Source organism: Lampetra planeri, chromosome 3, assembly GCF_965212315.1.
Source record: "Lampetra planeri chromosome 3, kcLamPlan1.2.h2, whole genome shotgun sequence".
Classification (NCBI taxonomy): domain Eukaryota; kingdom Metazoa; phylum Chordata; class Hyperoartia; order Petromyzontiformes; family Petromyzontidae; genus Lampetra; species Lampetra planeri.
This window is the reverse complement of record NC_136109.1, coordinates 1957174-2018121: the sequence shown is the minus strand read 5'-3', so window position 1 is coordinate 2018121 and position 60948 is coordinate 1957174. Positions and strand designations below refer to the sequence as shown.

General features: G+C 51.4%; 1 protein-coding gene across 1 annotated transcript; it reads left to right on the top strand.

The window, feature by feature from the left end:
• The first annotated feature begins 20813 nt into the window (after positions 1–20813).
• LOC144736138 (excitatory amino acid transporter 5-like) lies at positions 20814–32858 on the top strand. Its single transcript, XM_078618709.1, is given in 12 exon segments — positions 20814–21257; positions 22170–22249; positions 22958–23173; positions 23344–23386; positions 23540–23790; positions 24280–24527; positions 25137–25236; positions 25417–25745; positions 25748–25982; positions 26459–26593; positions 27059–27155; positions 31805–32858. Coding segments are annotated over 12 exon segments (2391 nt in total). The 5' UTR covers positions 20814–21110; the 3' UTR covers positions 32315–32858.
• Positions 32859–60948: the final 28090 nt, after the last annotated feature.

The following is a 60948-nucleotide window of genomic DNA, read 5'->3' as shown; positions in this document are numbered from 1 at the left end:
GGTAAAATAGCAATAACTGAGGCGCGCTGCTTCGCGTTAAGTGTTATTGACCCCCGCAGAGGTCAGTGTGTGTGTACTCACGTGTGTACTCACGTGTGTGTGCGTGTACACGTGTATGTGTGTACTCACGTGTGTGTACTCACGTGTGTGTACTCACGTGTGTGTATGTACACGTGTGGGTGTGTACACGTGTATGTACATGTGTATGTGTGTGTACACGTGTACGTGTGTGCACACGTGTACGTGTGTGCGTGTACACGTGTATGTGTGTACTCACGTGGGTGTATGTACACGTGTATGTGTGTGTACTCACGTGTATGTTTATGTACACGTGTGTGTGTATGTACACGTGTATGTACACGAGTATGTGTGTATGTACACGTGTGTATGTACTCACGTCGATGTGTATGTATACTCACTTGTCTGTGTGAACCCCTGAGAGAGAAGGCGACTCAAACTCAGGGCTTGACCCCAGGATCTCAGCGGTGCTGACGACTCCGTGCCCCTGACACGCCATTGTGAATCATTGGGGAAACTAAAATAATAATCGGTGTTGCGCAGTGGAGTCGAGTGTTGGGTGCTTGGGGAGCGATATCGTGCAGAGCCGTGCGGGCGAGATAAGCGCGTGTCCTTATGTTTGCGGTTAGTGTATGAATATGCACATGACGCTATAGGCACAGATCCCCGTGCAGCCTACACAGCCTGCTGGGGCAAGTGCAGGAAGCGAGCACCTACGACGGTTGGCACGGCGCAGATAGGAGGTCGCGTGGGCAGAATCACGCCAAGCACGGCCGCTTTTGCTCAACAGGTACTCATTAATTTAAGTCTGAGTGGACCTATCCAAGGCACAGGACCAGTTCAAATATTCGTCTCTAATCTTGTCCGTGGCATACACACAACAGCAACAACCGCCGTCCACCACTGAGTGGCGGTGACGTCACCACGGCGCTTGTGCTATGCTAGGCGCACTTTGACGCCACGCAAAGTGTCGAAGGCCCGCTGGCATGAGGTTACGGAACAGACCGAGGTGTCATGGCTTGACTAAGACGACTGCATGGAAGATGCACCACGTCTTCCCCACTGTGTCAACTCTGCGTTTTAGCCACTCTGCGCTCCGCTCATTGTTGTGAGCGTCGCACATCTGCCATCTGTTGTTGCTGAAGGACGACTGCCTCCAACTTCCCAGCAGCGTCCTCCACGAACCTTCTCCACAGAGGCCGACCTTGACACTGTTGGTTCCATACACACATTCACATTCCCAAGCACATAAAAAACAGTGCACTATCACTCCCCACACTCGCGCACATCTCACACACACACACGCACATTCCTTACACATGTAATATCTTAAATACGGCGGGAGACAAGTTGACGGGGCAGCACTTGTTTATTAACACTAACACAACAGTAACAGATTCAGCCGAGATACAGCCTACGCTACGCGTGCCTAACTCGGCTATGCTCTCAGGCCCTCTGGCTACTTGCTTCCTAGGGGAGGCTATCTGACCCGTCCTAGCCAGGGTACGGGTCTTGACCCCTGGGGTCACACAGCCCGGCCCTTACAAGGACGTCAGGCCGTGATCCCCAAGGTCTCGCCACTGAGCCGCACAGAGTCCCGGCCCTTATAAGGGCAGCGGGGCTAGGGGTCTCAGGGCCCTATCTCTTATTCCGTCTTCTTTCTTCACTGGTTGACGACTCCCCGAGCGCTGCTGCGCATCGCTTTACATAGCCCTCCGCGCCAGGGGGCGGGGCGTATGCGGACCGCGATGTGGACACCTGCCTGCGGACCATGATGTAGCCACCCACTAGGCGCTGTCTCACGATCCTCCCCCCCAGCACGTACCACCTCTACAACACCCCCTTCCACATAGCTCGCAGCCGGCTCGGCTGCAAAAAAAAACTCTCCGCGTGTGCGCCCCGTAACACCAAAACTAACAATCACAACCCAACCACAACGAGAACCCCGCGAACCCCGCAATAAATAACCGAACCCTTAACTGTAATAACAAGAATATATGTACACACCGACGAGTAAAACCAATAAATTATATACAAGAACGACCTGTACAGCGTCCCCTCGACCCCTGCTCGCCCCTTGACACGGAACATTAGAACGGACGGAAGGGGAACGCTGTGATGAGGTGACCCGGCGGGACTGCCTCCCCCCCCCCCCAGTCAGAAAAAGTGGTGCGACTTAGCACGGGTCTGCTTGGCCGGCCCGTCGTATGGCACAGGACGTGTTTGACCGTCAGGTGGCTCCGGCAGTCCCGGAAGGCACGGAGCAGGCTTCGGAGATCCGCGCGTGCCTCGGGGATCCGGTTGCCGACGGTCAGCAGCCGTCAGTTCCGAGACACCTGGGAGCGGATCAGGCGGAGACATGTGAGGATCAGGCGGTACCATTTCCCTCCCCGAGTCGACGGCCACATCACATGCTCAGTCATTACGACATGAAGGAAGGCCATGTGGCGCCGCGAAAGGTTTCCGCCGGGAGGGGTGAACGTACCAACGGCGTTTTCCCCACTTTATCTGAATGCACTAGGGTCGTGCAACACGCACGACTTCAACGGGTCCCCACCATGGCCTCAGCAGTTTCGGGGACGTAGCCAACGGTGCATGCGGGCAGTGCAGCCAGGCCCTATCGCCCGGTTTTCATTCGTGCATGTACACCCTCCGTGCACGCAACCGCTCGTTAGCAAGCTGGCGAGACCTCGAATTCAGCCTCGCAGCTTCCCGCACCTCGGCTAGCTTAGCAATGTTAAATTTGATATGGTCGGCCAATTTAGATTTAGCACGGGGTTCGGAAATCCCCAGCTGGGCATCCATGGGCGGATCGGCCTCCCGACCGTACATGAGATAAAATGGAGAAAACCCTGTCGCCGCGTGGGGGGCCATCCTGTACGCAGCGAGGACACCAGGGACCTGCAAGTCCCAATCAACCTGAGCCTCGCACACCTGTTGGCATAACATGTAAGTAATCGTTCTGTGGAGCCGCTCCACCATCCCATCAGTCTGTGGGTGGTACGGGGAGGTACGCACTTTTTTGGTACCCAAAAGGTCGCACACCTCTCGAAACAAAACGCCCGAAAAATTATTTCCCTGGTCGGGCAGCAAGCGTTCGGGGGCACCTTTGTCCAAGACATAGCCCTGGACAAAGGCGTCCGCCACGGCCGCCGCCGACTGGTAGGCGAGCGGCCACGCCATGGGCCATCGAGTGAAGTATTCCACGCCAACCAGCAGGTACTTGTTACCCCTAGGCGTTACCGGAAAGGGCCCCAAGATATCCAGTGCAAGGAGTTCGTTTATGCGCGAGACTTGAATAGACTGTAGCGGTGGATTAGCCGCAATGGGCGGCGGTTTTCGTTGGGCGCACCCCACACACCCCTTGAGTATGTTCGCCACATCATTCCCCATACTCGGCCAATAGTAGTCCCGCTGGAGCAGGGCAAGCGTTTTATGAACTCCCAAATGCAAGAGCCGTTCGTGAGCGGCCAGAACGACCCTACCCCGCATAGCAGACGGCACGACAAGCGCATGTCGCCGGGACATACCGTCCCACCTCATAAGGAGGCCCTGTTTGACCACCCAGGAGCCGACCCCCTTTTCCCCTCTCTCGGGACCCTTTGCCTTACGACGCAATGTGAGACCGGAGCTGTCGGCCATTTGGAGTCGGCCCCACTCAATAAGAGGCAATGCGAGTAACGAGTCCCCGCCCGTCGGAGCAGCGGGAACGTCGACCTGTGGCGCGTCGGTGGCGGCGAACAAAATTCCCGTGGAGACGGCGACAGGGGGTTTACAACGCGGCGATCCCAGAAGACATGCACATTCCGAGCGAGGCGACAACCGCGACAGGGCATCCGCGTTGGTGTGGCGCAATCTCTTACGGTAAGTGGTCGTGAATTGGTAGTCCTGGAGGACCTCCAACCATCGTGACAACTGACCCGAGGGTTGGGCAACACGCAACGCGTATTGCAGCGCCGCGTGGTCCGTACGGACAGTAAAATGACGGCCGTAGAGATACGGTCTGAATTGCTGGATAAAAAAAACGATAGCGAAGTAACTCGCGACGGGTCACACAGTAGCGCTGTTCCGCCGGCGACAAAACCCTGCTACCGAAGGCGACCACACGTTCGACTCCCCCGATCACCTGTGAGAGCGCCCCCCCAATACCCGTGTTACTGGCATCCGTGTCAAGCAGGAATGGTTTGGTGAAATCAGGGTAACACAAGGGTGGAGCACTCACCAAGCATCCCGAAGGGAGCAAAACGCGGCCTCCTCCTCCGGCCCCCAGGGAAACTTCACCCCTTTCGCTGTCAAAGCATGCAGGGGTTTGGCTATGGTGGCAAAGTGCTGAACGAAGCGGCGGTAGTAGGAGGCAAATCCAATAAAACTGCGGACCTCAGTAACTGAAGTGGGTGTCGCCATGAACTGACACAGTGTGTCTTAGCGGGATCGGTGGAGATCCCCGAACGGCCCACAATGTGCCCCAAGTACCGTACCGATTCCCGAAGTAGGTGGCATTTTCCCGGTTTAAACTTTAATTTAGCAGATCGCATTCTGAGGAACACCCCCCTCAACCGTTGGAGGTGCTCCTCGAAAGTTCGACTGAAAACGATGACGTCATCAAGGTAAATCAAGCAGGTATCCCATTGGAGGCCCGACAAAACCAATTCCATTAGCCTCTGGAACGTCGCGGGAGCGGAATGAAGTCCCATGGGCAACCGATTAAACTGAAATAGGCCTACCGATTTTCGGAAGGCGGTCTTTGGTTTCGACTCCTCATCGAGGGGCAATTGCCAGAATCCCGATAGCAGGTCTAACGTCGAAAAAAAACGTGCCCCCGCTAAGGCATCCAGGGATTCGTCCATTCTGGGGAGCGGATACGCGTCAGCCACCGAGATCTTATTAAGGCGGCAGAAATCAACACAAAACCGCAAGGATCCATCGTGTTTCTTAACAAGCACGATGGGAGCTCCCCATGGACTGGATGAGGGCGAAATGATGTCGGCGGACAGCATGTCATTAACAGCCGATTGCACATGTTCCTTCTCGGCTGGGCTTAACCGGAAAGGATTTTGCCGAATTGGGGCCGCATCCCCCGTCTCAATGTGGTGGCGTAACAGGTCAGTGCACCCAATATCATATTTATGTTTGCTGAACACGTCAGAAAATTCGAGTAGCAGGGCGCGCAGCGCCCCCAATTGCACACTGGACAGGTTACTGGAGCCCGCACACAATGAGTCCAACCACTGTTGATCTTCCCCCGATTGAAGATGCGGACCCGGAGTGGAATCAACGTGCGCAATGAGCTGCTCATCCACGGGCACTGGCGCCGCGTGAGCAAGCACGGTGCCCTGTGGAATCACGGCTGGCCGCGACCCCGCGTTCAAAACCATGACGAATGGGTCCCTGTCCGCCCGTACCATCGTCTGAGCCACCGCCAAGTCCAAACCCCCAACAGCTTTGTTCGACAGACCCAACAGCACGCCCTGCCCCGCCGTATCCACCCCCAAAAGTTTCCGTAACCGGAGGGGTACCAGCATCTGCGATCCCGGGGGTACGCGCACTGTCTGGGTTGCCAGCGCTTGGACCGTCGCACAAATTGTGCGTAGTTTGGTAGGGCTCGATAAAAATGTTATGCGGCGACCCGATGGGAGCTCGATACACCCTTGATCGACGAGAATTTTAATCGGCATTTTAGCCAAAAAGTCTGTGCCCAATAAACATGGAACCGCCAGGGAAGAAGAGACCAAAACAGGTCCCGCCTATTTAATATCCCCGATGCAAATGGTCGCCCGAATCTGCCCGACAATACCCAAGGAGCCCCCGTTCGCCGCATAACATGGCACGTCTACCGGGAGCAGGGGTCGACATTGGACGGGGAGAATGTTATAAATAAGATCTGAAATGATAGTTGCCGACGTGCCCGTGTCAACCAGCACCCGGACCTCAACTCCGTCTATAAACCCCGTAACTACGGACGACCCGGCCGATGCAGCCACTACCCTGTGGGCCAGCTCAGACCATTGGGCCGCTCCCAGCCCCTGTATGAACCCCCCTCGCCGAACTGAACCCGCGGCCCCTATGCGCGTTCCCTCCCCCGCGAAGCGGCAACCCGTGTGCGACGTGTATGTGGATCGAGCATGTGTAGTGCCTCGACTTGCCGGGGGTAGCCAGGACGACTTTGGGCCTTGGTCCGCGGCTGATGCACAGACAGCTGATGCACAGACGACCGTCCGCTTCCGTTTCAGGACCTCGTGTGCATGGATACTCGTAGCAACCCGCAAGGAACCAATGTCTACCTCGTCCGCCGAGTTGATAGGGACCCCCAGGTCCTGCGCCAACGCCAGCAGTTGTTCCGTCACCATCGCGTCCTTCCCCTCCTCATCCATGCGGGGAAAGGCGGCGTCCGCGAGGGCAAGCAGCGCTGTGCGGTAGGCGAGTGGAGTTTCCGTGTCACCTTTCCGTCGATCGTAGAATTGGTGGCGGCAGGCCGTCAACGCAGGAAGTCGTTGTTGAAACACCTGGTCGTCTTCCGATAGATGACTTTCCCGCGCTGCGCCGTCGCTGTGAGAAATGGCGGCCCCGTCTATGGGTTGTTCGTGGCGACTTTTGGCGCGCGCCGATGACGCGGGCAGCGAAGAGTGGAGTTCCTCGGTCACATGGTGGTCGCGGTTCCCGCCAATCGACGGACGATCCATGAAAATGGCGCCATTTTCAATATTCGAGGCGCGAAGCGTAGTTTGGCGGGAATCTTCGGCGTGCGGCGCGGTGCTGGGGCGAGCCCGCACCCGGTTTCCCTCCTCCACGCTTGCCGTCGTCCTTCCTCCTCCAGATGCCGTGATTTCCGCCAAAATGGAAGCCGCGGCGAGTAGCAGCTCCGCCAGGCGAAAGTGCGCATCCTGGAGTCTGGTGTCGGACCCGAGCGGAGCGTCGGGCGTCCCCGAAAGGTGCTGCGGTGTCGGCAGCTCCTCCTCCTCTCCTCCCGAAGCTTGCTGGCCCGGCACTTCGTGGTCGTCTTCCCGGTCTCGCTCGTGAGTACAATTAGTCTTCCTAGTATCCATATTTTGAAGACAGTTTCACTTCTGACGCCAGTTGTAATATCTTAAATACGGCGGGAGACGAGTTGACGGGGCAGCACTTGTTTATTAACACTAACACAACAGTAACAGATACAGCCGAGATACAGCCTACGCTACGCGTGCCTAACTCGGCTACGCTCTCAGGCCCTCCGGCTACGTGCTTCCTAGGGGGAGGCTATCTGACCCGTCCTAGCCAGGGTACGGGTCTCGACCCCTGGGTCACACAGCCCGGCCCTTACAAGGACGTCAGGCCGTGATCCCCAAGGTCTCGCCACTGAGCCGCACAGAGTCCCGGCCCTTACAAGGGCAGCGGGGCTAGGGGTCTCAGGGCCCTATCTCTTGCTCCGTCTTCTTTCTTCACTGGTTGACGACTCCCCGAGCACTGCTGCGCATCGCCTTACATAGCCCTCCGCGCCAGAGGGCGGGGCCTATGCGGACCGCGATGTGGACACCTGCCTGCGGACCGTGATGTGATGTAGCCACCCACTACGCGCTGTCTCACGATCCTCCCCCCCAGCACGTACCACCTCTACACACACACACGTACATCCCCCACACACACACACATCTCACACACACACGCACATCCCACACACATCCCACACACACACGCACACCCCACACACACACACATCCCACACATACATACATCCATTTCCGACACACAAACACGTACATCCCACACACACATCCCACACACACACGCACATACCACACACGCACACATCCCACACACACATACCACACACGCACATCCCACACACACACACATTCCCGACACACACACACATTCCCGACACACACACATCCCACACACACACACGCACATCCCCCACACACATCCCCCCCACACACACATCCCCCACACACACACACACCCCACATACACACACATCCCACACACACTTCCCACACAAACACACATCCCCCCCCCACACACATCCCCCCCCCCACACACATCCCCCCCCCCACACACACAAACATCCCCCACACACACAAATCCCCCCACACACACACATCCCTTCCACACACACACACATCCCCCCCCCCACACACACACATCCTCCCCACACATCCCCCCCACACACACACACCCCCCCCCACACACACACATCCCCCCCACACACACACATCCCCCACACACACACATCCCACACACACACACACATTCCCCCCCCCCACACACACACATCCCCCACACACACACACATCCCACACACACACACATTCCCCCCCCCCCCACACACACACATTCCCCCCCCCCCACACACACACATACACATCCCACACACACATCCCCCACACACACATCCCCCCCACACACACACACATTCCACACACACACACATCCCACACACACACCCCACACACACACACATTCCCGACACACACGCACCACCCACACACACACACGCACATCCCACACACACGCGCACATTTCACACACACGCACATTCCTTACACACACACACGCACATTTCCAACACACACACGCACATCCCCCCACGCTAACACACGCGGGTGTTTGTTACCTGATATTGGTTATGTCATAGCGGACATGCTCATCTTGCTGGGTGTATGTTGCTGTGTCTGTTTTGTGTTCCTGTATGTATTGCTGTGTGTAGGTGGTACTGTGTTTGTGTGTAGCTGTGTGTTTGTGTTGTGTTTGCATTGTGTGTGAAGGGGCCCACGCAATGATTAAACAAGGGACGTGAATGAGTGAGTCATTAATTTTTCATCTCGTTCCGAGTTGCCCCTAATCACCTCCTATAGACAAAGCTTCCCTGAGTCACCCGCGATTTGATAAATTCAGCTCATAAACGAACCGTGGCCCCCAGAGGCCATCTATTGCATTTTCGGATAACATCTTCGGCCAATTCCTATTGTGTATGGGGCAATGCTTATGCAGTGGACTTTTCTACGCCACAAAGTTAGAATAATTCCGGAGGGTCCTGCATTTGGTTTTAATTTTAAGATATTTTCAGCCAAATAATAATGAGTGTTTATTATAGAGTACAAGTGTTGCATCGTAGAACCACGCGGAGACGGAACTTCTTGTAAGGGCTTTCGACATTTATTAACCCGGTTTAAACACTCGGCTCACACCAGGGGTATGTGTTCTCTCTACTCGGTCCTTCCCGTGGACCCCCAAGCTCTACTCGTCCTAACCTCGGCTATCCCGTGGGCTCTCTCACTCGGGCCGGGACGGGGGTTCATCCAACAACGCCCGGCCGTGGATAGAAGAACCCCACTCACTCTCAGCCGATTCTCACAGACTTCTTGGAGCCCTACTCTCGGCCATCTCTTTGGCTCTCCCACTCGTCGACCCCGGACGGGGGTTCAGCCAACAGCGTCCGGTCACGAGCGGGAGAGACCTCCTTCAGCCGATCCACACTCCGGGCTCCCACAACGACCCCGCCTTCGTCAGGGGGTCCCCCTCAAATACCCCTTTGGCGGCTCCTCCCCTTCACTCGGACCCGCCCCTGTTCTCGAAGGTGTCTCCTTACAGCGCTCATGATATGACGTCATCACACCTTACAGCGCCCATGATATGACGTCATCACACTACTCCTCCACACATGTGTGGAAACTGGAGCGCTCAGAGGACACCCACGCCGTGCGTGAGGGCAATTCTCTACCAGATAGCAACAGATGGCGATTAGCCCACTTGCTGTACTGCCTTCTCCTGGCGAGCCAGGACATGGCTCCTACTCTACGCCAACAGGAAGGGAGTTTCATAACATGTGTGTGATCCACCAACCCTCGCTGCTGTTTCCACAGTCCTGGATCCAGGCAGCCAAGTGCAGTGTAAGCACCCCCGCCTGGCTGAAGTGGGGAGCATTTCAAGCTGAGTTGATCTAAAAGGTTTGGCACCACTGCCACCACAAAATATTGATAAGCCGTCACCCCGATCTATTATTGATCCTGTGCGCTTCATAATCGCTGCTGTCATCCATAGCACAATTCCTTCCCAAGAAGAACCACTCAGTTCTTACCGCACTGCTGCACACTATATTCAGTGGGAAAGCAATCAGGGTGTTTGAAGATCCAGCATCCACTGATTCACTCAGTTTAACTCGCTCACTCACCCAGTCACTCACTCACCTAGATTATTGGTGATTCAGCACTCATTGATTCGATCCATCAGTCGTCTCCTTACCACTCTTCCATCGCGACTACTTGTTAAGGTTACCCTGAACTCGGTTACTGTTCTCGCAGTGTTTCATCACCATGCACACTGCAGCTCAAGGCCGTACTTATAATATGTATTGGGGGACACACATCCCCCCCAATATTCAAATATGCTCAAAATGTCCTCCCCAATATACTGCTATAAAATAGATGTCTCCTTATATGATTGTGGTTATGGTTGTACTTTACTAATCCCTAAACTCTGCCATTACATACGATGAAACAAGAAAAGGTAATAAAGAAAAAAATAGAGCAATGTAATACAATATTAGACATTATTGTAAAAAATACAAAAAAAGTCCATCCTATGTGTTAATATTTTAGGCAGGAAATTAGTTTAAAGGAGGGACAACCAGACCCCCTGGAAGATTTGGTCCCCCCCAATGTTGACTCCATGGCTACGGCCTTGCTGCAGGTTACAACACACACTGACCACTCACTTACTCACCCCGTAACCTCCTCACTCGCCCACCCTATCACCCACTCACCACACTGAAGATCACCTCACTTCTATTTCTTCTTCTCTCGCACTGCTCCACCTTCGAATTCCCTCCTCCCATCAATATCCTCGCTCAATTCAAGAAACGCGTTAGACTCTTGATCATCTCTGTGTCACCCAGACCCAGGGCTGGAACTCAGAACCTCAGCGGTGCTGGCTCCGTGTCTCCGACATGGCCATTCTGGACCATTTGAGCCGCAAGTCCCTCCTCCGTGCAATTCCTCCAATTGGCGGCGTGGTGCGCAAGAGGAGCCCGACCCCTAATGGGTGATATACACACGCAGCACCAGCCACAATCTATCCACTGCTGGATGAAGGCCTCCACAGGCCTCTCTATTTACATATACGTTCCCATACATCAAGGCCGTAATTATAATATATATGGGGGGACACATCCCACCTAATATAAAAAAATGCTCAAAATATCCCCCCCAATATATTGCTATAAAATATATTTATTTTGATATGATTGTAGTTATGGTTGTACTTTTTAAATCCCTGCCATTACATACAATGAAACAAGAAAAGGTAAAAAATAAAAAACAGAGCCATGTAATACAATACACTATTATACATTATTGTTTAAAATAAAAATAAAGTTAATCCCATGTGTTAGTGAATTTTTTATATTTTAGGCAGGAAATTCGTTTTCAAATATAGATTTGGTTCCCCCCAACGTTGACTCCATGGCTACGGCCTTGCCATACATACACGCCTACGATCCCCCAAATAGCCGGGGCAAGTGCTGTTAGCGAGCACCTATTACATCAGTCACGATACACGAGGTGGTGGGTGGTCAGCACCACTCCCGACCACCTTTGTCTTCCTAGTGGTGATGTTTAAACAACACCAAGTGTTCATTTGAGGAGGAGTCGACCTAGGGGAGGCCCGGTGTTGCGCGGGAATCCAACTCGGGTTGCCGGGCGCATAGGGCAGCGCGCGTTTACACACCGCGATGAGCACCACTATCACCCACACCCCGCACACATTTCCCCTCCCCCATCACCCTTTCGCCAAACTAATTACGTCTGATTACTAATACATGAGCAATATCATCAATTAGAACGACCACTAATGCCTTGCGGGTAATTGGGCAGGAGGAGCAGGTGGGGTAAAGTATGGGTATCAGCGTGCGCCACGCGACTATTTCACACCGCCCATCGGCCGCACGGCAAAAGGACAGTGAATACCTTCAACGGGATTAGTTTAACGCAGGATGAGACATGGATTTTCATTTGGTTTAATGTCATTATTTTTTTCTTTCTTTCTGGAAAATTTATGTTTCTGGTAGCAATCGTTTAATATCTCAATTGAGCTCGAGGCGCCGTGTTTGTAATAAACGTTGGACGTGACTGCACATTCATCAAGAACATCTCGTACGCACAGCTCTGCCTGCGCTGGTCATGATAGTGGAGTGGCAATGTGGTGCCACGACCGCGGAGCAACTCCGCAAGCGACATGATCGTCCACTACCCCCACCCTGAGCACACACGCAGCACTTGCACCCACGTAGTGTCCCTGCGGGAGATTGCCTGGCCGATCGGGTTTTAATGCGAAGGGCCCCTAGAGGGAGAGTCCCACGGTTTCCCGGTGACAGGAGATTGGCCGACTCTCGCAGGACAGGTTATATTGCGATGCCCCTAAAATTGGTTTAAAATTGCAAGGGCGCAGGTAAGCGCACGATTGGCTGCGCGGTGCGACGTCACTCTGGGCCTTTTCAACCTCTGGGCTGTCAAGACCCACTCCCTGCCGTCCTGCCTCCTCGAGCCGCTCGCAGCATCCGTGTGATGCCAGCGAGTGCTGCTACGAGGCAGTGATAGGTAAAGTTTTATTTCGTCCTTCTCCCTCCGACTTTCACAGCGTCCGTACGACGTGAGTACAGCTTCGAGGTACGTGGTAGAGTGACTGGGTTCGTCGGCAGAGTTAGACTAAGCTCTTCTCGCGAAATATTCCACCCCCAGGTAGTGTGTATTTGCACCGTTAATAAACTTTAGTACAGAGTATCGGTGCAGTGTGATTTGTGTGTATGTGTGGAACCTCGACGCGGTGTTGGTAATTTTAGTGTGAGGCGCGCGTGTATTATAACAAAAGCGGCCGCCGACGCAGGCGCGTCCGTGCAGCCGTGTGGCGCGAGTATTAAGGCGGAGGCGGGGTGCATTAAACCCGCTCGCCGACACGCGCGTTTTTATGCACGTGCTTGTTAAATTAATCACCTGCAGGTGCGTGCGCGTTCGCGCTGCCGCTTTAGAGCGCGCTTTAGAGCGCGTCTTATCGTGGGTGCGGGGTAGCGAATAACCACCCACTGGCGCGCAAATTCGCGCAGCCCTTTAGCGTTAGCCTTTGTGTGCAGGTGGATTAGGGTTTAACTACCCAGAGGCGCGAGCGCATATTCACGCAGCCGCCTTCGTGTTAGTGGCGGTGTCCGTGGGCGTGCGCGGAGTAACCCCGTGCGGCGGTGAGCCAGCGCTGCAGCCACGTGACTCAGAGAGAGCGCCAGCACGGGGGGGGCGCGATCACCCAGGCAGGCGGGAGCCCACCGGGGGCCGATCGATGCGGTGGAGGAGGGAGTGGAGGAGAAGGGAGTGGAGGGGGGAAACGTTGCGCCTCACCTGCCCGGCGAGGGCGGTGGGGCGGACGTCGGCCCCCACAGTAACACTCGCTGAGCCTCACAGCAAGAAGGCCCTGGGTTCGACTCCCGACTCGAGTGCCTTTCCGTGTGGAGCTTGTAATTTTCCCTCGAGTCTGTATGGGTTTACTCTGTGTTCTCCGATGTCCTGCCATTGCTAAAATAAACAATGCAACTGGTATTGGCCAAACAACATCCCATTGCTGAAAAATCGCCTGCCAAGTTGAGATCACACAGCATTAGCAGCAAAATCCCCCGTGCTGCGAAAACTCGGCAGCACCCTCCTGCGACTCAGCGAGGCTTGTGTGGGTAAACGAGCGGAATAATACCTAAATACACGATACCAACTTTTATTCTCGCTCAATTGCTTATTCATGTAATGTTCATCTCCTGTTCACAGCCTCAACCAAGTGGTGAAAATGTTACGTTCCTATGGCGGGGGCGAGCCTTTCAAAAGGAAACCAATTGACTTCAGCTGCAAGTGGTGCTCATTTTATCTGTTCAGAGTGGTGCCCGGATGGAGGAATGATGGGCTGAGTCAACCCACAACGACGACTTGAAATCACTCCACGACTGCGCCAGCAGTAGTGGTCGCTTTTTAGTGAATCCACTGCAGGATGATGGCTCACGCCGTGTCAGTTGTGGAGGGCATTTGACCAGTGCAGGTTGGTGGTGGCGTGTGCCCAGCGCAGACGTAACTTTTAGCCACTGATGTTAGCCGTGGCATAACTATCAGACTTCTATCACATATTAGTACAATATTACCAAGAGTTTTGCGTCTATCACCCATACCTACCAGAGAAGTTCCTTGCTTATAACAGAGGGTTTTGGGTTAGATCGCATGAATATAAATGTGTCATTTATAAGCCGATAAACAGTTTGATCAAGCAAGTCTGGCTCTGCTGATGAGACATTGCATATCAAAACCGGTCCAGATTTTTTTTGTAAGAGCAATTATAGCGCCTTACACCCTCCACACAACCGCCGTTCACTACTCAGTGGACGTCACCACAGCATTTGTGTCCGGCTAGGTGCACGTTGAGGCCACGTGATGAATCGAGGCCTGCTCGCAGGAGGTTTAACCGAAGTTCCGTGCTCACGCAGCTCCTGTGCTCCGCACCGTCACGGACGGTGGCGCACCGCTCGACGTGGCTACATCGCCTCCTCGTGGGCCCGCCTCGGGTTTATCGCTCAAGGAAAACTCAGATTCATCCACGAGGAATGCAGCGCAGATTGTCAACGATAGCTGTCATTGCCCGGTTCAACGCCTGAGCACGTGACAATTTGTTTCGCCGTGTCGGGTGGTGAAGTTTGGCCAGATCATGAACGTGGCTGAACACAAAACCAACTATGAATTAAGTGTAATAACATAATTATAAAGCTAATTAAGACTTGACATTGCAAAAGAAAGGCTGTTTCACGTGTCTCTGTGGGTCAAAGAAACACAACATATTACAAATAATCAGGGCACGTTCCCCATCCACTGTGATTCGTGAACCCGTGCGTTCGGCGGACATTTCCAGGCAGCGGGGGTAGCAGAGCAAACGGAGGGACCATCCCGCCGGGGAAGGCGGAGTGGGGGCTTTTCCAGACCAACCACGAAAGCAGCAGCAGCAGGAGTCTGCGCTCGACCTCGGCCACCACCACCTCCTCCTCAACCTCCCCCCCTCCCCGCTCCGATGACGTTAGTGCTACCTTGTGGACTGTTGGCAAATCGTCACCAATCGCAAACGACTCCACCGCTGAACGCACGCAAGGGACGGGCGGATTAATAGTGCCACCGTTACAATGACCCAATGCTGGTTACCCAGAGTCACGGGGACAGCCGAGGCAAATCCCTAATCCAGGCGCCTTCCCTCTAAGCCAATGGCACAATGTGTGCCGCTTTGTGTTAAGGATGATGGAGCCAAGAGTGGTTGTGCTATGGATAGACTCACTCCTGCCATAGGAATGTGGAATTTCCCCCACTGGTTCTGCAGGGCTGTGAACAACAGATGAGCGCCGATGCCTCAATGCCAAATTGAGCCGAACATCACTGTCGTGTTTTGTTGACACGCGGGGGACTCAAAAGGGCAGGATGAGTCTCGATTGCAAGAGTGGTCTGGGTGACCACAACGACAGAAGCGAGAAGGTAACGAAATACAGCGAGCAAGCAAACAGCCACCAGAGCATAAACAATCAACTAATTGTGAGAGACATCCAAATAGAAATCGGCACAGATACGACCGAAAAGCCTTCTGGGAGTGCGTAACTTCAGCAGAATTGGCTATACACAAGCACATTCTGGACAGATTTTGACATTTAGTGTCTTGTAAGCAGAGCCAGGCTCTCTTGAATTGCCCGTGTTCAGACACGGGTCCTCAAAGAGCGGACACAACAACACAGGGCAGTGTGGCGGCGAGTCATGCTCCGGGCGCAGCGCGGCTTGGTAGACACAGCGATAATCCTAGCGGAGATGCGCGGAGAATTGCAGAGAGGGAAGGGCGCAGGCTATGCCAGCCGGCGTGAGTGCACAGCGCTCATGGCCACTTCCGTAGCAATCCTCTTTAGCACAACATCTGTAAATGACGAGCCACCTCATCATCGCAGCACAATAACAATGATCATGATGACGATGCATATTTTGAAACCGGCCACAGTGCTCAGTGACAGAGCGAGCGGCTCGCAATTGGAAGTTCGCGAGTTCCAATCCTGGATGGGGTGGGGGTTGACTCAGCCCATCACCTCTCCCTCCGTCCGAGGTCGATTAAATGGGTACCACTTTGTGGGGGTGTCAACGGCGATTATCGTAAGTAAAATGTCACCCACCCTCCAAAGGAACGTGGACTTTCCACCGCTAGCTCTACAGGTCTGCAAACGGGAGTACAGCTGTGGGGGCCGTTGGCCCCCGGGGTCTCTCCCGCCATCATCCCCTATTCCGTTTATGTTACCCCACCTCCCTAATACCCGCTAGGGTTTCGCCGGCCTTCGAACGCGACGCCCCTACCCATACGGCTTCACGCAGCGCTCCCACGCCGCAAGCATACGTGCGCACGGCATCATCAATCAAACGCCATACTCCCCCTCTTTACGCCGCTACGTACAGCGCTCGCACGCTGCGAGCGTGCGCCCGTCTACAGCCCGGTGCGGCACTCGCCTCCACATCGAATAACCACGTTACCAATGGCACCCGTATCCGACACGTAGCGAACGTACGCGCACTCACGCACACAGCTCCCCGCGGCACTCACTCACCACGGAGCACTCACGTTGTGATCGCGCACCTGTATCATACACGTAGTGAACGTACGCGCACTCACGCACACAGCTCCCCGCCGCGCTCACTCACGTGGCGAACCACTGTGTACGCAGGACCACACACGTGCACACCTCTCCACGAGATCACACGAGGCCACGATTCGCTATTCATGATTTATTGTCCGCTACCTGGAACTAGGTGTTAAATCAGTGAGTCGACGAGGCTGGCCCACGCTGATACCTTTATGCCTATTCCCGATTTATCTGCTATGATTATAATTCACCTCCTTACTCACTGTTAGGTGCTCACGGCGGTCCGTTGATCCCCTGCTCGCAGCGTACCTCGGTGCGTCCCACGGACGTCCGGGTCGCTGGGCTGGAGCTGCGTCTTGTCGCCTCGCGCTGGAGTGAGAGCCTGATTTCCCCTTTGCGCCCCCTATTTATCCTCCCTACATCAAAGGCTCCGAGCGGGATGGTGGCCCACAGCTTTTCCCTAACAATGGGCTCGCACCCTCTAGCACGCGCACCGCGGTTCCGGGCGCCTGTGATATGCTAATCAATGTGCGGCGTTGCGCAGCGCAAATTCCAATCAATCCCTTTCTCACGCAGGCCCCCATTATTGAAGTTCATGCGGCGGTGTCCATCACAAAGGCCCGTCGTGGGAATCTGTGCACGGCTCCCCGCGCGCCTCCCCTCTCCCGATCTATTCATACCTTCAGCTTAATTATTTACCCTCCCCAACAATTGTGCCTGCGCGCTCAAGTGCAACCATCCCAACCTTAAGTGACTATGCGAGAGCCGCCGCATTCCTGCTAATTATGCCGTCCCGTCCCTGCTTGCCTCGTCGACACGTGGGGGTGGGTGTGGGGGGTGCGCCTCAACCGCGGTGGCCGAATGCCCCTCGCCGCAACCATACCATCTTAAGGTCGGTCGCAGCGCCGCGGTGCAACGTAGCGTCGGGGGAGGTCATCCAACTCCCTGATCGCCGGAAACCGTGAGAGTTAATCCCGATAAGGGTTTCTCGGATAAAAACCGGTCGATCAGGTGTCCTCCCCTTCCAGCTCTATGGGGGGGGGGAAATGCGTGCGGGTGTGTTCATGTGAGGTGAGGTGAGGGGGACGAGGGGTCGGCTCCGTCCCTTGGTGGTGGCGAGGTCGGGGATGGGGCGCCTGCTGAACGGCTTCGTGGCGGCGGCATCACACAGCACCGCCTCCGATTTGCGTTTGTTTACTGTGTTCGATGTCTTCTGTCAAGTGGTTATGCTTTTGTTGTTTTTGTCTCGAATTCTATTCGCTCGCTCACTCTACCTTTCGTGCTCGCTTTGTCTGATTGCGGTGCCGGGGGTCACGCTCGCACGTGAGGCTCTGCCGGTTTAACAAAAGCACTACACTAGAAACAACATTCTTAGTGACAATACGCGGCACTCTATTTAACGAGATCAATGAATGAAAACATGTTATGACTGCGAGGCCTGGCGACGGCGCTGCGCGGCTCTGGAGGATTTAGCGGAGATCCTGACGCATAGGCTTAGAGATCGGTCACACCAGGACCTTGACCCCTTCTAATCCCCATGACCCCTTCATATCCGTGTAGGGGTCCAAATCCCCTCGCTCGAGCAGGAGCGGAGGGGGGGGGCTGTTGAGGAGGGGTTGCGAGGTGCCGTCGTGGATACACGACGTGTACACGTGGTTATTGGATCTAAAAATCTGAACTTAAATGCGCACCCGGTATGATGTGTAAACATCGGCACGAGGGAGACAAAGGCAGCCGGCCGTAGTACTGACCACCCACCCCTGGTGTGCCTTTCTGGCACTTGCTCCTGCAGCCTGTTGCGACTACACGGGGGGTCTTCGTCTCTTTGTGACGCGTGGTCACCTGGTTGGGTGAGCAAGCGGCTCACAGCCGGCAAGTTTGTGAGTTCACATCTTGAATCCTGGTTGGGGGGTGGTGGACATCATTCCTCCATTGTCGATACAATGACATTTATCTACCTACACATTCACCTACCTAGCACCTTATACATTCACCTAAACATAAGCACCACTTTGTGGGTAGGTCAGTAGTGGTTGTCGTCGAGACAGAGTCGCCCCCGTCATAGAAACGTATACATTCCACCCCTGGCTTTGCAGGGCTGTGAACAGGAGATGAACACCGATGCCTCAATGTGGATTTGAGCAGCAGGAATCACTCCGACGTCGAATGTTCAACAACGAGAAAGCGCCAAGATCCCCGCTCGCAAGGCGCGCGAGAGACGCGATCGGTCCAACGCCTTAGTGCTCGTTAGCGCAGCAGGAAATCACTCGCACGAGAAACGCTCCACGCCCCGAACCGAGACACTTGACGGCATCGCACGGGATGGAGTGGGGCTCACGCGATAGCGAATCAACGCCGAGCAATCATTGCTCCCATGGACGGCACGAACCGGACCCTCGCTGCTGCTGTCACATCTGGTTGTGCAGCGTCAGGCTCCGACCGCATTGCTGCACCACACAGGGTCCAGAGTGAAGCAGCACTCGGGGTCATTAATGGTCCCGCACTCGTTGGTTCACTGGCGGTCAATCGCCTCCTTATTATTCTTTAATCGCGACTGCAGTGGCGACTGTTCCCTCGGGTTACCAGACACTGAATCGTCTCATCCACACAATTTTCAACCACCACACTGCATGTCAGAGCAAGACTCACTCACTTACCCACTCACCCACACACTCACCACACTGCAGGTCACTCACTTCTCTTTCTGCTTCTTCCCTCGCACTGCTCCACTCTGGAATTCCCTCTCCCACCATCATCGTCATCTCTTCCCGCAAAGATCTTACAACAATAATAACCGTGCTTAATTCATGAAACGTGTTAACGCTTATCTGTGACCACTTCAACAGCACTGTTTGTTGCTGACTGCTTGACGTTTTGGCCCTTTGATAAGCAACTGTGTTAAAAAATAATCACATATGGGTGAGTGGGTGTTTCTTCGGGTGCGTGGGCAGGTGAATGGGTAAGTGGGTGGGTAGGTGAGCTAAAAGGTAAGGTGGTGGATAACTGGGTAGGTTTATTGGTAGGTGAGCCAGTGGATGAGTGGGTAGGTGAGTCAGTGGGTGAGTGGGTGTGTAGATTTATCAACACTTGCAGGCGAGCTGCTCAGAAACAGCAGCAAGGCGCCACTCCATGTGCCCTGCCCCTACGCACGTCACGCGTCCACCACACCGCACGCACAATCCTCTCAGCCTTGTCTCGACCACCAACTCGAAAGAGTTTGTTTCACTGTTGCTTGTTGGTTCAGCCACATCATTCAACTGCTTTGGAGCGGTGGCCTAGACAATTACACGGTCGCCCGTTTCTCCTCTCGGTGATGTTCGTGCCGCGCGGATTACCCGAGATTACTCCCGGGTCTCGAAAAGCCGAGGGGATTTGTTGCTACGCAGTGGCTCAGACAAATGCTTTGAGCCTTTGGCGAGCAGTGTCGGGGATGGGAGAATCGCGGCGCTCGCGAGTGGCCCTCCCCGGCCCTTATCGCGTCAGCCGGCGGTCCAGGCCCTAACTGAATCCAAACCAACCGGTGCGGTTTGTCGCTGGCCGCTTTACGCGTTGCGCATCTGGACCCTGCGCGCAGAAACTGGGGGTCAAAAGCAAATGGCGTAACCGAACGGTTTGGGGTTTTTTTGTTCTCTTAACCAGTTTTCGTAGTGGCACCGTGGATTGTTGCTCCGGTTCGAGTGTCTGTCGGGCATGGAGCCCGGTTCGTGACAGAGCAGGGGGGCAGCCGAGGGACGCTGACGGGGAGCGAGTGGCGGTGGAGCGGACGCGCAGCGCTGGCGGGGGACGCCGAGCGCTGGAGGAAGCCTCGCTGATGTCAACCAACGAGCCAGCAAGGGTGGACTGCGAGATGTCGTGCGACTTTTGAAAAGTAAAATCTGGCAGCGATCGCCTGGTTCGTTTCGTTGTTGTTCGGAAGCAGAAATCGCCACGGTTTTGCCGATAAATTTGTGTCTTAACCTGGCATTGAAATCGTAAGCTGCAGGAATATCAGCGTCATCAGCAGAAGCATTATCATCAGCAGCAGACAACACCTTAATATTGGATCTGCGGCGACATCAACACCAGCAGCAGGATGTAAAGAACCTGCGTGGGAAACACGACTGAGTAGAGACCTGCATCAGCAGCAGCAGCGCCAGCAGAACACAACCATCAGCTGCACCACCACCACCAGGGGCCTCAGCAGTCATCTCAGCATCAGCACCACCACCGCCAGTGCCGAGTCGTAAACTCCACCATCACAACTCACCGCCGCCACCAGCCCCAACAGCATCACCACCACTAACCGGTAGGACCATCACTATCACCACCACTCACCACCAGCTCAGGCAGTATCACCTCCACTCTCACATACACCACTCACCCGTAGTACCATCACTATCCCCACCACTCACCCGTAGCACCATCAGTATCACCACCACTACCACTCACCGGCAGGCACAGCAGGATGGCGTGCGCAGCGACGAGCAGCACAGCGTGGCTCCGCGTCAAGGCGTCCGTGCTGCAGAACCTGCTGCTCATCCTCTCCGTCATGTCGGTGATCGTGGGCTGCCTCCTGGGCTTCCTGCTGCGAGCCAAGCAGCTCTCCCAGCAGGTGACGAGCTCCCAGCACGCGCGCCACACGCCTGCGAAGTCGGTGTGAGTCTGCGTGTGTGATACCTGTCGACAGGTGTGTATCTATGTGTGTTATACCTGTGCAGAGGTGTGTGTGTGTGACACCTGTCAAGAGATGTGTGTGTGTATGTGACACATATCAATAATGTTGCCCGCTCGCACGCACGGGGTTTCTCCAGGTGCTCCGGTTTACTCCCAAATGTCTCAACTCATTGTCTGAAAACGTCTCAATATATAGGGGACTGCAGAACCTGGGCAATTGTTAGTGCCGACTCACCGCCTGTCTGCCTTCCCGCGTGTCCGTGGTTCGTCAGCGACTATGAGATGCGAATTGCATCAGCGATGACGCGACATTAAACTAAAATTAACAATACGAGGTGTGGTGTGAGGCGTGTGATAGGTGTGTTCACTTCGTGTACAGGTGTCTGCAGATGAGGCACACGTGCCTTGGCCGTGTAAGCCAGTCACGCCAAGAATCGTCAACATAACGTCGAGGAAGTCAGAATATTTGACCCCAAATTTACTTTGACTTCCTGCACCTTGTTCTGAAGACACCTGACGCAGTTTCAAGCCAAACGTCGTGAATCAAATCGCTGCTCAATGTAGGCCCTGAGATTTGTTCTCCAACTCATCGGCGCTGATCTGAGCTACAACAACAATCAGTGCATTAACTGCTTGCACACCACGTGACAAGGGAACATGCGTTCGGCTGTGTCGTGTGATGTAAGGCCTACGACACACATTTGGGCATGAAATGGCTTCACCCAAATATAAATTACAAATCATATCAGTTGCGCAAAGCTCCTCCGTGTTAACCTTTGAATTCGTTTGGCCCGATGGTGAGTCTCTGGTGTGCTGTGCTCTGTAAAGCGCCTGGTCGTCTGCCCTGCAGGAGATCCAGTACCTGGCTTTCCCGGGTGAGCTGCTCATGCGCATGCTCAAGATGCTCATCCTACCCCTCGTCACATCCAGGTACGGGACACCTGTGTGTATGCGTGTTGTGATGAGCGGTGGTGCAGTGGTTAGCGAGTTCATATCCTGGGAAGGGTTGACTCTTACCATCACCCCTCCGGGGTTGATACAATGAGTACCATTTTGTGGCGAAGATGAAGTGGTTGTCCTATGGATATACTCGCCCCCGTCATAGAAATGTGGAAGTTCCACCATTGGCTCAGGGCCGTAAACGGAACATGAGCACCAATGCCTCGATGTTGCTCAGTAGAGCAGGAACTCACTTTAACTCTTAGACTCTGAACTTGGCAAAACCGTTTCAGGCGACGGCCCTCTGACAGGGCGGAGAGGCGCATCATAGCGGTTAGTGCATCACGCTGCGGCCGCGTTGCCTTGGGCTGGAATTCGCGACGTCCCCAGGTCTCCTCCGTTCCACTCGGGGCTCGGAACAGGGGCCCTTTGACCCATATTCCCTGAGCTGTGGGATTAAGTGCAGTGTAACTCTACGCGAAGACGTAGGTGGCGGAGTACTATGACGATCGCCAATGGCACGATGCCAGGTGGTACACCTGAATGCGACTCACAGGACGGAGCAGAGAGAGCACTCGTCAACCGCCCCACCCCACTCGGCCCACAGACCCCTGCGCTGCTGTCGCCAACTCTCCGTTTGATGTTTTGTTTTTACGTTTAAACGAAACTCTGTCATTTAAAACCGTGCTGTGCCTGCAGCCTCATCTCTGGCCTGGCCGCCCTGGACAGCAAGACGTGCGCCCGCCTGGGCCTGGTGACGGTCTCCTATTATCTGAGCACCACGCTGCTCGCCGTGGTTATCGGCATCGTGCTGGCGTGCGCCGTGCACCCGGGCAGCGCGGCGCAGCGCGACGGCCGCGACCAGGGAGGCCGCAGCCTGCCAAGCTCGGCGGACGCCCTGCTCGACCTCATACGGTGGCCACGGGGCCTGCGCCGGCCACGACACGCCGACCCTCCACACTCTCCACTTGTTCCGCCGAGACATTTGTACTCTGAGATTATGACCGCCGGTTCACTTGTTGGCGTTGTTGGTGCTGTTGCTGCTGTTGAGCGACCTTTCCAATGTCACCGCACTCTCGTTGCAGAAACATGTTTCCAGCCAACCTCGTGGAGGCAACGTTCCAGCAGGTGAGACCCACACAGATCTCTCCACACAGATCTCTCCACGGAGATGGAGCCACGAAATCAGCCCGTGTTGGCGGATTGGGAAGGCCTTCATCCAGCAGTGGATAGATCACGGCCGATGACGATGATGAGGGCGACGATGATCTGTTTTCTCAGTACCGCACCAATATGGTTTCCGTGGTGAAGCCGCGAAACGAGACTCCGCACCTCGTGTCACCCATCACGTCGTCAACAGGCACCACCCTGCCTCCCAACATCACGAGTGGTGGAGGTGCTGGTAGAGGTGGTGGTCGTAGCAAATGGGCTCCAACTAAGCGACCAGCCCCCTCACAGCACCAGCAACACCAGCAGCAGCGACAGCAGCGACAGCATAGCCAGCAGCAGCAGGAGCACCCGGCCAGACACGGGTGAGTAAAGTCAACTGTGTGAGCGTGGTTCTCCCCTAGGTCGACGCATCCTCAAATGAGTAGCTGGTGTAGTGTAAACATCTCCACTATGGAGACAAAGGCGCCGGTTGTGGTGCTGGCCACCCACCCCCTCATGTGCCGTTTCGGCTTTCATAGGTGCTCGCAAACAGCACTTGCCCTCAGAGTCTGTTGAATGCAATACGGGGGATCTTTGTCTATGTGTGCCAGTGTGTGGTTCTCTGGTTGCCTCCCGTAGCTAAAAAACAAAGCCACACAATGTTACCGCCGTTGGCCAAACTTCCCGATGCGGAGAAGTTCCTCGATTGGGATGAGAGACGTCAAGAGCATCATTGCCACGCTTGGCAGGACCCTCCTGAAAAGGAGTTTAGAGACTTTTGTCGTTAATCAAGCGTCGTAGAGGAATACTTATAATAGTAAGAACACACTCCAGCCACACGAAACCAATGGTTCTCTTTACTCTTCATCCAGAGCGGGCGATGAGGTGGAGACGATTGAAGGCCGACCGCACTTCGTGTTTCACGTCGTGGCGGAGGATGATGTCGACGATGGTGATGGGGATGGTGACGACGGCGGCAGCGGTGGTGGAGGCGGCGTTGCCACGGAGAGGGTGCTGGTGGAGATGGTTACGCTGCCGCCCCGCGTGTATTACCGGAGCGTCCCGGGCACCAGCGCGGGAATGAACGTCCTGGGAATCGTCATCTTTTCAGCCACCATGGGTGCGGCTTCCATTCCGACGTAGACAATGGAACCACCGTGACGGTGTAACCTCGTGACGGTGTTACCTCGTATTGCCTCGTGACGGTGTTACCTGGTGACAGACAGTGTTATCTCGTGTTACAATGGCTTTGCGTGGAACTAGAAGCCATGTCCTTTCTGACCTGTAACCGTCTGTGCAGTTCACCAGCGATGGTGCAAGCAAGCCCCACTCTGCCGACAAGAGTTGAACCAATGCTGCTAATAAGATGCACTCCCAGAATGCCGTTTGGTCGATGGGATGTGTAAATAAAATACTTCATGTGGAAGGACAGATGTGTGAAGGAGGTGAATTGTCCACGGATTCGTGTTCTTTATCGATAACAATGCTCCTGGAAAGCTGAAGCGGACTGAGGCAGGCACAGCAATGGGGAGAAATGCGTTTGAGCAGAAACGCAATCGGAACGACGCGAGTTGACGTCCTGGTTGTGGGGAGGTTGAATCGCCCTTGCCAACGCACAACGTTGGGCCAAGGGTGGCGCGTGGTTGGAACCGGCGGATCTGCCGTTTCCAGTTGGGTGGGCAATGCGGGTGACGTGGCTGTGTGCTGGCGCTCGCGGCGTGTGCTCTAGGGGTGATGCTCGGCAAGATGGGACACAACGGCTTGCCGCTTGTCACGTTCTGCCAGTGTCTCAACGAGGCTGTGCTGCGCATTGTATCCGTCACTGTGTGGTGGGTCTCACCACCGGCACACTACCAACACCACCAGTACCACCAATGACACTCACACGCACTACCAATACTACCAATGCCACTATTCCTTTACCAACAGCACCACCACCACAATCAACCCACTCCTCCTCCTTGCACCACCACAACCTCTCTGGCCTCCCGTCCGCCCGGTCTCCCCAGGTACTTCCCGCTGGGCATCGTGTTCCTGGTGGCCGCCAAGGTGCTGGAGATGGACGACCCATCCCAGCTGGGCCGGCGCCTGGGCCTCTACTCGGCCACGGTGGTGGCGGGGCTGATGCTGCACGGCCTTGTCGTGCTGCCCTGCATCTACTGCGCCGTCACTCGCCGCAACCCCGTGGCCTTCGTGCGTGGCATGCTGCAGGCCCTGCTCATTGCGCTCGCCACCTCCTCCAGGTGCCCGCCGGCCTCGCCGCCATCGCCGATAGCCGGATGGCCAGCCCGACGGGCCGCCACGGGAACCCAACGTCGTTGTCTCCGTCGTGTGACCATTGTCGTTGTTGTCATTGTTGTCGCTGTTGTCGTGATGGTAGCTCGGCGACGCTGCCCATCACGTTCCGCTGCCTGCTGGAGAACAACCACATCGACCGTCGCATTGCGCGCTTCGTGCTGCCGGTGGGGGCCACCATCAACATGGACGGCACTGCACTGTACGAGGCCGTGGCGGCCATCTTCATCGCCCAGGTCAACGGCTACGAACTGGACCTAGGCCAACTCGTCACCATCAGGTGCCTCCTCCTCATCCTCCTCCCTGCCAAACCCTGCAACCTGCGCCGGGGATGCGTGACCCAGCGGTAGAGTGGTGTTTGCTACTTGCAGAGGTTCGCGGTTCGAATGTGGTGGCTGTCTTAATTAAGACTGCGGTGGTGGTGCTGTATTTATAAAAAAAATACTACGACGCACCATCTGATTCGCTCGCGGCAGAACGTTAAGGATGCCATGACGCCATTCGCAAGCGAAGGCCATAGTATGTCAGCATCACGGTCCAAATTTTAAAATTAGTCAATTACTATCACGCAGCAGCACTCATCACCCCCATCACAAAAACTTGGCAGGACCCTCCTGTGAAGAGTTGAATCTTTCTTCATGCTACCTGGATAAACAAGCGAAATAATAATAAAACAGTAGCCGTGCGTGTGTGTGACCATGAGAGTCTCTACATAATATTCCGTGCCTCTGCGTGCATCTCCTCGGGACTCGTCAGCATCACGGCCACGGCAGCCAGCATCGGCGCCGCCGGGATTCCACAGTCGGGCCTCGTCACGATGGCCATCGTGCTCACGTCCGTGGGGCTGCCCAGCGAGGACATCTCCCTCATCGTCGCCGTCGACTGGGCGCTGTGGGTACACACGCACGCAAGGCAAAGCTCCCCCTTATAGCCCACACGGTCTGTAGGGGCAAGTGCCGGGGGGGTCGTGCGGCTGTCGTCCCGTCCTGGCGGGCGACGATACCAATGGCCGACATTCAGTGGTGACATCACTGCGGCGCTTGTGTCAGGCTAGGTGCACTTCGAGGCCAGTAAAGTGTGAAAGTCTGGAAGGCTCCTAGTTGAAAAGAGGCCATGGGACAGACTCAGGTGTCATGGGTTGACTGACATGACTGGCAGACGACAATAACCACACATGCCTACCACACAGAGACAAGCACACACATAGACTAGCGGAGAGATACAGAGACACGCGCTTATCATATGTTTCCATCTGTCTGTCCATCTAACCTGCACTCTGTCCATCTCTCAGCGTGTCCACCTAACCTCGTGTCCGTGCATGTGTCTGTGTGTGCGGGTCTTTGTCTCTGGCTGCAGAGACCGGTTCCGGACTATGGTGAATGTTCTGGGTGACTCCCTGGGAGCCGGGATCATATCTCACATCTGCCGCAAGGAGTTCCAACAGCTGGACGGGGTGAGTCCATCAGCATCACCATCAGCCATGGTCTATCTACTGCTGGATGAAGCCCTCCCCCCCAAAGCCATTGTCACCTCTCACGACGGTGACGGTTGGGGTGCCCAGCGGTGGAGCGAGCGGCTTACAGCGATCAGAAGGTCGTGAGTTCAGATCACTGGTTTGGGGGGGTGGGGTTGACTCAGCACATCATCATCCCTCCCTCCGGGGTCCATAAAATTTGCACCACTTTGTGGGGAAGTCAACAGTGGTTGTGCTATGGAGAGACTTGCACCACCCCCCTTACCCCCGCCAGAGGAATATGGAATTTCCACCACTGGTTCTGCAAGGCTTCAAACAAGAGATGAGCACCAATGCCTCAATGTTAATTCGAGCAGAAAGTCACTGAATTTTTACATTCAAAATCGATAATGACTTAATTCATATTCTTAGGGTCTTTTGGTAAAGTCACGTAGATAGGTTCAAAGAAAATAACAAAAAATTACGACTTTTCTATCGCAACACAAGCGTTCGTGATCAGGAAGAGGGCGTTAGCTTCTAAAGGTAAAATGTTTATAAAGGTTTGAAATGAGCGTAGCCCAAATGTCAGCTGCCAATGTTAACGTAAGTGGGGGGCAGCGACCACGACAGTGGTGGGTTTGCCCACCAATCAAAGGGCTACCCAGTAAAAATTAGCATGACAATGTAAGATCTTTGAGCAGGCTCCACGGCAAGCGCCCTGAGGTGGCTATGTTAACGTGAGAGATTAGCATGTTAATGGAAGATCGCAAAGCAAACACCTCGAGCTCGGTGAGCGAGGTGGCTGTGTTAGGGTGAGAAATTCTACCTACTCTTTGGTTCTGTCGGTAAAGTCACGTAGATATAAAACACAATAAATTAAATCGACTAATTCTGGATTTGAAGTTTTCGTGACTGCAATAAACCATACTCTTTGGTTCTTTCGGTAAAGTCACGTAGGTGACTTTTTTTTATCACGACGTTTCGATTGCAACACAAGCAATCATCATCAGGTAGGAAAACCACAGCAATATTTTTTTGCTGAAGAGGGAGAGAGAGTTGCCGTAGTAAGAGGTAATATAGGTAAGAAAGGGGGGAGGAGCAAGGGGGCGGGGAGGGAGGGGTGGGGGTGTGGGGGAGGGGTAGCGCTGTGTGGACGCGAGGAGGAGTACGTGAGGCTGGGGAGTAGGCGGGGCTGGGAGTGGGAGGCCGAGAGAGCTGGTGATGCGGAGGAGAGGTTAACTTGGAAAAATATAGTCGTACCCGGGTTTTACCTGGTTAATAACATCCTTCCAAGATTTCTCAATTCGTATCCATCTTCTCGGTTGAAGTTATGTCTATGTTTATATATCTGGATGGCTTCATGAACAAACCTTTGTTATTAAACAGGTAAAACCATAACTGCTTTGTAGCGGTTGTTGTCTATCATATCTGCCGGGTACGACTACTCTATTTTTCCGAGTTAACCTCTCCTCTCTCGGCCTCCCACTCCCAGCCCCGCCTACACCCCCCCCCCAACCGGCCTCACGCACTCCTCCTCGCGCCCACGCAGCGCTACCCCTACCCCACACCCCCACCCCTCCCTCTCCCCCTTGCTCCTCCCCCATTTCTTACCTATATTATCTCTTACCACGGCAACTCTCTCTCCCACTTCAGCGCAAAAAAATTATTGCTGTGGTTTTCCCACCTGATGGTTGCTTGTGTTGCAATCGAAACGTTGTGATTTAATTTATTTTATTTAATACCTACGTGACTTTACTGAAAGAACCAAAGTGTATGGATCCCTGCAGTCACGAAAATAACAACTAGCATCGGAAGGTGGTAGGATGGCAACATCACAGTCAGTTTTGACTTGAACCGGTTAATAATGTCCTTCCAATGATTGCTCAGTTTATACCCATCTTCTCGATTGAAATTGTGTCTGTTTCTATATATATGGATGGCTTCATGAACGAATATTTGTTGATAGCCAGTGGGTTTGCAAAGTACCTTCGTCTTAGAGAAATAAATTTCGTGTGAGCCCACCGCATTAAAACAATGATCAGCCACGGCCGAGGTATTGGTCCTACCATGTTTCAGATCTGCCTTATGTTCACGAACACGGTCCGAGACATGTCGCTTAGTTTCCCCAATGTAACTACTGCCGCAGACACAGCTTAGTTTGTAAACGCCGGGGTATTGTATGTCAGGGATCACATCCTTCACAGATGGGATCAGATCACAAATTTTATGTACTGTGTTAAATCGAACCTGGATCTTGTGTTTGCTCATGATTTTTTAACTCTTTTTAGTGACCCCTGCTATGTATGGCAAGGTGATGGTTTTAATTGGATCCTCAGATGGTTCTTTCCCAACGGTTGGGGTGATAGCTTTACGGATTGTGTAGTCTGAATACCCATTCATCTTGAGAACTTAGTGTACGTCTTCCAGTTCACTGGCTAGGTGATGATGGTCAGAAATACAGATATGCATCCGTATGGGTGGCCTTCCTGTAGACAGAGTGTTCCATTGAGCCATCTGGTCTCCTTTCGATTAAAACATCCTTTTCCACCTCCATGGTGAATTTGATGGCTGGGTTTATGGAGCTGATGTGGTTGAGGAATTGGTTCAGAGCTGGTCGGCCATGTGGCCAGATGACAAACGTGTCATCTACGTACCTCTTCCACAAGGATGGACATAGAGTGGATGCCTGGATGGCATCTGTCTCAAAAATTTCCATGAAAACATTGGCTACAACTAGAGATAAGGGAGAACCCATTGGGGTACCATCAACTTGTTTGTATAATGTACCATTCCAGGTGAAGTATTGGTGAGGCAGTGTCTCACCTTGGCTGGTACATCAGCATTCAGTCCATGTTGGACCAAACCTTCAATGATAGCAATGGTGTCAGGCACAGGAACTTTGGTAAACAAAGAGACTACATCAAAACTAACGAGAAAATCTAGTGAGATGTCCTTAATTAACGATACCAAGTGAGCTGAGTTAAGTACAGCTGAGGTGGTCTTACCAGTTAATGGTTGTAAGGTCTCAGACAGAAATCGGGCCAGTTTGTAGGTGGATGAGTCAATGGTGGAGATGATAGGACGAAGGAGTGTACCCTATTTATGGATTTTTGGTAAATCCATAAAGAGTGGTCTAGCAGCAGAGGGTTTTAAGGAAAACTGCTTGGTTGGTTCAATTAAAGATGTCGAATCGGTGATGATCTTGTTGGTTTTCGTAACGAGGTTGTTGGTGGGATTTCTTAAAATGTTTGTATAGCTACCATCATTAAGTAGGTCCTGAATTTTGTTATTGTATGTGGTTTTGTCTATGATGACTGTGGCATTGCCCTTGTCAGCTGAGAGGATGACTATTTCATCTCTCTTTTTTAATTGAGAAAGCTCAAAGCGCTCATCTTTACTGATGTTGCTAATAGGTGCCTTAGCGTTTTTGAAGATTACAGCGACTTCTGATCTTGCCACGTCTGCAGTAATGTGTCCTAAACCCATAAGGGCTACGTAAACCTGGCCAATGAAATCTTCAACTGGGATCTGTTTAGGGACTGCAAAATTCAACCCTTTATCTAGCACGGATATTAGGCTGTCAGAAATTAGACTGTTACTCTGATTGATAACAATCTTTTCAACGTCTAACTTTTTAACGTGTGGATCTGGCTTCTTCTTGGAAAAGAGGTTGAACTTGGAAATCAGGTTATCTTTGCATTTAGCTGACTGAAGAGGCTGTCGTGTTATCTACAGGTTCCCAATCAGATGTAGACATTTTTTCCGTCAATGTTAAGTGTGACTTCAGGAGAGTCTTGTCTAAATTATGTAGTTCAAATCGGAGAAATCTTATTCTCTCTGAGATCAGAGCTAAGCTGGCCCTGAACAAGATCCGTTTAGCATTGTGAGAAGTCACAGCAGCAGATGTCAATGTAAAGGCGATCGGTATTACCTTAGTTTCGCAGCATCTCTTCAGGAATGTGAGCGACTCGATCAGATGAGCCTTCTTGTCTCGAAGTTTTATAAATATCTAATAGTTGTGTGGAAACCCTCCTCGTAGAGGCGGTTAAATCAAAATCACGTAGATAGATTTTACATTAACAGGTAAAAATTTTCACCCTAACACAGCCACCTCGCTCACTGAGCTCGAGGTTTTTGCTTTGTAATCTTCTATTAACATGCTAATATCTCATGTTAACATAGCCACATCAGGGCGCCCGCCGTGGAGGCTGCTCAATGATCTTGCATTATCATGCAAATTTTTACTGGGCAGCCCTTTGATTTGTGGAAAAACCCACCACCGTCGCGGTCGCTGCCCACCACTTGTATACATTGGCTGCTGACATTTGGGCTATGCTCATTTCAAACCTTTATAAACAGTTTACCTTTAGAAGCTAACTCCCTCTTCCTGATGACGAGCGCTTGTGTTGCGATCGAAACGTCATAGTTTTCTTTGAACCTATCTACGTGACTTTACCGAAAGACCCGAATAATATCATTATTATATTATTATAATAAAGCTAAAGGTAAGGTCGCTACTCGCAAGGCGTTGGAGAGACGTGATCGGTGAACCCGTCCCCTCGAACATATCGGACCAGCACGTGTAGTCTGATACACTGTGTATATCTCTCTCTCTATATCGCTATACAATCATTATTACAACTCCGCAGGGACAAAGGATCGTGGAGTTGAAGAGCATGAGGCTGCCCCACGTCGCGATGCAGCGCAATGGCGCGGTGATCCCAGGGGTCAAACTGCCCCGCCGAGCGGCCACCTACCCCCGGCACGGCCGCCATAGCGGCGGCGATGGTGGCGGCGGTGACAGTGGTGGCGGTGCGTGCACTGGGACGTGGCTGCCGGCGAGCACCCGCGATCCCCGATCACGCTCGTGCCGCGCGGCCACACTGCGCCGCGAGTACTGGAGGTCGCGCTGCGGCGTGGGGAATAGCAGCGGCAGCACCACTAGCACCCGCACCTCACGGGCAGCGGGGGCTGCTGGGGTAGCGGGAGGAGGCAGAGGAGGGGGGGAGGCTGTGGACGAGTGCGAGGACCAGACGACGAGAGGCGGCGAGCGAGCGGACGCGTGCGTCGTCATCGACATGAATGGTGATGATGACGATGATGACGTCGTCGTGGTCATCGACTCGTCAGAAGACACCGACTCAGAGTCCATCCTGTGAACTATGAACTCCCCATGAGGCGGGGGGGGCGTTGAGGAGATCGGTTGTGTAGATCGGGTTAGACATCGGGCTTAGGGTGAGTGTCTGGCTGGCGAGTGTCTGGCTGGCTAGTGTCTGGTTAGTGGCATACTTCTCTGATTTTTCAGATGTTGTTGTGGGGAATATAAGTAACCCAATAACTCTGTAGAAAATTTGCCTCCTTAACATATTTTTCCCTCCACATAAACATTAAAAGTAGTTTTTACAAATCCCATCAGCCACGCTGCCTTCCGAGAGTCGATCATTTCAGTGGCATTGATCCAGTACGAAATAACGTTCAGACATGTTTGAACACTGCGTGTCTCATCAGCACATTCAGGGTTGTTGGAACCAGTGCTGGTGAACTGCCAGATGTTTGTAGGCAAGGACCCTGTCTGTTCATAACGAGTCACAGCCACGCCTGTGTTGAACCGCAAGACTTTTCAATCTACCAATGTTGTTCCATGTGACGATGAATTAAAATTAAGGTTTTTTTTACCGCATAACAAAAAACTTTTAAAAACCAAACCAATAAAATATGAAGTGCTTTTTGTAAAACGTACAAATATTCTACTGTGCTGTTCTCGCTGTGTCTCTCTGTGTGTTTTTGTGTATATACATGTGTGTGTGGGGAGTAGTCGTGCATCGGTTAACGCACTGCACTACGAACCCGTCCACCCAAGTTCGATTACTGCTCACGGCCAACATCAGTGACGAATATCCGAACCGGTACTGAGCCTCCCCTGGGTCGACTCAGCCTTAAATGAGTACCTGCTGGGGTTTGTAAACCTCAGCACAGGGGAGACAAAAGTGGTCACAGGCCGGGCGCGGTTCCGCCCACAACATTTCCTCGTAGGTGCCGCGCCGTGACGGCCTTCGTAGGCACTCGCTTAAAGATGCTGCCTCAACAGTCTGTGTGGGCTACACGGGGGACCTTTGTCTTTGTGCCTGCCCACACACGCACGGCATTCACTGTCATGGTCAGTCACCGCGTCACTCCCACTGTTCGTGCGGCCGTCACAGAGATTGATGTACGGACGTCTCCATTAAACGCGTTTCTTACTTTAGCAGTGCCGCTGTGTGTGATTCATTCCCCTGGCACTGGAGGCCACGGGACCCACAGGTCCACTCAGCGGAGAGGCCCAGAGGGCCACTCAGCGGAAAGGCCGCGGGGCCCAGAGGGCCACTCACGAGAGGACACGGGGCCCAGAGGGCCACTCACGAGAGGCCACGGGGTCCTGAGGGCCACTAATGAGAGGGCACGGGGCCCAGAGGGTCACTCAGCAGAGAGGCCATGGGGCCCAGAGGGCCACTCATAAGAGGCCACGGGGCCCTGGGGGCCACTCTCCAGAGGCCACGGGACCCAGAGGGTCACTCAGCAGAGAGGCCACGGGGCCCAGAGGGTCACTCAGCAGAGGCCACGGGGCCCTGGTGGCCACTCACCGAGGGCAGAAGGCGGCAGTGCAGCAACTCATGGTAGGGATTGTTCAACGATGACCGCTCCACAGGTAACAAATTGTAATAATAGGGGTTTTCCCTCGAGGACGCTAAAAGGCGTCCTCTGGTCGAGCACCAATTGGGTCCAGGCTCAAAAGAAAGCAGTCCCTTGGTGTGGGCCAATCAGTTTCAAAGACAATGCATATATGATCATCGTGTGTTTTTGTTTGCATTTCGACTGCAAGTATTGTGGTTAATACATACATGAATCCTTGTAAAAAGGTTTCAGTTTTGTTGCCAGAAAAAAGGGGAAAACCCCTATTATTATATTTTGGTACTGGCAAAGGTGGTATAATGAGGTAACAGATTGTAGAACCGGTTCCAGGGGAACGTCAGTGACGAATGCACCGCTGGGGTAAATCATATATGCAAGGTGAGTGCGAGGCACAGGCATAGCACTGCAACTGCTCGCTCGAGGCCCTGCTGGCGGAAGGGGTCTCTTCTTGAAGGAGCTCGAGTGGTAATTTTTCCCACATGTCCACGATTGCCAGACAAGTTGGAAGTGGCGGGAATACCCACATTTAACCCCACCACACGCGACTGGAGAACCCATACAGTGGTAGCTGCGGAGGGGAGGGGGATTTTAGAGACTCGCTCTGCTGCTTCAACTGCCACTCCGAGAAATCAAATCGAACCAGCGACATCTGGATCAAAAATCTAGTAGCCATTGCCCCTATCGGTCTCTGTGTATGTTTATGGCTTTGTGCGAGGCCGTAGCCATGGAGTCAATAGAAACAAATAATCTAAATTTGAAAACTCATTTCCTGATAAAAAAATAAAAAAATCACTAACACATGGGATAAACTTTTGATTTATTTTCATAATAATGTCTAATAGTGTATTGTATTACATTGCCCTGTTTTTTACTCTTAGGTTTTTTCAGTAAAGTCACGTAGGTAAAAAATAAAAAAATATATAAATAAGAATAGAAATAAAATAATAAATCACGACATTTCGGAGGCAACACAAGTCTCCGTCATCAGGTGGGACCGTCACAGCTAAATTTACTGTATCAAGTGAGGAAAAATCCAAGAGACGAGCTCTTAAATACAAGTTAAGGGGGAGGGGGGATTATCTGAATGTGGTCGCCAGGGAATGGAACGGTGGGGGGGGGGGGGCTAAAAGAGAACAATGGTGCACATCGACTCGGGGTTGTGGCCGGTGTTAGCTGATAATCAAAATAAAAGAAAGCAGTACTGTTAAACGCTGGGGATGTCAACACTCGGTAAAGTAGAATAGTACCTGTCAAATAAGATGGTACAAATGTGTAATTAAATATTTTTTACATGGTTAATAACATATTTCCAATGATTACTCAGTTTGTACCCATCATCACGGTTGAAGTTATGTCTGTGTTTGTATATCTGGATGGCTTCGTGTACACACCTTTGATGGTAGCCAGAAACTTTTCAGAGCACCTTGGTCTCGGAAAAGACAATATCATGAGAGCCCACAGCGTTGTAGCAATGATCAGCAACGGCGGAAGAATCAATTTTGCCGTGTTTCAGATCTGACTTGTGCTCGTGGACACGATCGGAGACATGACGTTTCGTTTCCCCAATGTAACAATCACCACAGATGCAACTCAATTTATAGACTCCAGGGTATTGCAAGTCAGGAATGACATCTTTTACAGATGGGATTAGATCACGGATTTTATGTACTGTACTGAATCGGACTTGGATCTTGTGTTTTTTTAGAATTTTGGAGATCTTTTTGGTCACGCCTGCTATGTATGTATGTATATATTAATATATATTTTTTTACCTACGTGACTTTACCGAAAAAACCTAAGAGGATGAATCCTTGCAGTCACAAAAGCTTCAAATCTAGAATGAATACGCTCTGTTTTCTCTTTTTTACCTTTTCTTGTTTCATTGTATGTCATGGCAGAGATTAGGGATTAATAAAGTACAAACATAGCCACAAAAATATGTGCATTGTTATATGAAGACAAGTCCAGATATTGTAGCCAAGGTTTAGAAAATTGTTGTTTTTATTTACATATTTACAAGTACACTTGGGTAGGCAGCAGGGGCGTTTGCTCTGCTCTGCTCTCCTATCTTCTACTCTCCAGCCCTCTCTCCTCTCCTCCTCTGGTCCTATATTCTCCTCTCTTCTCCAGTCATCTGTTTTCCTCTCCCCTGCTCTGAAGTTATTTCTGCTCCTATCCTCCCATCACCTCCTCTCTCCAGGCAATGACAAGTGTTTTGACTTGCCATTCTTCAAGCAAAGGATCCAAAGGCCTGTTTATGCTTATCGTTGACGCCTATAAAAGACTGGCATATTCCTTCAAGGTCCAGTTTCTCCTAGTGCACGTGACACATGGCCACATTATTCAGCCTTGTTTGACTCATCGAATATCTAAGCCATGTCTCAGCCTCTACAGAGGAGGCCGGGGCGACCAGCAGAAGCCTTACTAAAGCTTCCACCTGACTGAAGAGACCTCTCACCTCTGACACAATTTCCCTAATAATGCTAGCAACATCTGAGCTCATTTGAGATGTGTAATTAGCCCCAAACATGACCAGCTGCAGTAGTCTTGAATTAAATTCAGGAGACTCGTCTACCACCTTGTCCATGTCTCCGCATAACAGCACATTTTCAAACTGCTGCAGCTTGTGGAATCCAGCTTGATCAAACCTCTCTATGAATTGAGTACCGGATTTTCCCTCATATAGCCCGCATATGCATATAACCCGCAGACGCATATACCCTGCAAAAAGAGCGTTTTGTGTCAAACAAATTTCAGATAGCCCGCACCTCCATATACCCCGCATGCATTAATATCTTTAATGTCGTTACCACAGCTTAATTCCATCATATTAATACAAAGTTTACATTTGTAATACATTCCACTATCAATTGTTAACATTAAAATCATAACGTGCACAAAGAAAACTAACCGGAAACGAGTGAACTTAAAACAGTAAATAAGTAACAAAAGTAAATATCCAATAAATAAGTAACACATAACTGGTAGACAAGTAAGTAAGCGTAATGTTGGGCTCACCAGCATTCAACATCATATTATAGGTACTGGACCGGTAGTTACCCCTGTACAGTTTTAGCACTGGTAGATTGCGCACTGCGCAGGCAATAGCGGCACTACGGTAACGCCATTGCCTCCTGGCAACAAAGCCATTGGAAGTTTGAAACAAAGCTCATGGTTGCGACTGTATAGTGCTCAGCCAATAGCGGCGGCATAAGGGACTCAGCAATTATTATGATTCCGCGTCTGGTAGACGATTGTTAAGGCCCTTCCCACTGTGCAATCCATAGCCTCAGCTGAAACTCTCACCCCCCTACAGCCACTGAAAGTATTACGGTAAACAAAGTGCGCCCACTTCAAACATTGTTGTTCCATTGTACAAACAATTAGAATTATTTCAAACGTGATAACATGTGCAATTATAGTGTGAGTGGTTTATTCAGCAGTGATTTTGTCAAAGGTAAGTGTTGCATAGTGGATAGTCCTTCCATGAAAAAAATTAACGAGTTATGACATGTCACACGTGTAAAATATTGTTGGGATAGCCCGCACCTCCATATACCCCGCACCTCCATATACCCCGCAGGGTCTTGTTTTATTTGTAAAAAGTGGTATACCCCGCGGGTTATATGTGGGAAAATACGGTACTCACTGTGTCCAAGGCGTTGTAGAATTGGGCTCTGTACAAAGACTGGGCATCCGGATGGATATGGACTGCAGCCTGACCGGTGTAACGCTTTGTAGGTTTGGGGATATGAGGCATCTGAATAGGCTGTAGGTCCAACTATATTGCCACAGCAGTTGCTTTTGCGAACATGACATCAAAGTGCTCCTCCGTTTGCTTGTCCTGCATGCTTGTTTTGACATGGTCCATAGCCTCCAATACGCCTGAAACAGTCTGTTTTCTAAGCTGCAGGGAGGTGTTCAGGCACTCCAATCCCCCATCAGCTCTTCAGCCATTACAAGGCCGAGCACAGTGTTCCCTTTTAAAAATGTTCCATGAAGAGCATTGGCCTTAGTTGAAGTGTCAGATGAGTTGCATGATGCCATTTCTTCAAGGGCTGTCAGCACTGACTCATACTGGCTGAGAACTGAGTGGATGGCAGGGGTGCGAACAGTCCACCTGGTGGGACAGAGAGGTTTCAACGAGGTGAAACCATTTCTCTGATTTTGCGTTTTCCTGGAAAATCACCCTGAACTTGCCAGATTGACCAAAGCCCCCCAATTCATGCACCAGACCCATTGATTCTCTTACTAGTGGAGAGGCTGCACAGGCAGCGTGCGTAACTAAGTTCAGGCAGTGTGGATCACAGTGGCAATACATCGCCAGCGGTTCTTTGCTTCAAATGGCTTGCACCCCCTGCAATCGTCCAGCCATATTTGCGGCACCATCATAGGTTTGTCCTCGAAGTTGGGACAAAGGAATGCTTAGACACATCATCACATCACATGCCATCTTGGCTATATTTTGCCCTGTGGTTGATGTCACTTCGTAGAGTCCCAGGAATTCTTCCTTTGGTTTTAGATCTGCATCTACAAAGCGCAAAGAAATTGACTCCTGCTCAACTCCTGATATATCTCCTGGGTGCCATCAATGACAAGTGCGAACTGGACCACTGGCATTGATGTTATTTCCGACACAACTTATTTGACGATTGTATTGCCCACCAGCTTAAAAATTTAGTTTAGCATTTGGGGACTGGTGAAATCAAAGTGACCTTTCAGCCAGGTGGTCAGCTCTGCATCGCCCTCTGCCTTGTACTTTAGAAGCTGGCTGAAATTCCCACTCTCCTTATCAATGCCTCGAAAAGCCAGACCATGCCGTGCCAAGTACTTCACACCCCCAACAATCTTCATAAGATTTCTCCTCGCTTGTTGCTGCTGTCTTTCAAGCTCACGTGAAAGTTGCACATTAACAGGTTTGGGCTCCTGAATCCGAGTCATCACAGCTAATTTGTGACACTGGCTGTCTTCATGTGCACTAAATTTCTCCAGTGCCTTCTTCCAATTTTGAAAGACAGTCTTGACAAAAGCTGAATCTGCTTTTGACGCAGGCTTAGACTTTTGTGTTGCAAAGTATTTAGCACAATAGAAACAGAAGACCCCCTTTAAGGAGGGGCTGTAATGGAGCCAAGTATAATCTTTAAACCATTTCTCCTGAAAGTAGAGTGTCCTATTTAATAGGGTTTGACTAGGTCTGACATTACCATTTGGCTGATTTTGGCCTGCGCACCTTCATCTTCACTTGCCTGTCTGCTCTCTCTCTCTCGCTGTCATTGTCTCAAACTCACTCTCCCTGCTTGATTTTATTATATGAAATACACATGAGAAGCCATACTTAAGAGGAATATCTCAGCTAAAAATTTACATTACGATTAGACTGTTGTGATGTCATTATTCGGTCTTAACCATCGATATTTGCTCCTTTTCTCACTCACCTCCATGTCACCTGCTCTCCCTGCACTGTCGGCATCCTCATGCTCTCTCTCCCTCTCTCTCTCTTTACTCTGAATGCACCAGATTGAACATGAAAGAAATATAATCAGTAAACATGTGGTGTTTCTTGCCATGATGTTCAGGAATGGATTAATAACCATTTCTGATCTGAATGGCAATTATTATCTCGATAAACATTGACTCATCTCTTGTGCTACTGTAAACTTCTATCATCTGACTGCTACTCATTTTCTCACTGCTCTCAATTTATTTTATTTTCTGAGGCTGCCCAAAAAACTGACGAATGTCACTGCCACCCTTCTTCTTGCTCACGATGACACTTACTGTGAATAAAAGCTGACTGTAATAAAACTGCTTGCACTTTAATCAAAGAAACACTTAGAATGCTATTTATCATAAGCAAGTACAGCTTTCCACTATCCTATACAAATATGCAATAAATGAAAGCTACTACCGTCTTCAAATATTACACATGCAGCGCAACATAAATGATTGACACTTTACTCAGATTTCGATTTAAAGCTTTAGTGACTGCAGGGATTCATCTTCTTGGTTCTTTTGGTAAAGTCACGTAGAAGGGAAATAATAAAATAAGAATTGTATTATATAATTATATTTTATTATGTTTTGTTTTTATTATTTTATTATGTCCCTTCTACATGACTTTACCGAAAGAACCAAGAAGACTTTACTCAGACTTCACGCGGGCTTTCTGACAAATATAACGTAATAAAGGCTTTAACGTTATTTGAATACGCCCGTGAGCGCCATTGTTGGTCGCTGGGTGAATGTGTGGCTAATTAACTTTCCAAGTAACTTACTTAGCTATGATAGCTAACGTTCGTGATGGTTGATTGATTATCAATCGCAAATCAGCCCGTTTTCAGCAAAAAACTTTGTTTCCACTCGACAATGATATAGCCTACGTAACACTCACATTACATTCTTGTTTTCCACTTTTTAGTAAATTTTAAAGTAATGAAAGGGAGAGACAGGACAGTGTTTGACATTGATTGTACCGACCCACAGCAGTTGAGCAACGGCTTCTGCTGGGGTACGGCAACACGACTTGGACAAACCACACGCAGAACTGCAGTACACCGTAATTTGTTAAGTTTAGTTATGATTATGAAAACATTTGCTAATGATTATTTCGGATGGCAGTGCGTGGTTGCATGTCGTAGCATAGCAATTCTTCTTATTATTTTTTATATAAAATTTTTGGGAAGGACATTTTTAGCATTTCAAAAATGCTACCCCCCCCCCCCAATATATATTATAATTACAGCCTTGCTGTAACTTTGTGTGTCTATGGCTCTCTCTGTGAGTCTATGGCTCTCCGTGTGAGTCTATCGGTCTCTGTGCGATTCTATGGCCCTGTGTGAGTCTATGGGTCTCTGTGTGAGTCTATGGCTCTCTGTGTGAGTCTATAGCCATGTGTCAGTCTATGGCTCCCTGTGTGATTCTATAACTTTGTGTGAGTCTTTGGCTCTCTGTGGGAATCTATGGCTCTCTTTGTGAGTCTATAGGTCTTTGTGTGAGTCTATAGGTCTCTATGTGAGTCTATGGCTCCCTGTGTGAGTACATGGCTCTCTGTCTGAGTCTATGGCTCTGTGAGTATATAACTTTGCGTGAGTCTTTGGCTCTCTGTGAGTCTACAGCTCTCCGTGTGAGTCTATAGGTCTCTGTGTGAGTCTATGGCTCTCTGTGTGAGTCTATGATTCTCCGTGTGAGTCTATAGGTCTCTGTGTGAGTCTATGGCTCTCTGTGTGATTATATGGTTCTCTGTGTGAATCTATAGCTCTCTGTGTGAGTATATGGCTCTCTGTGTGATTATATAGGCCTCTGTGTAAGTCTATGGATCTCTGTGTGAGTCTGTGGGTCTCTGTGTGAGTCTATGGTTCTGTGTGAGTCTATGGCTAGTTGTGTGAGAATATGACTCTTTGTGTGATTCTTTAACTGCGTGTGAGTCTATGGCTCTCTGTGTTAGTCTTTGGCTATCTGTGTTAGTCTACGGCTCTCTATGAGTCTATGGCTCTCTGTGTGAGTCTATATGTCTCTGTATGAGTCGATGGTTCTCTGTGTGAGTCGATGGTTCTCTGTGTGAGGCTATGGCTCTCCGTGTGAGGCTATAGGTCTCTGTGTGAGTCTATGGGTCGTTGTGTTAGTCTATGGATTTCTGTATGAGTCTATGGCTCTCTGTGTGAGTGTACGAATCTGTGTGAGTATATGTCTCTGTGTGAGTCTATGGCTCCCTGTAAAAGTCTATGGCTCTCTCTGTGAGTCTATATGTCTCTGTATGAGTCGATGGTTCTCTGTGTGAGTCGATGAGTCTCTGTGTGAGGCTATGGCTCTCCGTGTGAGGCTATAGGTCTCTGTGTGAGTCTATGAGTCTCTGTGTGCGTCTATGGGTCTCTGTAGGAGTCTATGGGTCGTTGTGTGAGTCTATGGATCGCTGTATGAGTATATGGCTCTCTGTGTGAGTGTACGAATCTGTGTGAGTATATGGCTCTGTGTGAGTCTATAGGTCTGTGATTTTTTGGCTCTGTGTGAGTCTCTGGCTCTCTGTATGAGTCTATATGTCTCTGTGTGAGTCTGTGGCTCTCTGTGTCTATAGGTCTCTGTGTAATTTATCGGTGACGGGGCTGAGACCATAAAACAGCCACAGGCGGCTGAACCTCGGCTTGCAAACCAGGATCATCGCGGTGTCTGCTCAGCGCTCTGATCCCTGAGCCACGCGGCCACTCGAAACATCAAGGAAGTCTCACTTATTGGACTGGATCGTCATCTGGTTGTGATCTCTCTCGGTACCAGGTGGGGGCGCTGTAGCCCCGTACATTGCGTGAGTGCGCCAGTGTTTGCTGTGCGTAGAATATTCAGCCGGTTTGTTGAGAATATAAATAACTCAGCAGTCATTACCGCCCCCTCCCCATATCCGTCGCTCCACATAGACAATATGAAAGTGTTGTTTACACGTCCCACCAGCCACACGGCATCCTGGGAGTGTTTTTTTCCAGCAGAATTTGTTCAACGCGATCACAATTCATTTTGCATAACTACGCTAATTATTGTTTTGTACTATGCGTGATAATACTCTAGAATATAATTACATGTTTCCATCTGGCAGTTTACTAGCACTTTTTCAAGTATGCCTTACTCTACTGATGAGACACTGAATGTCGAAACCGGTCCAGAGTTCTGCCCGTATTGAATCAATGAATCAATGCTGTTTACAGTCTACACTTCCACAAGGCCGTGCTGACGGGATGTGTAAAACCCACTGCTATTCGAGACGTGATACAACAGGCAAGTGGAGGGGGCGTATTGTCTGCTGGGTTAACCTGAGAGTTTCATGAGAAACTCGCAACAGAGAGGAAGAAGAGCCGTGTCTCCCGGCCCCGTGTCTACCGGCTCCGTGTTTTCCAGCTCCGTGTCTCCCAGCTCCGTGTTTTCTCATCCTCACGTTCCGCCCACTGCGGTCATCGTCTCTGTCCATGCCCCGGCGGTGGTGGTGATGATGATGTCACTGGCGACGAAAGGCAATTGACTCACCCAGAGAGAGAGGCCTTAATCCAGCACGACGCGTACAGGTATACGGGTATAGAAAGCGGCGGCACGTGGCCCGGGTGCAGGTGGGGAGCAGTAGTAATTATTACAATAATAATAATACAAAATAATGAGACTGAAATTATGAACAAATGTGTTGACGCTTAGCCGCCACCATCGCCACTGGCTGGGCGGGTGGCGGTGGTACTGCGGTAGAGCGAGCGGCTCACAGTCGGAAGGTTGCGAGTTCACCTTCTGCTTTGGGTGATCTCCTGCTGCTGCTGCTGCTGCTCAAAATGAGCATCGAGGCATTGGTGTCATCTGTTTACAGCCCTGCTGAGCCAGTGGTAGAAATTCAACATTCCTATGGTGGCAGCAGAGGATCTATCCATAAGACAACCACTGTTGATCGTTCCTATAAAGTTGTGCCTATTTTGTCGACCCCGGACAGATGGATGATGATGGGCCAAGTCCCACCCCCCACGCGGCGAGCCGCTCGCTCGAGTCCTGAGGTCCCCACCACTGCCATTGCCCGTGCAGAGATTTCACTCCGAGATGTGGTCGGGTGATGGCCCGGAGATCAAAGCGCGGAGTCGGCACTGCTGAGATCCTGAGTTCCAATCCAAGTTTCAGCCCCAAGCACAGTGGCCACACCGGGGTCTCAAGATCAGGAGGTTGATGGTGACACAGGGAGACCCATAGACTCAGACAGACACAGACTGAGCTGTGATTAAACCCGGTTTTGCTGAAGTGTAGTAGCGAATTGATGGCTTCAATCCATACACACTTTAAATGTGGTTCTGCACTTAAATAAATTTGGGAAATGGCAAAAAGTGTCCTGAAGATGATGACAGTGATGGTGATGATGAGATGTGACAACGTTTATTAATCATAATGGCGATGATATTGATGATGATGGTATTGATGATGATGAAGTTGATAACAGTGAAGATGAGGATGTTGACTGTGATATCGATAGCGATGATGATAACGATGATCAGTCGTGATGTTGGGGGGAAGGGTGGCGCATCGGTAGCACTCGTGTCTTACAGTAAGAGGCGAGTGGGTTCGATTCCCTGCCTTTCTCTGTGGAGTGTGTACGTTCTCCCCCTGTTCTGCATGGGTTTCCTGTGGGTTCTCCGTTATACTCCCTTAGGAAGAAAAAAAACCCACACAGTGTAACTGGCATTAGTCAAACATCCCAATGTTGAAACGTTACCTGCAAATCACCCAGTTGGGATCACAGCAGCAGCAGTAGCAGCAGTAGCAGCAGCAAAGCGACAACTTGGCAGCATCCTCCTGAACAATGAGTCTTGAGACTCTGCGAGGCTTTCCTGGGTAAACAAGTACAAATAAAATAAATAAAAAGTACAATGCAATTATGATGACAAGACCGACAAACGTGCCCTGAGATTAGAGACCACAGCTCCACGTGCTGCTCAATTAAGAACTACAGACAAGGAAAATCTCTGGGCAATTATGGCCCGACGCCTGCCCCTGTAATTGTGATGCCCGGGCTAAGAGAATTGGTCGTGCAGTGCTCGTCTTAGCGCACGTGTGTGTGTGTGCACGTGTCATTACGTGCTTGCTGTGTGTGTGCGTGCAGTTAGGTGGGTGGCGGTAGTTTTGTGGTTAGCGCTGTACTGCGCTACAAACCCGACGACATACGTTAGATTCCTACTCACGACTAATAACAGTGGCGATCATTTTAGTCGGTCCTGGGCCTTCCCTCGGTCGATTCAGCCTTAAATTAAAACCTGGTGCGTTCTGGGGAGACAAAAACGGATGGGCGTGGTGCTGACCACACCACCACCTCGTGTGCCTTTCCGACCTTAATAGATGCTCGCTAACAGCACCTGGCCCAAGAGTCTGTGAAGGGATAAGCAGTGGGTTTGTGTCTTTGTTTTTGTAAATGAGCAGAGGCGACGAACACAAAAACGAGCGGAGTAGCGCAGTGATATGGCTTCACTATCCTGGCAAATCGCCCGAAGATGCTGGATGTAATTACCAGCGAAACGTCCTACTCAAATTCGAAATATTGTGGATTCACTCTTTAAACACACCGAAGTAACTAATTGGCGTTAACGTGACACATTTTTTACTCTTCTTGGTTCTTTCGGTAAAGTCACGTAGAAGGGAAGTAATAAAATAATAAAAATAAAACATAATAAAACAATTCTCTTTGTGAGAATTGTTTTATTATGTTTTATTTTTATTATTTTATTACTTCCCTTCTACGTGACGTTACCGAAAGAACCAAGAAGATGAATCCCTGCAGTCACGAAAGCTTAAAATCGAAACATTTTTTACTGATTGGCCGTGTCGAGTGGTGGAGGGTTGCGACACATTTATACTTACGCGATCTAACCCAAAAGCCTTTATTATGAATAATACTGGTCGCGAAAGCCTACGTGTTAAACTTAAGTGCCACAGTGGGAGGAAAGTTGGTGCATCTCAGCCAACCCGTGGCACCTGGGTCTGTCCCGTGACCTCCTGCCAGCTGGGATTAATGCGCGCGTGTGTTCGCGAGTAGTCACCGAGGCCGGCAGGGTGTACGAGGGTCACCCCGAGACCACCGTTGCTACCCTAGTGCTGATGTCAGGCCAAGTCGACCAAGGGAGAGGCCGAGGCGCCATTGAGATATTGGTCACCGATGTTGGCTGTGAGCGTGGCGGGCGGAGCGGTGGCGCAGCGGTGAACGCACTTGCACCGCCAGTCCGTGTTGGGATCTTTATCGTTGTTGTTACGCGAGCGCACACAGAACGCGCACTCGGAGACGATCTGTTGCATTACCGTGGCGCCGTGTTGAGTTACACAATCATTGCGCCACTAATCCTTGACTTGGTCTCACGCACCCACGTGTCCCCCGTCTACACGTGTCTCCTCCGCGCCGCTGGGACAAGATTCACGGGCTCGGTCAGCAATTACCCTCGCGACAGCAGAGTCCATGCGTGGAGAGCAATGCCCAGCGAACCCAATTATCTTATCCGCGTGGTGGTGGTGCTGGTAGCGGCGCAGTGGTGACGCTCGCGAATGACAGCAAAAAGAGCCCGAGTTCGATTCCTGGCTCGGGCGCCTATCTGTGTAAATTTTTTGTGTTATTCTCCCTGTTCGGCAGAGTGAGAGTGAGTGAGAGTAATTGAGTGTTGTATGCGAGTGTGTGTGAGTGGCGTTTGTGTGTTCTCCCACTGTTCTGCCTGAGTTTCCTCCGGGTTCTCCGGTTTCCTCTCGGGCGGTGGTAGCGATACAACACTGGGCACTCATTTACGGCTGAGCCAACCTAGGGGAGGCCTAAGACCGGTTCAGATATTCGTCACCAATGTTAGCCCTGAGTGGGAATCTAAATTGGGTCGTTGGGTTTGTGGCGCAGTGTGCTAACCACTGCACTAGCGCCCCTCACGCACATAATAACACACACACACAATAACACACACGTAATAACACATACAATAACACATAATAACTCAGACACCCCAAAGATCACAAGGCCCAACTCGCTTTAAAATAATCGTCATCATCATTTTCCATGGTCTATCGGCTGCCTTCCTAACCAAGCCGCCACCACCCATCACGATCCCGCGATCTAACGAGCCACCCGGCACCCGCACACGAACGGATTTAATTACCGCTCGGACGCGCTCCATTCGCAGACCGCCACTCCGTTATTAGTCTCGACCATGGCTGACGATGACGATTAAGAGCTCAAAGATCCCCCGTGTAGCCGTGCAGACTGTTGAGGCATGTGCTGTTAGCGAGCTCCTATGAAGAGCGACCAGGCACACGAAGGAGTGGTTGTGGCCAGCACCACGGCCGGCCGACGGCTGACATTGTCTGCCAGAGCTTTACTAGAGAAGGAGTTAATCCACTTATAGGAATTTTAGAATTAGATTTTGTTTATTCTTGTTCTTACTCAGAAAGTCAAAGGTGAAATGTTAAATGCGTTTTCTCCTCGCTCAAATAAGCACGAGGCGCCGCTAAGCTGCTGTTTACCGCCTTGTGTCAGCTCTGGAAATTCCACATTCCTATGACAGGATCCATGAAATATAACCACAATTATCGTTTCGTTATACACTTGGTAGGGTTTCACATTTATCGATTACAACGTTGGCAGTGCTGTTTGTTGCTGGCAACTGGACGTGCTGTCCCTTTGGGCCTACTGTGTTCAGCAACTGTGTTGAATGTAAAATGCAATCCTTGTTGGTTACATTTAATTTTAAACCCAATATTTATTTTTCAGAAGTTTGATTCTGAGCCGTGGCTAGCAACAGTGGTATAAGTAATATCTGAACCAGTCCTGGGCTCATTCCCCCTCACCAACCATCATTGACCATTGTGGTGAAGTATGGTCACACAACCCTATGACAGGGCGTGGCGAGGCCTTCATCGAGCAGTGGATCAAGCAACAAATGAGCAACACGTAAGTGACTTGTCAATCCACTGCTGGATGAAGGCCTCTACACCGTGTTCGTCATGGGAGTTGTTTGACCATACTTCACCACAATGGTTAGTGGGATTGGTGACGCTGGGGGCGTCCAGGACCGGTTCGGGTATCACTCGCGAGTGACGTTGGCCATGCCCAGGAATTGAACTCGGGTGGCCGGGCTCGCAGTGCTCTCCACTCGCACTTTAGAGGTGAGCACCAATGCCTCAATGCTGCTCAGTGGAGCAGAAACTCACTTTGACTCTTCGACTCTGAACTTGGCAAAATCGTTTCAGGCGACGGCCTTCTGGCAGGGCGGGGAGGAGCGCCACAAATGTTAATGTGTCACGCTGCGGCCGCGTTGCCTTGGGCTGGAATTCGCGATGTCCCCGGGTCTCCTCCCTCCCGCTCGGGGCTCGGAACAAGGGCCCTTGACCCACATTCCCTGAGCCGTGGGATTAAGTGCAGTGTAATTATATACACAGAGACGACACACATGAGTTTTATAATGAACAAAAATTAGCTTTTCTATGTTCCCAAGATCTGTGAAACACTGTATGCGGCGCATGGCACTGTGCGTGATTAGAATCGGGAGCGATCCCGTCCCACACATTTAAAGGGGCACCCACAGTGGCAGCTTTCCCTGTGCGGAGCAAGGCGACTCAGCACCGGGCGTGATTCTGTCAGTCGGGGGCGAGTCTGCCAGTCGGGGGCGATGAGCGCCGTGTGAGGTCCCAATCGAGTGAATGGAAGACACCGTGTTGGGAATTGTCTGTTCGAGTCCGGCGTTAACACCTCCGATTAGCACGGTCAGCTACGTACGGTGCGAAAGAAGGTCAACATATATACATGCGCAGTGCTCGTTTCTAACGGTGGGAACTCCACGCTCCCAAAGTAGCAGCCAGGGCCACGCACATACGTTAATGTTGGCTTAGAGCTACAAAAACCCACACCACGTGACTACCAATGGCTAAACATCAAAATGCTGAACCACTGCCTGAAAATGACTCAATTACGGTCACACACAACAACAGCAACATCTCCCCATACCGCTGAAATTTGGCAGGATCCTCTTGAAAATCAGTATTGAGCGTTTGTGAGGCTTTCCTGTTTAAACACGCGAAATGGTTTCATGATAACGTGTATGGTGGCCGTAATATGTGCTTGCGAACAGGACTTGACCCACCAGTCTGTATGCCTGTAGGGGGATTTCTGCCTCTGTGTTGCCTTTCTCTGAAGACAGTTACTGAGCATAGACCAAAAGGCCCACCACAGCAAGAGGCCAGCAACAAACAGCCTCATCGAAGTTGTTATAGCGAGGAATGTAACGCATGTCTTGATCTGAGCGAGGTGATTATGATTGCTTAGGGAAAGAGACGATGGAAGGGAATTTCAAAGACCCAAAATTCCAATCGCCCAGCAACAAACATCATATAATCAACGATGTAATAAATGGCTCAGTCCTGATTGAGTAACTTGTTGGAGTTTGTAAACATGAGCACTGGGGAGGCAAAGACGGTCAGGCGTGATACTGGCCAGACCACCGCCTCGAAGATGGGACTTGCCGGCCCTGATAGGTGCTGCTCGCTCACAGCACCTATGCCAACAGCATGGGTGGGCTACACGGGAAAGCTTTGTCTGTGTCTGTACGCACGCACTTTGGCGAGTCCACGTGCAGCTGATAGCGGCGTCAACAAAACCACACTCGCGGGGTTCACACCCAGAACTCACGTGAGCCCTACAGACACGGGGCCAGAAAAAAACACACATACACAATAATGAAAAAAATTATAAAACTGAAATATGCAACGTGACATGGACAGCACGTGCGTAATTGTCGGATTAAATGCGGGGGGTCTCACCCTACCCCCCCCCCGCCGAACCTCAGACGCCAGAGCGACAGAGAACTGGGTTACGCAAGTTATGAGATCACCTTTAATTTTGATTGCATTCGTTACGCGACAGCTCTGGCTGCTGCTGTGAGGCCTCTGCACGCACTAGGCGCCCGTAAATTGAACGTCCAGGCTGGTTCATACTGCTCGGATGAGCATTCAGGCATCGGCGCTCATCTACTGTTTACAGCCCTGCAGAGCCAGTAGTGGAAATTCCACATTTCCATGGCGGGTGGCGAGTCTCTCCCCCATAGGACAACCGCAGTTGACTTCTTTCTCGACAAAGTGGTGCTCATTAGATCGGCCCCACAGGGAGGTGAGGATGGATGATAATGGGCTGAGCCCCCCACCCCACTCCATCCAGGAGTTCAACTCATGCATCCTTCTGATTACGAGCGAATGCTCACTCTGGCGCTGAGCACGATGGCTTCTGGACAAGGGGTGAAGAATAGAAATCGCAGTTGCTGAATAGAGAAGACAGCACCTCGGGTCCAAGAGCACGATGAGAGTTGTAATCGGTAAGACTCAACACGCTAACTTGTATCGAGAAGGTTCGGGTTATGATGAGGGTCAAAGAGCAGATGGGAGCGTGGAAGTGCAGTGGTAACACTCGAACCTCCCACCAAGAAGGCTCTGGGTTCGATTCCCGACTCGGGCGCCTTTCTATGTGGAGTCTGTGTGTTCTCCCCCCTGTTCTGCATGGGTTTCCTCTGGTTCTCCAATTTCCTCCCATAGCTAATAACACACGTACAGTGCAACTGCTATTAACCACACGTCGCAATGTAGAAACATTACCGGCAAATTACTCAATTGGGATCACACAACAGCAGCACCAGCAGCAACATCCCTCCTCTACTGGAACAAAACACTTTGTAGGACCCTCCTGTACACACGCGTAATCATGAGAATAGAAAACAACACTCAGTCCCCCTGCATCTATGACTTCGTGGTGACCTCTGTGTTTGTCACGAAGCTGTGGTTTAGCACCACGACAGCCGGAAAATTAGGTCAATTTTTTACACCAAATTAATTCTTCCTCCTAGGCGCAAGTCACGAGCTGCGTGGTCACATACTGAACACAATCCCCTTCTTTCATCGACACCATCATCAGCCAGGGTCAATCCACTGCTGAATGAAGGCCTCCCCAAGGCACTGCCACCGCTCTCGATCCCGCTTTGCAACAATCCCCCCAGCATGTGCTCTGCACACAAGCTGATTCCACCGCTCCATCTCCGGGGTGAAAGTCCTCTCGGAACACTTTCCGTTCCTTGGATGCTGGCGACTATAATCCTTGACGATCAGCCATCTTCATCCCTTGTGGCCGCGACGAATCCCACCCACTTCTGGCTCCATCCTTGGCCACGACCACCTTCCAGAATCCTCGAGCAGAATCTCGACCCTGACACGTGACCACCCCTAGCCCCAACTTGGGGCCCCTGTGTAGACTTAACCGGTCACGTGTCCTCTGGGGTCAACCAGAGTACCATGACCTATAGTAACCCCATCTCCATGACCGGCACTCCCACACCCTATCATGTAGGGGCCGGCACTGCACGCTGAGCGTGGTGCCATCCAGCGCTATTGATCAGTGTTTACCGAGCCTCTCTTGGGCCGGTACTGCACCCACATCCAAGTGGTGTCCGCGATGGCAATACATCGCACGCTGCGCCTCTCTTGGGCTGGCACCACACAGTGACATCCCGCGATGTCACTACACATGTATGGTCATGATGTTCGCGCCATTCTCATAGCGCAGGGCTATCTGGCAGGCACAATGTTTCACAGACGGGTATAGTCTGCCAGTCGGGGCCGATGCTGCTGATGCTGCGGCTGCTGTGGGTGATTCCAATCGCGACGCCGGCACACACTGGCCACCTACTGACGCCACTGGATCTTTAACGTGCACTGTGAGAGCAGACGACGTGCGGTGATTTTAGGGTTCATGCACACAAGGCAGCATTGACTGGAGCGGCCTGTCGGATATAAAATTGCGAACCTCTGCAACGCTGCGCAACATCCGCGCTTTCTGGACAACCGCGTGCTTCTGTTGAAGCGCGGGAGCACCACAATCAGGTCACGCATCTGCCACTGCGTCTATAAATGACATTTTCCATTCCGATGCGCCGCTTAGTGATGGAATCGTTGTCTCGTCGTGCCAAGAAACTGCCTCAGAATGAAGTTGTGACTGGGTGATTGATTGCCACATTAGTGCCCAAGTAAGGCTATTTATTTTGACGTGACCCGCAAAGTCACGGTCTCGACACGGCATACATTGGAGCCAGATTCTGTCATCTCGATTAAGCGCGCTCGAAATGTTACAATAAAAATAGCCCGATCCCCTAACACTTATAATAAATAATGAGGATAAATGTGTGTCCACAATAACCCTTTAACCGGGTCTCGGGACACCCTTGTCCTGCTCGCTATGTTTGGTCAACTCATTACTGGGGTGAACGCGCGTGTGGGAGGGTGCCGGAGAGCCGGGAAACCCGCGCACCTGCACGGGATGACGTTTAGAGTTCAAACGAAGGCCAGCAGCGAATCTCACCTGGGCGCCTCACAATAACAAGCACCTGGGTTTCATTCCCAACTCGGGCGCCTTTATCTCCAGCTCTTTCGCACCGTACGTAGCCAACCGTGCTAATTGGTGTGTTCTGGGTGAGAGTGTGTGGAGTTTGTATTATCTCCCCCTGTTCTACTACAACGTGTGTGGGTGGGTGACAGTGAGTGTGTGGAGTTTGTATTCTCTCCCCTGTTCTACTACAAAGTATGTGTGTGGGTGACAGTGAGTGTGTGGAGTTTGTATTCTCTACCCCTGTTCTACTACAAAGTATGTGGGTGGGTGCCAGTGAGTGTGTGGAGTTTGTATTCTCTCCCCTGTTCTACTACAACGTATGTGGGTGGGTGACAGTGAGTGTGTGGAGTTTGTATTCTCTCCCCTGTTCTACTACAAAGTATGTGGGTGGGTGCCAGTGAGTGTGTGGAGTTTGTATTCTCTCTCCCTTTTCTACTACAACGTGTGTGGGTGGGTGACAGTGAGTGTGTGGAGTTTGTATTCTCTCCCCTGTTCTACTACAAAGTGTATGGGTGGGTGACAGTGAGTGTGTGGAGTTTGTATTCTCTCCCCCTGTTCTACTACAAAGTGTGTGTGTGGGTGAGAGTGAGTGTGTGGAGTTTGTATTCTCTCTCCCTTTTCTACTACAACGTGTGTGGGTGGGTGACAGTGAGTGTGTGGAGTTTGTATTCTCTACCCCTGTTCTACTACAAAGTGTATGGGTGGGTGACAGTGAGTGTGTGGAGTTTTTATTATCTCCCCCTGTTCTACTACAAAGTGTGTGGGTGGGTGACAGTGAGTGTGTGGAGTTTGTATTCTCTACCCCTGTTCTACTACAAAGTGTATGGGTGGGTGACAGTGAGTGTGTGGAGTTTGTATTCTCTACCCCTGTTCTACTACAAAGTGTGTAGGTGGGTGACAGTGAGTGTGTGGAGTTTGTATTCTCTACCCCTGTTCTACTACAAAGTGTGTGGGTGGGTGACAGTGAGTGTGTGGAGTTTGTATTCTCTACCCCTGTTCTACTACAAAGTGTGTAGGTGGGTGACAGTGAGTGTGTGGAGTTTGTATTCTCTACCCCTGTTCTACTACAAAGTGTATGGGTGGGTGACAGAGAGTGTGTGGAGTTTGTATTCTCTCCCCCTGTTCTACTACAAAGTGTGTGTGTGGGTGAGAGTGAGTGTGTGGAGTTTGTATTCTCTCCCCCTGTTCTACTACAAAGTGTGTGTGTGGGTGAGAGTGAGTGAGTGGAGTTTGTATTCTCTACCCCTGTTCTACTACAAAGTGTGTGTGTGGGTGAGAGTGAGTGTGTGGAGTTTGTATTCTCTACCCCTGTTCTACTACAAAGTGTGTAGGTGGATGACAGTGAGTGTGTGGAGTTGTATTCTCTCCCCCTGTTCTACTACAAAGTGTGTGGGTGGGTGAGAGTGAGTGCTCTCCCCCTGTTCTACTACAAAGTGTATGGGTGGGTGAGAGTGAGTGTGTGGAGTTTGTATTCTCTACCCCTGTTCTACTACAAAGTGTATGGGTGGGTGAGAGTGAGTGTGTGGAGTTTGTATTCTCTACCCCTGTTCTACTACAAAGTGTGTGTGGGTGACAGTGAGTGTGTGGAGTTTGTATTCTCTACCCCTGTTCTACTACAAAGTGTGTGTGTGGGTGACAGTGAGTGTGTGGAGTTTGTATTCTCTACCCCTGTTCTACTACAAAGTGTGTGTGGGTGACATTGAGTGTGTGGAGTTTGTATTCTCTCCCATTGCATGGGTTTCCTGCCGGTTCTCACAATGTACTGCTATTGACCCCCGAGCAAGCGGTCCGTGATCCGAAGACTGCGAGTGCAGATCCTGATTGGAATGGTGTCTACTCGCTCCATCATCTCTACAGGGCCGATAAAACTAGGCTCACTTTGTGGGACAGTTGCCAGTGGTTGTCCTATGGAGAGGATGCCCCCCCCCCCCCCGCCATAGGAATGTGGAATTTACACCACTAGTTCTGCAGGGCTGCACACGGGAGATGAGAGTTAGAGTGCCTCATAGCTGATTTACGCAGCAAATCACGGTAACTTTTCAATGTTTGGGATTAGTAATCAGGGAGGGATATATTTTTTGCGAGTAATGTTAATGCATGGGACTTGAACGTACAGTTGCACTCCCTCGTCAATCCACCCCTCCTAACTACTCCAGTAACTCGCTCGCCTCCCTGTCACTCTTCTATCGCGAGCGCAGTGGTCACCCCGTGACCGTGAACTTTATTTGTTGATTCCTCCACGCGCGTTGGGTGACTCGGGCTACCAGACACTGACCAGACTGTCCAGCGTGCTGTGACGATGAGTGAGGATGAATCAACTCGTATCGTGTCGTGGCTACTGCACAGAGTTCGCTCGCCCTCTCAGAGAGTGAGATGACGGCTCAATGAGAGAGAGAGGACGACTGAGAGAGAGATAGGACGACTCAGAGAGAGAGAGAGGACGACTCAGAGGCACCAGGAGGAGGAACCACAGACGAGCGGGAAGGCAGCAGCAGCCAAGCGGAGGTGGTAGTGAGAACCTCGCGTGACCAACAATTGCCCGAGCTCTGCGGTCCTCGATACATCACGACGTTTTCAGCAAATAAACGAGCGTTTACACACGTGGGAGGAAATCGGAGCACCCGGAGGAAACTCACGCTGTCGAGGGGGGGGGGGGGGGGGCAATATCCGATACAAACGGGACAGATGGAGATTAGTCCACGGTTAGCCACACGGCCTCCTACCGGCGAGTCGCACCCGATGCGTGAGACGGCGCCATTGGATATCCACGGAGCGATTTTACCGCCGGGCGAAGCATCTCCATATCCGTGTGGCGAGGCGTGGAAGCGATCAGCGCCGAGACGACTTGGGGGGCCGCAGGGCGGCTGGGAGCGCAGCAGTAACACATCACAGCGGGAAGCAACCGGGTTCGAATCCGTACTCGGGGAGCCTTTCTCTCGAGTTCGTGTGTTCTCCCGCGGAGTGTTCGAGTGAGAGTTAAATTTGTACGTTCTCTTTCCCCTGTGCTTGCATGGGTCTCCCAGAGCTAAACGTTCATACAATGTAACTGGCATCGGCCGAAACATCCCAATGCTGAAAAGTGTCCTGCAAATCACTGAACTGGGATCTTAAGATAGTTGGTTACGTTAGGGGTCGCACCAACAATGGATATTGCTGATGCGGCGAGAACTGGGCAGGACCCTCCTGAAAACGAGTCGTGAGTCTCATGAGATATAAATAATAAATTAATACAATTAATATGGCTCAAGGCTATAACGCATGAGGGCTATTTGTTGCACATAAGGGGAGATATGGTCTGCGGTGTTAATGATTAAGTCAAATGCGGGTAGTTTTCCAAGAGTTGGCAAATTTTGATAGTTTAAAAAAAAATCTTATTTAAAATGATGGTTGCTGAACATAGGCCCAAAAAGCCAAACGACCAGCAACAAACAACAGGATTAAAGTTGTAATGGATCCGAGTGAACACAACTGCGACTCTTCTCGAATGACATTACGGGATCTTGAACGTGCACTGTGAGTGAAGCGCGCGATTCATACGCTCGACGGCACAGTCTCGATCCTCTAACCTCTGCATCGAAAGGCGCATGCTCGACTCAACAGCATCGATGCCACGTGAGTGTGGAGTTTGTATGAATCACAAACAATAGATGGTTACGGGATGTCGGGAATCGAACTCTGGTCGCCGGGTTCGTGACAACAGCGTGCGAACCACGACAGTTCCGGTCCTGAAAGTACAGACAAAGAACAAGATTCCCCCATATAGCTTCAACATAATGTTGGAGCAAGTGCTGTTAGCGAGCACCTATGAAGGCCGGAACGGCACACGAGGGGGTGGGCGGCCAGCACCACGCCCGACCGCCTTTGTCTCCCCAGCGGCGACGTTTATACCCCGCACTAGGTACTCATTTGAGGCTGAGTCGACCTAGGGGAGACCCATTACTGGTTCAGATAATCGTCACTGTTGTTGGCCGTGAGCGGGAATCGAACTCGGGGCGCCGGGTTCGTAGACCAGTGCGTTAACCACTATGCCACTGCTCCCCACAGTACAAACACACCTCTACACACACACAGCGTCTCACTGCAGCACGGCACCGCTTAACAGCGAGCGTTGAGCGCAAGGACGACACGAGGCACCGAATGCTCACACGTGCGTCGCGACATTGGGAACGGGGCGACGTCGGTGACAATGTGAGCCGTGAGTGAGCACGCAGAGGCGGCGGGCACTGCCAGACCGGCGAGACAGGGCACTCCAATCCACTAATTTGCTGCCCATTTATCAAGAGATTAAACCCGCGTAGATGATGCTGCTGCACACCCAGGCTCGGTCAGACGAGTGTGGAGAGCGGTGGCGCAGTGGTTAGCACTATACCGTGCTACGAACCCGGCAGAGACCCGAGTTCGATTCCCGCTCACGACTCAACTCTAAACCGGTCCTGGGCCTCCCCCGGGTCGACTCAGTCTTGCCAGTATTCATAGATGCCACTCACTAAAAAACACTTGCCCCGATAAGTCTGTGAAGGCTATATAGGGGCTCTTTGCTTTAATATTTGTTTTAACGTGGATGATTGCGTGCACCGCCACGGGATCTTGAACACTCACTGTGAATGAAGAGGACGGTCTGTAGCGCGTTTGGTTTATGCGCTACCGCAGTATTAACCAGGGCGGCCGTTGGGTGCCAACTGCGCAACTCTGCAACGAGCGGCGGGCGCGCTCTTTGGTCGACTCGATTATTCCGCACGTACCATGAGTGAGTTGGTCCGAATTGTAAAACGTTGACCAATAGTCATTGACATTTGTTAGGAGCACGCACATATACAGACACATACAGACACACACCAAATAAAAGACCCCCCGTGTAGCCTTTAACTGGCTGTTGGGATGCGTGCTGTTAGCGAGCGCCTATTAAGGCCGGCACGGCACCTTTGAGGGGGTGAAATTGACATCGCGCGGCGTGACACCGATTGTAGTTGCCAAGCCTCACAGATCGCTCATTCACGCACTCACTCATTCATCAATTAATTCGCTTCTGTTCTGTCAGAAGAGTAAGTCACATTCGCGAAACAAAACTCGAAGTTTGAATCTCTAGGGCTGCAGGGAATTGGACCGGGCTGAGACCATTAATCGCTACACACGAGAACCCGGTTTGATGCCAGTCAATAGGTCTCTATTTGAGTCCAAGGGTCTCTGTGCGAGTCACTGGTGACCCTTATGCACGAAAAGATGTCCGGAGTTGGCCAAACATCCCAATGAAGGACCATGGAGCTTGGACGATTGTTGCACCGATTATGGCTGTCTTCTCGCCAGTCTTTGTTTTCTTGAGACTCTCAGCGAAAATGACTGCGATGTGCGTGCCAGATTCCACAGCAAGGAGGAGATGCGCGAATTAGCAGCAGACGCTGCTGCGTGTCAGTTATAGCCACTTTGCTATCGCCATCAGGATCACTGCGGTTGGATGGCTGAACCCCGGATTTGAATCTAGGATCTCAGCCGTATCCGCTCAGCGTGCAGGATGCGGTCTGAGCCTCATTTAGCCCTAGCTGAGCCTCTTGGCTACGTTGGACTTGGAACGGAGTTTAGTCCGGAGCTGACATAAGGATTTGCTGTGAGGTGATGGTGTCACTGACTCGTGCTATTAATGGTTGTGTCAGTGACTGTCTTGAGAAATGTCGTGCTCCATCAAACGAGCATTGAGGTATTGGCGCTCATCTCCTGTTTATAGCCCTGCAGAGTCGGTGGTGAAAATTCCACAGTGCTATGATGAGGATTAGTATCTCTAAAAAACAACCACATTTAACTTTCCACAAAATGGTGCTCATCTTACCGACGCCAGACGGATGATAGGCTGAGTCAACCCCCAACCAGGATTTGAACTTGCAACCTTGAGACTACGAGACGGTCGCTCTATCGCTGAGCCACATGATAAGAGTGCAATGCACGTCTTGAATTGAGTGAGGTTTTTGTTGTTGTAAGGGTTTGGAGGGAGATACACTACGATTATGACGATGATGGTGGGAGAGGGAATTCCAGAGTGGAGCAGCGCGAGGGAAGATGCAGAAAGATAAGTGAGGTGACCTGCAGTGTGGTGGGTGAGTGGGTGGGTGAGTGAGTGGGTTGGTGAATGGGTGGGTGAATGGGTGGGTGAGTAGGTGGGTGGGTGTGTAATGTGGTAGTTGAACTCCGTGTTGTAGATGAGATTAAACAGCCAGTGTCTGGTAGAACCAAGTCCTCAAAACGTGTGGAGGTTACAATAGGCCTTCAGCCAGCAGTAGCTTGACCGTGATAATTATTAGGGCTACAATGAAACTATATTAATAACACAAATATTAGCAAAGAAAATCCACATTTAACATTTGGGTCGGTCGTGAGGGTGTGCATGAATGTTGTGGATGTTGCTAGGGCTCGGGTTAAAGTTATGGTCAGAATATGGATGAGGGTCGGCCTCGGAATAGGACGATGGTTGTTAGGGTTATGCCTCAAGTTGGGGTTATGGCTTTGGCTAGGGTTCGTGCTAGGGTTAGCGCGAGGGTTCGTGCGAGGGTTCGTGCTAGGGTTAGTGCTAGGGTTCGTGCTAGGGTTAGTGCTAGGGTTAGTATTAGGGTTCGTGCTAGGGTTCGTGCTAGGGTTAGTGTGAGGCTTTCGATTGAAGCTACAGCTGTGGTTAGGGCTAGGGATGGCTTTATAGCTAGGGCTAGGGCAAGAGTTTGAGATAGAGTGAGGGCTTGGGTCAGAGCTGTGGCTGGGGTGAGGGTGTGGGTCATGGTGGTGGCGGTGGTGGCGATGATGCTTACACACTGGCATGCAGACGCGAGACGCCAGCTGAGCCATTTGCGCTGGTGTTACAACACAGCCCGTTACAGCGATCTACAAATTACAATCACACAACTATACACACTACTATATACGCAACTATACACACAACTATACACGCAACTACACACACACACACAACTATACACGCAACTATATATACACGCACACACACAACTATCTACACAACTATATACACAACTATATACACAACTATACACGCAACTATACACAATTATACATACAACTATACACAACAATAACCGCCATTCGCCACTAAGTGACGGTGACGTCACCACGACCCTTGTGCCAGGCACATTGAGGCCACGTGAAGTGTCGAATGCCCGCAGGGTCAACTTACCGAGATGACTGGCTTATGCACCAACTGTGCCACCTACTGTGCCAACTTGCTGTGCTTTAGCCACCCAGCGCTCTGCTCGTTGTTGTGAGCGTCGCTCCTCCACCCTCCATTGTTGTTGGAGGGCGACTGCCTCCAACTGCCCAGTAGCGTCCTTTACGAGCCTCCTCCACAGAGGCCGATCTTGACACCGCTGGTACCAGTCATCGACAAGTCCACTCAGCTCCACATCCTCCTGTACCACATCACTCCATCTCTTCTCTAGCCCGTGCCGCACCCACTTAGCCCCCTCGATCCGGCTGAACAAAAAGCTGTTAAGGCATGCGGGCGACATGACCCAGCCAACGCAACCTTGCCTGCCGGAGGAGCTCACCGATGGGACTTTGTCCATGTCTTTCAAGGATATGTGAGCTCCTCACACAATCCAGCCTGGTTAAACCCAGGATGGATCGTAGGCAGGCCATGCCTAAATGTTTCTAACTGGCGAAAATGTTGCATTAGGGGGGTCCACGTTTCGCAAGCGAAGAGAAGGGAGGGAATGATTGTGGCCGAGAAGACCTAAGGCTTCAAGCGGAGGGACCAACCAGGTAGCTTCCACACAGCGTTACGCAACCGATGAAAAGATAATGCTGCTCGACTGGGCAGTCATGAGCACACTGCCCAGGTATGGGAAACTCTCCACTCTCTCCACAACTGCCCTATCACCAATTGGGAATTGTGGGGGTGGAGTGTCCGATGGTACAAAACACCCAGGCAGGTACTTAATTTTGGTGGGGCTAATGGTAAGGCCCCACCTCTTAGTGGCAAGCTCCAGGTTCAGCAGAAGCGCCTCCCACTCCTCCTCTGAGTGAGCAGCAATTACCAGATCATCGGCATACATAACATGGTTGAGCAATAGGGAGCCATCCCTTGACCACACCTGGGCATCGATCAGCCTCCCATTGCATCTGTACCAGATGGAAAGTCCTCCGGTACAGCTATTGAAGGCTTCACAAACTACGTGGTCGAAATAGATGTTAAATAATGTAGGAGACAGAGGACATCCCTGTCGCACCCCAAGGTGTTCAGGGAATGGCTCCGACTCCTAGCCACGTAGTTTTACCCAGGCCCGCTCACCATCATAAAGGTCCTTAAATGATCGTGAGCAGAGGGTCAGGGACTCCGAAAGCACGAAGAATAACCCAGAACCCAGGCCTACTGATGGTATCATAGGCCTTGACCAGGTCAATAAAGCAGAGATGTAGGTCTTGTTCGAATTTCCTACACCTCTGTTGTAGCAGACGGAGAGACAATATGGCATCTGTGCAGGACTCTTCTCAACATGCCGAGCAAGGCGATGTTGGATAATCCTTGCCAGGACCTTTCCCTGCACACTGAGGAGTGAGATGCCCCTGTAGTTGTTACAGTCTGTGCGGTCCCGCTTCTTAAAGAGGGGGACCACCAGGGCATCTGTCCAATCCTGCGGAACCCATCTAGTGGTCCAGACTGTTGTTATGATGTCATGTAGGGCAGTCTGTGCACAAACGCCACCTTCCCTCAGCATTTTGCTTGGGAGATCTCTGCCTTTCCTGATCTCAAGACTCAGGATCACCTTCAGTACTTCCTTAACAGATGGCACCTCAGCCAGCAACTCACAGGGGGTGACTTGAGACACCGCAGCACCAGCAGGGTCATCCCCACTTTCACCCACGTTGTTTTTCAGGCTGAGAGATTTCCCCTTGCTAAACACATCGGATTATTCACGCAAAAGTGCCCTCAACTCCCTCCTCTGGGACTCGGACAATTCAGAATTCTCAGAACAAAGCGGATCCATCCACTTTTTATCGGAAACCTGTTGCAGCTTCATATTCGACGCGACCCCCACAGCGCCAACGATGTTTCCCTCACGAAGCGCAGGCAATGCGTGGGCTAGTAAGGTGCCCTCCTGAATGACAGACGCGTCCAACCCTGCATTCAGGACCTGAATGAACGGTTCCTGGTCATTAGATACCAGAGTCTGGGCCCCCACCAACGTCAACCCACGAATGGCTTTGTCCTAGGAGGATTCCTCCCGCAGTCGATCCTGGTTAAGC